Source organism: Gadus macrocephalus, chromosome 4 (genome assembly GCF_031168955.1).
Source record: "Gadus macrocephalus chromosome 4, ASM3116895v1".
In the NCBI taxonomy this organism is placed as follows: Eukaryota; Metazoa; Chordata; class Actinopteri; order Gadiformes; family Gadidae; genus Gadus; species Gadus macrocephalus.
The window spans coordinates 21,322,537-21,393,933 of record NC_082385.1 but is presented as its reverse complement, the minus strand read 5'-3'; the positions used below and the strand labels follow the sequence as shown (position 1 = coordinate 21,393,933).

The 71,397-nt window shown below is 43.9% G+C and overlaps 2 protein-coding genes and 2 long non-coding RNA genes across 4 annotated transcripts; 1 reads left to right on the top strand and 3 right to left on the bottom strand.

Moving 5' to 3' along the window:
- Nucleotides 1–32,109: 32,109 nt before the first annotated feature.
- LOC132455163 (uncharacterized) lies at nt 32,110–33,255 on the bottom strand. The gene is made up of 2 exons (XR_009525109.1): nt 33,117–33,255; nt 32,110–32,995 (listed from the first exon to the last, which is right to left on the bottom strand). It is a non-coding gene; the product is annotated as an uncharacterized LOC132455163 (long non-coding RNA).
- Nucleotides 32,748–35,692, top strand: LOC132455150 (uncharacterized). Its single transcript, XM_060048897.1, has 4 exons — nt 32,748–33,593; nt 33,797–33,952; nt 34,385–34,477; nt 34,860–35,692. The coding sequence occupies exons 1-4, from the start codon at nt 32,748–32,750 to the stop codon at nt 35,181–35,183; spliced, it is 1,419 nt and encodes a 472-aa protein (XP_059904880.1). The 3' UTR covers nt 35,184–35,692.
- A 24,310-nt stretch (nt 35,693–60,002) lies between these two features.
- Nucleotides 60,003–60,548, bottom strand: LOC132455533 (uncharacterized). The gene is made up of 3 exons (XR_009525272.1): nt 60,343–60,548; nt 60,150–60,254; nt 60,003–60,071 (listed from the first exon to the last, which is right to left on the bottom strand). It is a non-coding gene; the product is annotated as an uncharacterized LOC132455533 (long non-coding RNA).
- A 3,445-nt stretch (nt 60,549–63,993) lies between these two features.
- LOC132455461 (uncharacterized) lies at nt 63,994–65,203 on the bottom strand. Its single transcript, XM_060049324.1, has 2 exons — nt 64,896–65,203; nt 63,994–64,678 (listed from the first exon to the last, which is right to left on the bottom strand). The coding sequence occupies exons 1-2, from the start codon at nt 65,201–65,203 to the stop codon at nt 63,994–63,996; spliced, it is 993 nt and encodes a 330-aa protein (XP_059905307.1).
- Between the last annotated feature and the right edge of the window lie 6,194 nt (nt 65,204–71,397).

Genomic DNA, 71,397 nt, shown 5'->3' with positions numbered 1-71,397 from the left:
AAAACGTTTTTACATTGAACTGTAGTTGTGGTTGATTTTGTTTAAATAGGCCGAATTGTGATATTATGGGTTATTATTGTTCAGATGATTTGGCTGAGCTAGCTAACAGCTGCTAACGTTAGCAGTCTCTTGTTGCCATAGCAACAGTAAACATTGACATGGACTAATGAACTGTTAATAGAGATGCAGAATCAAGCTGTATTGTAAATACGGATGTGACACTTTGAATTTTAGCACAAAATACAAGTAAACCTATTGGAAATAATTAGTTTAATTTGCAATATTTGCCATTGAATTTATGGTAATCTTTCAATTCATTTATTGTTTACTGAGGTGATGACTATTTCGAGAGGAATGCAATATGTGTATGTTTATAGGTTTATGTGAAGAAACATACTATATGTGTGATAAAATGACAATTGGTTATTCATAAATGTCTCTTTATATTCTCTGCTACCATCATCTCCTGTCAAACAGGTTTTCCTCACCTGCTAGAAGTTATTCTATGATGAGAGAGAGAGAGAGAGAGAGAGAGAGAGAGAGAGAGAGAGAGAGAGAGAGAGAGAGAGAGAGAGAGAGAGAGAGAGAGAGAGAGAGAGCGAGCTTCTCTTGACTTTGTGAGTTTATTATGCAACTTGTTTTGCCTCAGATTGAAACAAAAGGTTTGATTATGATTATTTCCTGGTTGAAGATTTTCACATTGATTTTAATTTCAAACATTTGCATATCTTTTAAGTTAAATTAACAGTTATGCAGGTAGGCCGAATTACAGGTCTGAATAGATATGCATTCTCATATACATGTATGTGCACATGTATACATACATGTGCACATACACGTGTATGAGAATATGAGAAGTATATGAGAAAAAAAATTCAATTCTCTATTTATGGTTTCAGAATGACTGAGTCACCGTTAAAACAAATTGGTTTCAGCTCTAATGCTGTTACTGTCTGTAATATGTTTATATTTAGATTATTTGTCAGGAGAATTTGTTATTATTGAGTCTGGTTTTAACTAATGCTGGGCTTACACCAAACGATTTTCACAGTCACAGACTAATAACTGCAAGAGAGGATTTAGCGTTGGATTTGACAAGGGTCAAATTTAACAAGGGTTTTGTAGTAGATATGGCGGGTGGAGATGCAGCAACCACAGGATGTCTGTTAACTTCCTGTTCGGGTTTCACACCTTTCTTGTCAGCAGCACAAGAAACACAAACTTGAAAAACTAAAAACTGTACTATTATTCGGATACACAGGGTTCTTCCCGTTCGTCTCGTCCCACCCCTAGTGCTAATAATTTAGTGGGCTGGTCTGGAGAGAAAATGCCAGGGCTGAATTTTTCTCCCAGTCCACCCCTGCTCCACACCATTCATTCTGAAGAATTAAACAAGGAACTTCAACTGAACTCTATCCTATGAGAAGAACTGTTGTGTTTACATATCATCACTTGCAATTCATTCTGGTATTTGTGGGACATCACTTGTCTAAGTGCTGGAGTTTTTGAAGAGATTTAATTTCAGCTATTTCCTAACTGAGGATTGTTCTATCCAGTATGCGTGTTGTACAGTCATGCTACCGCATCGCTACCTGTGAGAAAATTCCCTTCCATCAAGTGAAAGGTACAATAATTAGCCAAAACATGACTGTTTTGTTTGGTTACACTACTGCATATTAGATGGTTTATAGGTCCCATGGCATGCCACCAGGTGTGGTATGATTAGCCGGTACAAGCCGTTTTGGAAATCTGGCCCTTATGACGTCACAGATGGGCGTGTCCACCTAGATGTGTGCTGGATAGATCAGTCTACCAGTCTACCCAGTGGACTGTAGCAAACGTTGCTCATCTATGTCACACATCTAGGTGGACACGCCCACCTGTGATGTCATAAGGGGCAGATTTCCAAAACGGCTTGTAGAGGTTAATCACACCACACCTGGTGGCATGCCATGGGACCTTTAAAAAAGTTAAAAAATGATCAGGATACAATTACCTTGTGAAAACTCACTACACGATCCACAGCTTCTCGGATACTGATTTTGAAAGCTCCCTCCTTTCCACTTGGAGGTGGTGGCAGGAGGTAAACCAGCCGGAGAAGTGAGGCCATGTCACTATCCCAACCTGAAAAGGGAGAGCACATGCTTTGAGCATGAAATACACCTGATGAAAGCACATGACACAACATAAAAGGTTCAAAAAGTTCTTGTCAATAAATAGTCAGCATCTAAAAAGGTGGCCAAATAAAAACAGGTTATTATTTTATATCACTTACCTGGCATTTCATCATCCTCATCAGGGTTCTCCTCTGCCGACTGAATGAGGTAGTCAAGAAGGGGTGTTTTGCTGAGGTTTTTGGCTTGCTGTATTACTTTTGCCTTCAGGAGTGTTCCCCATTTCTCAAGGTGATTTGAAGAAGTCTCTGCTCCACACAACAGGTCAAAGTCCTGCAAGACCTAAAGGGGAGAAATCATGTGTAGGTTTATTTGATGGTGTTAGCAGTTGGCGGGAAATAACCATCTTCATCTTTGTAATGCTGTTTTTGACAGAGAGTACATTTTAAACATAATAATTAACGTGAATTTACCAGGCCTTTCGTCTCAAGGAACCTTGGGAGCACTGTAAGCACTGTGCTGCATCGCTCAGGATCATGGATCAGCTTTTGTCTGTGGTTGAAGGTTGCTTTCATTTTGATGAAGATCTGTTCTTTGTCTGTGCTGTGTTTCAGTAGAGATATGGCCTCGCAACATTGGTCTCCCATCTCGCCATCTGCATCAAAGAAATGTTCCTAAAAACAATAAAGTTGGAAAAAAATAAAGACATTTCAGCATGATTCAATATATACTTGTAGAAAGAAGTGTTAAGATTTACCATCAAGAATATTAATTGATCCCTTGCTGCTTGTACACCTAGCAATGTTTGTAATAAAGAAGCCTTCCTATATTACTCCTCAGAAACTTCAAAAGTCTTGATAACTATAACATGACAATTTTGGAAACATTAACCACACCTAATATACTCACATAGCATTTTTTGGAGTAGGGATCATTTAGAGAAGGAAACAGTGGTACAATCCCCCATGCATACAGTGTTCTTTTGTCCTTTGATGGAGCACGTCAGTGTGGAAAATGATAGGTTGCATTGACAGGAAAAATAAAAAAATCAGTATGGCAATTTACAATGGCGACCCCAAACATGTAAACTCAAACTATATGAATGAAAATGAGAACATTAGAACCAAAAGAGTCAAACCATACATTTTTGTACAAGCATATATTTTAAACCAAAATTTTGCCCCGGCTGAGGCTGAGAGGGGATACACTGATATTCTCATGACATTTTGTTCATGTCAATATGGCACAATAAGGCTGCAGTTCATTGGCCGTGCTTGTCATTTATCAATTATCACCTGCTATTTGATAATCTGTTTTCATAAGCAAAATGTCTACAGTCAAATACTATGAAAATACCCTTCAATAAATCATGCACTATAAAATATTTTACTTGCCCATACTTTTCCACCATATCAGCAACAATGATGTTGTTAAGATCACGGCATGTCCGGTCCTTAATCTCTCCTCTCATTGCATATTCTTTAAGTATTTTCTCCCCTCCGGGCTCTTGTTGCAGAACTCTCTTGACAAGCTTGACAACAGGAATAAGAAAAAAGTAGATCAGCATAGCAAAAAATGTTATGCCAAAACGTACAAAATGTACAAAATAAAGACAAATGTTCTACAGAAAACACCACCTCTTGAGCGTGACGATAGTGACAAGGTGTCTGTGCGAGTCTGAAAAGAGGGCACACAATATTTTTAAAAACATTTTTCACTTGTGATTTCATTGATCGATCCACATGTTCAATTTAGAGGAGATGAGAGTGGGTAGAGAGGGAAACAGTATTCTTTGCCAGTTATAGATTATATATGAGTTTTGATGGTTGATATGGCCACATTTTAAGCACAACTCCTTTTTGTGAGGCAAAGTCCATTGCAACGGCCACATGTTGAAACTGTAACCCTTCGATGGACAATGCAATCAAATTACCATTTACCAGAGACTGAAAGAACATCAACAATCGTCCACAGGATGTCTTTTTTTCCTCCAGGATGTCGGTGAAGACCTCTTCATCAACCTCTTTTCCAGTGTCATCCAGCACATATATGTCTGTCTCAGTTGGTATGCTGAACTTCACTTTAGCTTTGAATACAGAAAAAAGTTAAATGAAGCCTTGAATGCATTTTACAGAGATAAATAATGAGCTTTCAAGCTTTCTTATTATTGTAGTGTACCTGAAGATTACATAAACCATGGAGAAGCCCCTCTCAATTCCCTATACAATGGCCACTCTGTGGTAGCTATCCACAGTAGTTAAAGGCCATTTCCAGTCATAATCAATGTTTGTCTCTGAAATCACGTCACCTATGATCAGTTCCTCTCATACCATCCATACACCCAACTGCAGCGTGTTATTTTGTTCAAGAAGCGATCATTTTGTCAATGTTTACGCATGGGCTAACCAATATTTAAAAATCGTTCTGTGCTTGTGTCTCCGAATTGGTCCGTTCACTTTTTTTTCTTTTTTTATTGTTTTAAAAATATAATTTTAGCCACCGGGTGGTTCCTTCCTCACTCGGAAATGAACAATGCGGACACCACGATAAGTTTGAATTTGGTTACAATTATCTTTTTAAGGCATTTGTATGAGGACGAATTTGAGATAGTAAACCCTTTAGGCTCCAAGAGAACTAAAGATAAGTTATGTGCATTTTACTACACTATTGGAAATCTTGGTGGAAAGTATAGATCTCAACTTAAGCACATTTACCTAGCTCTGCTGGCTCGTTATTCACATGTGAAACAATTTGGTATGGACGTAGGGCTGTACGGTATGGACTAAAATTGATATCACGGTATGATTTGAGGCATAGACGGTAATGGTATTATATCGCTGTATTTTAATTTTATCTTTTAGTTTCTATGTAAATGCTTCTGAATTGGTAAAATACTGGTTAGGCAGCTATTACAGTACTTTTGTATTACTAGGACACATTTCACATTGTACAGAAGTGTTTTAAGAACATTTATTGAGCAAAACTGCAATAGAAAAAAATGCTAAATATTCTCTCATCTGTGAAAAACATATATTTTTTTAATACAATATAATCAAGCTGCACAAAGTTAAAATACAAACTGAATTCAAGTGCAGCTGGAATGGAGGTATCGTTCCCTCAACCAACTTGAACAAAATAAAACTACCACAATGGTATATTTGTTGAAACAAAGTAAGTGACTCTTCTTCAGCAACAGTATTGCAAGAATTGTCATAATTGCACATTGTGTCTATGTTCACTTGGCCTCATTGCTTTTACCCTTGAAACAATAAAATATAGCAGCATAATATTAAATTCAACTAAATTCAATAACAGCAGGAGAAACTTTTTCCCCAAACAATAAACATGATGCAACAACTCTCATAACGCAACATTAGAAATAAGTTGCTGCTATTCAGTAACTAAGCATGAATAGGCCTACATAGTGCAACAAACAAAAAAAGTACAACAGTGTTCTTAGTGCAAAAACAAACAAAATTTGCTTAACAAATATTGTAATTTAACATCCCTTCTTATGACTCTGAAAGCCACTTCTGAAAGTGGCTTTTGTATTGCAGGTTATTAGCAAGGAAGACAAGTCTCTGGCTTCAGAGCAGATCTGTGGCAGGTCACAATGTTGCCACCAGTGCTGAATGCCCTCTCTGAAGGGGCACTGGTGGCAGGAATACAGAGGTATTTCCTGGCCAAGCATGCCACTCTTTGAAAATTTGCCTTGTGCAGCCTCCACCACTCCACTGCAGGTAGCTCTTGAGCTCAGCTTCCACAGCATCTCTGCTGGAATAGGCAACTGGGCCAATTGGTTGAGCTTTCTTGAAAAAGCTACCCAGACTTCGCTTTGCTTTCTTTGGTGCCGCGGCTGCCTCTGCAGTTTCTACTGCAGCTCCTTCTTCTGCAGCTTCTCTTGTTTGAGGCTCTTCGGTAGAATTAGTCTGTCTTTGCAGCAGTGACGTAATCTCTGCTGCAGCTTTAGTTTTTATATATTCTTTCCTGTCATCTGTGATGTATGTTGCTCTGAAACGTGGATCTAGGAGGGAGGCCATGTATAGCAGGTCATCTGTGGCAGCCTCAGAGTATTTTTCATTTAAATACTTGAGGATGTACTTCTTCATATCCTTTGTCAGGTCTGTGTCATCTTCAGCTGGAGTCAGGACAGTGTTGTTGAGAAGATGGAGCACAGGTTTGAAGTATGATACACTGAGATATTCTTCTCCGGAGAGTGCATCAGTGAACTCAATCAGATAACAAGGGTCTTGCTCACTGACTCCAGAACATCCATCTCTTGCCATGATGGCACCAGGTGCCGGGTTTTCCTTTCAGCCCTAAGGACCTGAGATATGGCTTTTTCCTGTTCGATCACCCTTTGGATAATTTTCTGGTGAGATCCCCATCTGGTTGGCGTTTCGGTGATGAGGCGGTGAGGAGGTAGTCGAAGTTCAGCCTGGGCATCAGCCAATTCTCTCTTCCTTTTCCATGAGTAGGAAAACGCACTCACAATCTTCTTACATATGCCGACTGCACGTTCAACAACAGGCTCTCCGGCACTTCTCTCTGTAAAATAAATAATTCATTATTCTATATGTACACACATCCACATACATTTTATGTTATTTGAGAACACACAACATAAAATAATATATATTCATAAAATGAATAAAGGTATGTGCATATTGCAGAGTTCTTCAAGGAAAGTGGTCAAATCCAAAGGATAGCTTTTAAGAGACTTTATTTGGTATAAAGTATTTTCGGTATGGTAAACTGAGACTATGGAGCAAAAGGAGGTTGATGCGTATCTTAACACGTGCCGAGCGTCTCCTAGCTGACCAAAACATTATTAACCCTATCGTATGGGCTGCCGAGAGATTCTGAGGAGCATGCTCGATGTGTATGTTGTTATGGTTGATTTATTAAAGGGCTACTACCAAGTGCCACTGACGCCCAGAGCTCAAGAGATTTCGGCGTTTATTACGCCTTCTGGACTGTACTCGTATACCAGGATGAGTTTTGGACTGCGCAACGCCCCCTCAACCTTCCAGCGACTCATGAATAGGGTTGTGGAAGGGTTGGAGGGGTGTGCAGTATATCTGGATGATACTGTCTGTTTTGCAGACACCTGGGGTGCACATCTTGGCCGCATTCAAGCTTTGTTTGAGCGGCTATTGGCGGCCAACTTGACGATAAACCTTGCGAAGTGTGAATTTGCACAGGCCAGTGTGGTCTACTTGGGCAAGGTGGTAGGGCAGGGGGTGGTGCGACCAGTGAGGGCAAAAGTGTTGGCCATCGACAGGTTTCCCCCTCCCACCACGAGGAAAGAGCTGATGCGTTTCCTGGGTATGGCGGGGTATTACAGAGGGTTCTGCTCCAACTTCTCTACAGTTGTTGCCCCGTTGACCAATTTGTTGAAGGGCACAGTCAAATATGTGTGGTCTTCGGAGTGTGGCAGGGCATTTGATAATGCAAAGTTGTTGTTGACCTCTGCTCCGGTTTTGGCTGCCCCGAGACTGGAAGAACCTTTTTTGTTACAGGTTGATGCCAGTCAAGTTGGTGCAGGTGCAGTTTTGCTGCAGAAGGACGATGCTGGTATTGATAGACCAGTCTGTTTTTTTTCACGAAAGTTCAATAAGCATCAATTGAACTATTCAACAATCGAGAAAGAGGCTTTAGTGCTAATATGGGGTCTACAACATTTTGAGGTGTATGTGGGGGGAGGCTTACATCCTGTTGTGGTCTTTACAGACCACAATCCCCTCACGGAGGAGGAGCCGGTGTGACGTATTACCCTCGGCCTCCTCACCTGTCTGTGGTGCTGCCCTCTGTGGATGGAGCTGTTATTGCAGCCTTCAGTAAGGTCCTGCTCCCCTTGTGGCTATGTATAGTATTTACAGCTTATATGTTTGGTCCTGCTTCCTAGTGGCTATGTGAGGGTAATGCAGCTTCTTAAAATACTTAACAATATAAACTGCTAAAAAAAATAAAGGGAACACTTAAACAACACAATGTAACTCCAAGTCAATCACACTTCTGTGAAATCAAACTGTCCACTTAGGAAGCAACACTGATTGACAATCAATTTCACATGCTGTTGTGCAACTGGAATAGACAACAGGTGGAAATGATAGGCAATTAGCAAGACACCCCCAATAAAGGAGTGGTTCTGCAGGTGGTGACCACAGACCACTTCTCAGTTCCTATGCTTTCTGGCTGATGTTTTGGTCACTTTTGAATGCTGGCGGTGCTTTCACTCTAGTGGTAGCATGAGACAGAGTCTACAACCCACACAAGTGGCTCAGATAGTGCAGCTCATCCAGGATGGCACATCAATACGAGCTGTGGCAAGAAGGTTTGCTGTGTCTGTCAGCGTAGTGTCCAGAGCATGGAGGCGCTACCAGGAGACAGGCCAGTACATCAGGAGACGTGGAGGAGGCCGTAGGAGGGCAACAACCCAGCAGCAGGACCGCTACCTCCACCTTTGTGCAAGGAGGAACAGGAGGAGCACTGCCAGCGCCCTGCAAAATGACCTCCAGCAGGCCACAAATGTGCATGTGTCTGCTCAAACGGTCAGAAACAGACTCCATGAGGGTGGTATGAGGGCCCGAAGTCCACAGGTGGGGGTTGTGCTTACAGCCCAACACCGTGCAGGACGTTTGGCATTTGCCAGAGAACACCAAGATTGGCAAATTCGCCACTGGCGCCCTGTGCTCTTCACAGATGAAAGCAGGTTCACACTGAGCACATGTGACAGACGCGACAGAGTCTGGAGACGCCGTGGAGAACGTTCTGCTGCCTGCAACATCCTCCAGCATGACCGGTTTGGCGGTGGGTCAGTAATGGTGTGGGGTGGCATTTCTTAGTGTTCCCTTTATTTTTTTGAGCAGATATTTTGAGAGAAAATAGCCTGTCATGCCTACTATTAAATTGCAAATTCACACTGGTTGTGTATACAAATAAAAATAAATAAATATAGGATAACATGACAGACCAGAAAAAAAATATTTAGAAAGACGTTTTTAAAAGACATCCTCACCTATTACAGTACACTGACTGGACTACTTACAAGGATATAAGAACAGTGTAAAATGAACCAGTAGGTGGCGATAATGCCCTGTGTAGTTGTAAATTAAAAATAGAATAACAAAAACATTTAGACCTACCGATGGCGAGGTGCAGCCGGTGGCCAAAGCACTGCAATCTGGTCCAGTCGTTCAGTGCCACTGCCTTCACAACATTTGCGCCATTGTCGGTGGTGATGCATACTTGCGACTCTTCTTTAAGTCCCCATGATTCAAGCGATTCCCTCAAGCCTTGGGCGATTGCTTCTCCAGTGTGGTCATCGGGGAAATATGACGTTTGCAAACACTTGCTGCACAACTCCCACTCGTTGTTGATGAAATGGATGGTCAAACTTAGATAAGGCTCCATTGTCCGACTTGACCATAAGTCAGTGGTCGTTGCATAATGTTCGATGCTTCGGATTTCTTTCTCCACTTGCTCACGGACCTTGCCGTATAGTTTTGGCACCTCAATTTGACTGAAATGTGTTCGCGCAGGTAACACGTACCTGGGATCCAGTGCCTTGACCATATCTTTGAATCCCTTTCGATCGACCGTTTGAAATGGAACCATATCTTTACACAGGTGACAACAGTGACGGCGTTTGTTACCTCGTTCCACCGCTGGCTTTTTTTGTCGTAAGGACTACCTCTGGAAAATACCTGCGTGAGCGATGTCTGAGACGCCGAGACAGCTCTTTTCTTCCCGCTACTAGTCTGCGGAGGACGCATCCTTTGGCTCTCTTCATATTCCAACATGTGATTTCTTTGTAAGTGATGGAAAAGGTTAGTGGTATTGCCGCCGTTTGCCACCACTGTTTTCTTGCACAATTTGCAGTTGACAGTTTTCTGCTCGGTGTCTGACACTTTAAAACCAAACCATGTCCAGATAATGGAATGTGCACCCTTCTTTTTCACCAACTGCTCCTCTTCCTCGCGTGCTGCGCTTTCAGCCATATCTCCGTCTGTTAAGCCACTGCCGCTCTCTCGTGCATGTTGTACACATGGACATGTTTGTAAACAGTGTGATGCTTACGCGGGCTGCCTGGACGCATTGTGATGATGTAATTGCTTCTGCACTCGTCAAAATAAAAGGGGGAAAAAAGTTCATCTACTGGTCACACCGGTCCCGAGGTAACGTTAAAATCCCTACCGTAGAGAAAATTCACACCGGTATACCTTCAGCACCGTTTATACCGTACACCCCTATATGGACGTCACATTAAAACCCATGTTAGATGACCTAAAACTGCTTTCAACTGAAGGTTTCACTGTAAGCGTCGGTGGAAAGGAGCACAAAGTTTATGCTGCTTTAGCAACTTTTTCAGCTGACAATCTATCAGCACACATGATTGGTGGCTTCCGCATGTGTTTTAACTCGGGTCGAATTTGTCGTTACTGTATGGCAGCTCATTCAGAAATTAATCACAAATTCCAGGAAGATAGTTTTATTCTGAGAACAACTGAAGTCCACAAATATAATCTCCAGTGTGTCCAGCATAACAAGGAAGATACTGCTTTGTACGGTGTACATGGCCCTAGTTCATTTGATGCACTAAGTTATTTTGATGTAACCAAGTCTCTGTTGCAAGTGTATGTGCATGGAAGAATACACGGAGTCAGGCTGAGTCTCTTAGTCGCATGTATTGAACGCGTTGTCACATAACAAGACTGGCACGTGTTGACTGCCCGAGTCCATACACACACAAGCCCACTAGGGGGAGCTGACGGCTTGCATAACATTAGCCTACAACATCTCCCTTCCTTTAGTATAACAAAATACAAAACAATAACATGGATAGTATCAGTCATTAGAACATTAGTGCTCATATCCACATATCAAAATTGTGCAATAGAAATAGTGTATAAAGACGAGACAGTAAGTCAATATGAACCAGGACCTTTGCAGAACTATAACCACAAAATAGCAGTATCAAAGCATGCACAAAACAACCGTTTTTATTTATTTTTTTAAACAATAAACCACTGTCCCGCATGTGTGTGTGTGTCGGTCTCAGCTCAGTGTATGAGCTAAAGGTCAAGTCTGTCTGGAGGCTTAATATGCCTCCCGCTCCGGGAGAAGGCCCGGCCCTGTAACGCATGGCATGGTGTGGACACAGCCCGTGAGGGAGATGGCGTGACCTCAGGGCTGATAACCTTGGAGACGTCGCAGGGCTGCTGACGACTTCCTCTGCATGGCCCCCGCCTGCATGGTCCCCGTCAGCTGCACCCGCGTCCACAGGCTGCTCAGTTGGCCGTTCTTCGTGAGCTGCTGGCTGTGGAGGGGCAACCTCTGCTGGTCGGAGATCGATCCTGTTGCGACGATACGCGGTTCCCTCCACGTTGACGAGATAGGACCGCGGTCCCACCTGCTGTAAGCATACACCTCTCCTCCATCGGCCCGTCCTGTCACCCGGGAGTGGTTTCATCCTGATGGGCTGGCCGACATTCAGCTCCGGCAGATCCCTCGCAGATCTGTCGTAAGTCAGCTTCGTTGCTTGACCCTTCACTCTCAGCTTGTCTGTGACCCCAGTGGTGACCTGAGGCTCTAGCAGCTGGTCGGCCACAGGGAGAAGAGTTCTCAGCCTCCGTGACATCAGTCGCTGTGCTGGGCTGCTGTGCATGCCCTCAGTGGGCGTGTTCCTCCAGTGCAGAAAGGCCTTCCAGGGGTCCTCGTCGGCACGGCCTGCTTTTCTGCATAGGCTCTTCGCAATCTTTACTGCAGACTCTGCCTTGCCATTAGCCTTTGGGTGTCTCAGGGAGGACATGACATGTTCGAAGCCCCACTCCCTCGCAAACGCCCGAAACTCTCCACAGTCAAACTGACCTCCACAGTCTGAAATGACCCGGTCAGGGATGCCGTACCTTGCAAACTGCGCTTTGCACCTTCTGATGGCCGTACCAGCAGACAGGTCTGGAAGTAGATCGATCTCCCAGAAGTCAGAATAGTGATCGACCATGAGCAGGAAATCCTGCCTTGCGTAGCTGAAAAGGTCCATGCTCACCAGCTGCCAGGGACGTGTGGGGAGCGGGTGTGACATCATAGTCTCCTTCTGTTTCTCATGTGCATACTCTCGTCTTTGATTTGTCCCTGCATGTTTGGCCAGTAGAGAGTATCGCGGGCCTGTCTGAAACAAGCCTCACCCCCCACGTGGTTGTAGTGGATCCGTCTCAGCATCTCTGGGCGCATAGATTTCGGAATGATGACTCGCTGGCTCCTAAAAAGCACACCGTCCTGTGCGCTTATCTCATCTCTGATGGCCCAGTAATCTCTGATGGCCATGGGGCTCTCCTCTTTGTGTTCTGGCCATCCGCCCAGCACGACCGACTTCAGTGTTTGAAGGCACACATCCTCCTCTGTGTGTTTCCGTATCTGTTCAAGGCGTTGGCAAGTGACGTTGAGGTAGTCTGCTTGCTGAATGGTTGCTGTGTCACACTGCTCCTGCTGCATGCTGCAGACCATTTCAAGTCTGTACTGAATGTCCATTCTCTGTGGTGGGGTGGGAGCCCTGCTGAGCATGTCACTTATGTACATTTCAGGGCCTGGCTTGTACACCACTGTGAGGCAGTAGTTCTGAAGTGTGAGGAGCATGCTCTGCAGGCGCTTTGGTGCACTGAGAAGGGGCTTAGAGAAGATTGACACTAGCGGGCGGTGGTCGGTCTCTGCAGTCACATCGCCCCTCCCATATAGGTAGTAGTGGAACCGTTGACAAGCGAATACGATGCTCAAGCACTCCTTCTCAATCTGTGCATAGTTTTGCTCCGTCTGGTTTAGCGCTCGGGAGGCGAACGCGACCGGCTGCCCCCCTTGAAGCAGGCAGCAGCCCAACCCGGTCTGACTGGAGTCACTCTGTATGGTGACTGGCTTGCTGACATCATAATAACGTAGTACTGGCACCGCCGTGACCAGCGTCTTGATCTCCTTCATAGCAGCATCATGTTTGGGAAACCAGTGCCACGGCACCTCTTTGTCCAGCAACCTTCTCAGCGGTTCACACACCTCTGATAAGCGGGGCATGAACCTCGATAAGTAGTTAACGAAGCCGACACACCGCTGAACGCCCTTTGCATCCGTGGGGTTTGGCATGTCCATGAGAGCAATGAGGTTTGCGTCGTGGTCTTGTACAGCCTCCTCCTCTGTGTCCCCACAGCCGACCACAAGGATGTTTTCCGCTATAGGCTCAATCCCTTTCAAACCGGCCAGCAGCTCATGTTGTTTCCTCTGATATAGTTCCGGTGCGACTGACACACCGAAAGGGAGCTACAGCCATCGCTTTCTACCCCACGGCGTCCAGAACGTTGTCATCAGGCTGCTCTCCTCATCCAGGCGACACTGCAGGAATGCGTCGCGCGCATCCACCAGGGTGAAGACGCGTGCCTTTGGCAGCTTGTATAGCACGTCATCTAAAGTGGGCATGAGGTAATGGTTAAGGTTAAGGGGCTAAGGGGCTTAGGGTCGATGCAAAGCCTCAATTTGTCTGGCTTCTTCACTATGACTAGATTGCTTATCCAGTCTGTGGGCTGAGTGACTGTGGTTAAGTGTCCATCCTTTTCGTACTGGTCCAGCTGCGCCTTAACAGCCGCCTTGAGGGCCACCGGGACATTCCTTGGTGCGCACTGTACGGGCACAACAGTGCTGTCCAACACGAAGTGAATATCACCCGGCAGTGACTCGACTGGGCTGGTGAACACGTCATTGTAAGTGTTAATAAGACAGTCTCTGGTCAGCTCCCCTGCCTTGCAGTGCTCCACTTTGTTCAGCTCTTCAGGAATGGTGAAACGCATCAGGCCAAGTCTTTCGCATGTCTCCCCTGAAAGCAAAGGCTTCTGGCTGGTACACACAACCTCAAAATCCAGTCTGTGTGTCTTGCCCCTGATGACACACTGTGTGCTGTACACACCCATTGAGCTCATCCACTCACTGTTGTAAAGCCTCAGTCTGGCAAGACTTTTCTGAAGAGGAGCTCTAGGTGCCAGTCTCATCTTGTCTTTCATGCTCATCACGTTGCAGGTGGCTCCAGAGTCAAGCTGGCACCTCTGGACCCCTCTGTGGAGTGGCAGGTTTACAAACCACTTTTTCCTTTGAGTGTTCACAGCCCCCAAGCTCTCTGCCGTGTACACATCTCTCTCATCGCGGTCGTAGTCCTCCGGGTCCCCCAGCGGCGGGTCATCCACAGCGTTCAACTGACGTGCTTGCTGGCCTCCTTTCATGCATACTTTGGCAATGTGATTAGCAGTGCCGCACAAGCGACATGTCTTTCCAAATGCGGGGCACAGGTCTCTCCCCCGTCTGTGTGGTGTGCCACAGTACGCATCCACCTGTGCCTCTCTGTGGCTGTGCTGATGTGCTGGCGGACTCGGATGGCCTGCCTGTAGGTCTCCGTCCTGGTCGCTGTCCATATGCTACATTGATGCTCTCCCCAGGCACAGAGCTGCTAAGTGACATGGATTTTAACTTATTGTCCAACACCTCTCTCTTAGCATGCGTCGTCTGGTGCCCTCATCAGTTATTCCCAGAACAAGCCTGTCCCGTATGAGCTCATCTCTTAAAGCTCCATATTCACATGTGGCAGCTTTCTCTCTCAGGCTTGTGACAAAAGCATCCACTGACTCCCCATCCTCTTGTTTAAGGTTTCCAAAAACATACCTCTCAAAGATCACATTTTTGCTGGGTGTATTTATTTAGTATTGCCCCAGTTTGTCGAGTATCGCACCTGCGTCTTTCTGCTCTTCCTCCGTGAGTCCCAGATTGTGCTTGTAAACATGGTGGCAATCCTTCCCCATTAGCCTCCTGAGCGTTGCTGCCTGCACCGGCTTCTCTGCCTTGTCGATCCCGGTCGCAAGCAGATAATCCTCAAACTCTGAACGAAAGTTAGCCCAGTGGCAGTGAAGATCCCCAGTCATCTTCATGGGCTCCGGTGGCGGAATGTTTGAAGCCATCTTCCCCACGCGGCGCTAACGCTAACAGGCTAACTGAAACTTCTAACTACGTCTAGCAAAACCAATAAACGCACGCTGTAACATTAACAGGCAACTTAGGATGTTCTCTGGGTTCCAAAACCACTTCTGACACCATGTTGCAAGTGTATGTGCATGGAAGAATACACGGAGTCAGGCTGAGTCTCTTAGTCGCATGTATTGAACGCGTTGTCACATAACAAGACTGGCACGTGTTGACTGCCCGAGTCCATACACACACAAGCCCACTAGGGGGAGCTGACGGCTTGCATAACATTAGCCTACAACAGTCTCTGCCTCCAGACATCATGCACGATATGTTGGAGGGAGTTTTACCTCTGACAATGAAGTATGATATTCGCGAAGCACATAGACAAAAGCCTATAACTAGAACTGAGCTAAATGAAGAGCTTCAAAAAATCTGTATAGGTCAGAATGACGAGGCGAATACGTTTTTACTTCGTTTACAGGCGATGTCCTCCATTTTTCACGAATCAATTTCTCTCTACTGTCTTTGGTTCAAAAACCTCGCGAGCGTTCTTAAGATAAAAATCTAAGAACATCCTAAGTGAGAAAACTAAGAAGTTCGTAAGACAATCAACAATTCTTAAGAAAAAATTGTGAATAGTAGGGATGGGCACGAGTAGTAAATTCCAAACTCGAGTGATCGACGGAATTCTTCGAGGATCAATCGATTAGATTCGATTAGATTCGTTTAATCAAATCTATTTATAGAATGCAACGCATCTGCAGCAGGAATAGGCCTAATGGTGAACGGAAATATTACCAACCAAACCTGTAATGCTTATTCTCCATCAAAACAGTCAGAGTTATCAGAGTAATCATTATTTATTTTTGCAAACGTTCAAAACACATTTTCCTTACAAAAATAAATATGCGTCTCACAATTTAAATCACATCGAACCAAGGCCTGTAACGGTTTAAAAAAAACAAAACAAGTAGCCTAACCATTGCAAAAAATTTAAAGCTGCAAATAAAACGGCAGCAAATGGACCATGGAAATACTCAGCGGTGTGACATTCTCTACACGGCCGGGATTACACACGCGTCTTGCGGCGGTGAAAATAGCCGACACACTTGGTTGCTGCAGGTCTGCTTTCCCGAACTCACCGTTGTTTCAGGAGCATATGTTGCCGCATAGTACTTGTAGTACTCTGGTAGCTCGATTTCGCTTGGCATATTTTACATTTCACCTTATGATCTCCTATTTCTTTAAAGTATTTCAATTCTTCGCTGCGCTTGGCTTTAACCGCCATCTCTTAACTTTTTGAATTCTGGCGTGCCTGCACACGGCACGGCACGCGCCACACAAAAATTTGATACATTTCATTGCTTTGTGTCCACGGCATGCGTTAGTGGCGCTGCACAGAAAATGTATACATTTGCTTCAGAAAACTTTGTTTGTGTGTATATGTAAACTCGAGTTTGCCTGTCCACCAACCAAGTTCATTTGTAACGAGGAGTACTCGAGTAATCGATTCCTCACGCTCATCCCTAGTGAATATCGTTGAAGAATATTCTTAGGAACTTCTTATATTTTTTCTTAAGTTTTATCTTAAGAACACTTGTGCATGGACCTAAAGAAAATGCGCCAACGTTGGCTCAGCCTGGCTCCGCCTCTTCCGCTACGTAGCTAAGATGGCTGCCGTAGAGCACGAAAAGCGTACATCAATCCACACTCCGCGGTTTGACCGTTTTGAGTATACCATCCGGGTCCTTTCACTACACTTCCTTTCGCCCTGATCTTAATTGCAACGCACTACGTACTGTGGCAACCCGCTCCTTGAATGAGCCGGGTTACCGGTACAAACGACGCGTTTATCGAAGGTTAAATCCATTCAAGGCATTTATTATATACAACTTAAATCAACCAGGGTACTCGCGGTCTCTAGGGCCTCCGTGGGTCTCTAGGGCCTCCGTGGGCCTCTAGCTGCTCGTGGACCCGAGCGCTTCCTTCTTCCTAGCTCTCCCCTGCGTGCCGTGCTGTCAGTCCACCTGCTCCTTTTAAAGAGTCTCCCTGGCTTTCGGCCAGGTGTCCCCCAATCACGCTGATTGGGGAGGCGAAAGGGCTGCTCTCGGTCGCCGTCTGGTGGGTGACGGCGGTACACGCCGTCCAGGACCAACCCTCGGGCTGGTCCGGGCCGAGGCTTACGGGGCGGGATGCCACACTCCTCCACCCTTTGTCCAAGCCCCGGGTAGACAGGTCCCCCGCGCAGGCAGGTATCTCGTTGTGACAGGGCGTCGTCTCCGGCAGCGTCGTCTCCGGCAGCGTCGTCTCCGGCAGCGTCGTCTCCCGCCCCTTCGTCTCCCGCCGCTTTGTCTCCCGCTGCGCCGGCCGCGGCTGCATATCCTGCCACGGCGGCGACCGCATCTCTCCTGCCCCGGGACTCTAGTGCCGGGTCCCAAAGCCGACGGAAAATCGGGCAGTCCGTCCCGATGAGGAGCGGTACCGGGAGGTGGGGAACAACCCCTACCCGAGCCGTGAACACCCCGCGTGGTGTCCGGATGACCACATGGCGGCTCTCATAGGTCCGTATGTCCCCGTGCACGCAGGCCACCTCCATGGGTTTCCCCTCCCTCCCTCCCACCAAGTCGGGGCGGAGGAGGGTGACCACGCTGCCAGTGTCCAATATGGCCTGCGTGTCCTGGTTCATAACCCTTGCTGGTATGGTCGGGCTTCGGGATGTACCTTGCGTCCAACAGGTCGCCTGCACAAAGGACCAACCCGTCCCCACGTCCGCCGGCGGCGCCGTCCCGTCCCGGTCTCGCGCTGCGGCCTTGTCTCCCGCTGCGGCGCCGGCGGCAGCGGCGTCCCTTGTGGCGGCAGCGGCGTCCCTTGTGGCGGCAGCGGCGTCCCTTGCGGCGGCGGCGGCGGCCCTTGCGGCGGCAGCGGCGTCTCTTGCGGCAGCGGCGACGTCTCTTGCGGCAGCGGCGACGTCTCTGGCGGCGGCGGCGACGTCCCTTGCGGCTGCGGCAGCGTCCCTTGCGGCGGCGGCGGCGTCCCTTGCGGCGGCGGCGGCGTCCCTTGCGGCGGCGGCGTCTGTACCGGGGGGTCGTAGTGGGATCTTCATGGTGCCTGCATTCTCCACCATATGTGGCAACCCGCTCCTTGAATGAGCCGGGTTACCGGTACAAACGACGCGTTTATCGAAGGTTAAATCCATTCAAGGCATTTATTATATACAACTTAAATCAACCAGGGTACTCGCGGTCTCTAGGGCCTCCGTGGGTCTCTAGCTGCTCGTGGACCCGAGCGCTTCCTTCTTCCTAGCTCTCCCCTGCGTGCCGTGCTGTCAGTCCACCTGTCCTCCCCAATCATGCTGATTGGGGAGGCGAAAGGGCTGCTCTCGGTCGCCGTCTGGTGGGTGACGGCGGTACACGCCGTCCAGGACCAACCCTCGGGCTGGTCCGGGCCGAGGCTTACGGGGCGGGATGCCACAGTACTCAAACTAAGTATAATGACTGCGGATAGTATGGATATTGGAACACAGCAATAGACTATAGCTCTATAGCCACCTAAACAGACCTGTTTAGGTGGCTAGGCCAACTACCGTCACCGGAGCAAGTCCGGCTGTTTTCAAAAGCATCTGTCATTACAAAAGACAACAACAAACGGATCGGAAATATCCTAACAACACCACGGACGAGAGAAACTTATAAATCCCTTTATTTACCCATTTCTTTGCATATATTTTCTTTTGCTTATCTATTATTTTATTTTATTGTATGAAAATGTTTATATGTGAAGCACTTTGAGTCTGCCTTGTGTATGAAAAGTGCTAAATAAATAAAGTTGCCTTGCCTTTATTTACGGCGTTATGTTGTGATATAGTGTCAATAAAGACCAAATATACAGTATATAGCTTCATATTTACGGCAATACCTGTCTTGAAATTATACGGATGAGTTATGCTGGTGTCACATTCCATTGTTGGGAACGGCAGTTACCGTTTCAGAATGGTAGTTTCCGTTCCAGAACGGCAGTTACCGTTCCAGAACGGCGGTTACCGTTCCAGAACGGCATATGCCATGGTATGTCAGTGGTCGTGGTGGCACGTGCCACAGGCCAATAAACGATCTCGGCGTCTTTCCAATAAGCCTGTGCTGTTGTCTGAAAGACTTCTCCAGACTTCAGGTATCGTAGGAACAGCTACCCAAAAATGGTGTCTCTTTAGATTGTTGCCTTTTATAATGGGGCACCGTATTCCTCCTGGAAGCAGATACTGGCATGTGTTTTTATTATGTAGAGATATTGCAGATATACACTCTAAAAAGTATATTTTTGAAAAGTTGAAGTAAAGCACTGTTTTGATTTAAGTTTAAGTTCAGATTTCTGCTTTAGCGACGGCACTGTACTTTTGTGTATTATATCAAATTGAAATTGTACTTTATTACATTGACCTGCTTTTCTTATGCAAATGAAAGCGCTTCAATTAGGTTTCCCTGTCTAACGTCATGACGTAGACGTTTATTTGTTGAACGTCAACGTCTTTTCCAGCCAGATTTCTGTAGCTGAAGCTGACATTTTTTCTCCTCGTCAATCTCATCATCCACGCGGTCAAGGTCACTCTGAAAAACGGTACGTTTAATGTAGACAGCGTCATGTTTTACCAATTTTATTTGTCAGATAACAAATGTTCTGCCTGTATGGGTCAAAAAATGTACGTCTTAAGGGTTAACTTTAGTTAACGAACTGGACCGAACTAGCTAGTTAAGGTGCCATGCCGTAATTCCGATGCCTCATTATTCCGACGTCTCAATGGTCCGAAATATTTCCCATTAGATCAACATGCCACTAATGCCGACGGTTCAATTTTACGAAAACGGAACCCATTGTTCCGAAGGGCCGTTTGTCCGATAAGTCAAACAAGAGGCGCATTATAGGCCGACGGTTCAATATGCCAAATAGGCCTACATAACCGTCGGCCTAATGCGCCTTTCCAATGGGAAATATTTCGGACCATTGAGACGTCGGAGCAATGAGGTGTCGGAATTACGGGCAGGCCCCCTAGTTAAGTCATGCTAACTTTATGTTAGCTTAACATGTTCGATGCATTTAACGGATTTTGTGAAATGTCTTAGCCATATGTTCAAACCACTGGTGTGCTAAAGGTAATGTGGCATTAAAGTGATCGTTTTGCTATTAACTGATTAGTAGCAGCAGCGCTCTGCTGCTATTTCATTTAGGATTTTGCTAAATTAATGACTTGTGCAAGTAACTTCCACGCGGGGCTCTCGTGGTGTAATATTGTTACTGAAAGTAGTCTTAAGTTAACGTCTGTCATACTGTGTACTGGTTAAGCTGCTTATTTGCACATTAACACGGATACATTTAGGCTTACATGTGTTTGCAACTGTGCTGCACAGTTCTGTTAAGATGTGTGTGGGGGTGGGTGTTTTACTGCCGCCATCGTCTCCGTTAATGTGTTTAGTGAGACACAGGCGACGAGAGAGGGTGCATTTCATTCTCATGAAGCACAGTGGTGAATCCGGCCGCTAATTAAACAACACCACTGCTCTGCTGCTATTCCTTTTAGCATTTTTGTCAGTTTGCTAGCGGAGAGTTGGAGTAAACCTTTGGTTAGTAACCTTGTGCGAGGTAGTCTTGTGGTGTAATACCGTTACTGAAAGTAAACGCAAGTCATATAGTTTACTGGTTATGCTGCTTATTTGCACATCAGCGTGGATACTTAAAGGCATTTATTTTACGGTCAATGTGGTTACCCCTGTGGGGAAAAACGGTCTGTCTAGCTACTGGACCAGATAAAATGAGACGGAGAGGTAATAAAGTCTATCGGCACGAGGACCTTGGATTTATTATTATACAGAGTCATAAAGCGTGAGAGATCGAATATGTCTAAGTCCCTAATCAGCGCTGATGGTTCGTCCGGAGCTTCGCCTCCATGGAAGGTCTGCTTCAGAAGAAGGTGAAGAGTCCCTGTGTGGTACAGTTTTTATGCTGTATCCTCCTCTCGATGAGGTGTGTGCGTTTGAGGTGTGTGCGGTTCTGTGTGTTTTGGCTCCCAGGCCCTGAGAGAGCTTCGTAACGGGGAGAGTTCCTCGTGTCTCTGGTGTGATAAATTAAAACGGGGGAGTGCCCCCCCCGAAGTGTCTCGTGTGTGATAATTTAATGTGGCTCTCAGGCCCCTAGTATGGGCAGAGGTATCTCTTGGTTCCTCCTAACGGGGAAGAGCTCTCAAAATGTCTCCTGTGTGATAAATTAATGTGGCTCTCCCGTTCTGGAGATGATACTGGTGCATTGTCTGAGTGTCCACCATCTGCCTGCCTGGGAGATGGGGCCTTCAGCTCCGGCCTTGACCTGACTATATATTATCATGTTTGTGTTATGTGTTCGTTGGGTTTAGAGCAAGAGTCGACTATATATTAATGTGCTTGCCATGTGATGTGCTCATCAGGTTATTTTTCCCAACATATCCCCCTCAAGTCGTCGCAAGACGACTTTTACTCATTTGGGGTACGAGGGATAGGACTCCAGCACGGGACTACCATTATAACACCATTAGAAATAACAGAAAGAAGGCAAAATGATCATAAAAACAAACAACCATGAGCATGGGACTAAAACAACTCGCTGGACCTGGTGTATGGGGAAACCACGTGGGAGAAACGCTACCCATGCTTCAGACATGGGTATGCCATACACACCCCACCTAGGGGTGGCATCCACCCCGGCCTTACATCGCGAGCAGACAATACCAACAATACTGGCAGCAGATGATACACAACAAAACCAACACCAAACCATAACAACAACAACAAAATGCAACAACAAAACTACCAGTAAACAATAACGATATAAACAAAAATGCAACAATCACACAAACACTACACAATAACAATCACAGGAAAGAAATGCAACCCTGAAACCAGCTGGATCAGGTCGGGCCCCTCTGGCGGTCCCTCGTCCAAACTCTCCGGTGTATACTCGATCCCCAGGTAAGCTTGGATGGCACCTGCTGCACCTGTAGCGCCCATCGCTCATTGGGCTCTCCATCCATCCTGTGAAGGGGTCATTAATGCCGGAGCTCTCTGCCAAATCTAATCTGAGGGACTGTAACCCTGCCAGCACCCTGGCCACCGACCCATCCGGTGCGAAATCTGATTGCATCATCCTTGGGTGGTTGGTCAGCTCCGGGCGTGTCTGCATCTGGCTCCTCCTCTGGCCCTGGAACTTCGTGTTTCTCTTGCTGGAATTACAAACTTATGTACAACAGTTAGATGTTCAAACATATTTTCCTTAATTCTATTTCTAATTACTCTAATGGAAGTCCCTTTTGGGACCCTTGAATGTTAGGTGAAGGCATGGGTCGACCCTTAAGCATTTCATGCGGGGTTAGATGCGTCGTTCTGTTAGTTTTCATGCGATAACTCATTAGTGTCAGTCGTAGTGCATTAGTTCAATTTAGTGCTTGCACAAATGTTGTTAATTTTTTGTCTTGAGCGTCCCATTCACTCTTTCCACCATACCTTGTGGTTGAGGATTGGGGCGTAATCTAGTCTTTATTTGACATGCAAATGTTGAATCACATGTTTGAGTGTTCTCTGAATAAACGCTCCGTCTGAGCTTATTTCTGACGGAATTCCAAACCTAGTCATGACTTCTCTAGTCCGAAACTTGATTACTGTAGCCGCACTTGGGTCTTTTGATGGGACTGCTTCCACCCATCTGTTGAACACTGTATTTCACACTCATTTAGCTGGATGTCAATCATTGTTTGCAAGTATGGTGAAGAAAAACCTTGTTTTATTATTATTATTATTATTATTATTATTATTATATTATCTTTTTTTTATATATATATATATATTTTTTTTAATTCTCCTCAATACCTCCCCCCTTGGGCAATGGTCAAAACCATGCACATTAAATGATAAGCAAATCTAAGAACGCCGTTGGTGCAACCAACGTCGAAACGTCTAACCTTAACCATCAGCAAACTAAAACCAATCTTTTGGGAAGGGAAATCGAAACCAGTATGTCCAAAACCAAAGCCCAATATGGGTGGGTTTACCATCAGCCGCCGGAGACCACGCTGTTCCAAAGTCATGCACTAAACCGAAAAACGTACATGCATTAGTGGCCTTCTATACCACAAAGGTAAAATAAAATAAAACGCGACATGCCCCGTTCCAAGACCACCTCTGCTGCCAGAGCTGACATATCTGACTCCTGTTCCTCCTCCACCCTACACCCCACCCGGCACTTCCTATGATTGTTGCAGCTCGTGACTTCATGATCAAGTAAGCCAGTGTCCACAGCGACTCTGCCAAGTAATCGTGACTGTGCCTGCCTTAGGTCGTCCCGGGTGTCAAGGTGGGATCTTACCCGTCGTTGGCTAACCAGCCTTCCATACTGGCTCGCTGCAGGATGCCATACCTGGGATACAATCAATCCCCACCTATATGGTGGTATAGATCGCAAAGTGGAGGGATGGAGACAGAGTCTTCAGCCCCATCTGCCCTATGCAGCCAAGCGTGCATAATGGATACACATCAGGGGGACTATAAGACAAAAGGTAATTTATCAGAGTTAAAATTATTAAAGTGTTGCAGCAGCAGTAGTGGCATTTGAAAGGTAAACCCACTACTTCCGAATCCAAATTGACAACATAGCATGTAGGATCCCTTCCCAGCAGATGTGGCATCAATCCACCTGTCATCCTTGACCAAAGAGATACACCCCATATTTTAATAGGTGTAGTCCTACTTGTACAGTTTATCAAGATTACTTTATTTTATTTTATTATTATTCTCCTTCTTTATCATATCCATATTTATTCAATTATTCTTTCCTGTGTGAAAATAATATGAATCACTTAGTTAATAGCAACACCTTCTTTAGTCCAATTGCATTAGATTAGCATCACTGTTGTCCTATTAAAGTATCAACGTTATTGTCCTTATAACCTCCTCATGAACTTCGATGTTCATCATCATGAATGATAACTGTTGTCCTAGGAAGACAAAAAACAAAACTAAAACTAAAACAAATTAGCCATAATGTGAATATCCACTGTGTGTCTCCCTGTTTCTCTCTCCCTCCTTCGGGAGAACACGCTCTCTCTCCCTCCTCAGTACGGGGTGCTGTTTGGTGCAAGACAACAGATAAGGGTGGAATGTGGCTTCTCTCTCTCTCTGTGTCTCCCTCCCACGTTGGGTGCGGCCATAACGCCTTGAAAGCGAGTGTGCTCTGGGGGCTGGGTGTGAGAGAAACCATGGGTAGTTCCTTTTCTCGGCCAGCAGAGGGGTTGTTCAGGTGAAACCTATGGACAGAGACTACAAGGAACTTCAAACATGGCAGACAGGGAACTACAAATTTATCAAAGCCTGAAAACTCAACAGAGCTCTACCTGCATTCCTTTGATATGTGGTATTTTATGGCGTATGGCCACCACACGCTTTCAGTTGAACGCACTCTATTTCCTTTCTCTGTACTGTGTGTTAGTGTGTCTCTCTGTACTGCCTGAATGGTGTAGGTCGACAAATGGGGGGGGAAATGTGTTCTCTCTCTCTCTCACCCTTCCTCGCTCCCCTTAGGGTCAAGCAGCAGCTAGGACCGTTAACAGATAAGCCTGGAATGCAACATCCTCAACTCTCCATCATGGAACAAGGCCTAATAACTATCTCTCACACACAAAAAGATCCTTCTGTCCCTTCATTCACAAATAACTTTTCACTTTATTATATATAACTTAATACTGCTCCCCCTTTCCAAATTTCTATATACACAAAACTAGAAGCTGACCACCGAAATTGGTACAGGCCTCGTCAGGCCGAACCAAAACACCCTCACAGGTTCTAACTTCCATATGGTTTTAGGGAGGGGAACTACAACATGAGGTGGAGTAGAGGACTTCAAATATGGTGGACGGGGACCTCAAATGGGAGGACTACACATATGGGAAAGGGGATTACACTCTGGGCCTGAAAACCATACAGAGCCCCTTCTCGTGGTCCTGAAACAACCGTTCATTGTTAGAAAAACACGCACTCTATCGCTACCTCCAACTGTCTAGAGGGAAAATGGTCCCTCTCGATCGTCCTTCGACTTTAGCTCTCCTTGCTATCTCTCCTTGCTATCTCTCTCGCTCCCTCTCAAACAAACACACACACACACACACACCTAAACAGACCTTTCTCATTCTGTCTCCTCCAAACGCACACACAGAAACATCACCTCTTGCGTACACGCGCACAGAGACGCACACAGCCTTTCTCACTCTGTCTCCTCTAAACGCACACACAGAGACATATCAACAGATTTCTCTCATTCTGTCTCCCGCAGACGCACACACAGAAACATATCGACAGACTTTTCATTCTGTCTCTCGCAGACGCACACAGAAACATATCAACGGACCTCTCATTCTGTCTCTCGCAGATGCACACAGAAACATATCAACGGACCTCTCATTCTGTCTCTCGCAGATGCACACAGAAACATATCAACAGACTTCTTCTTTTTTTTTGATAACTGTATCCCTTAAGGCACAGTTTCTCAATCCTCTTTTAAAAAAAAGCATCAGCATCATGAATACAGAGATATTTTATTGCCAAATAACCATTGAAATATGTTCTGTAATATTTAAACAATACCTGCATGTGATGGAATTTATTGTCATTCATATTAAGGTGAATGGTAGGCTATTACAAACTACATTTACACTGTTGCTGTCTTTGATGCCTCAGTCAGATAGGAATGCAGTTTCATATTTATCATACCATTTACGACGATCACCTTTTACGCAGTCAGTGTGAATAAATATTAATTTGCAGCATTTCAATTACTATTTACGGGCAACTATGGCCGTTGCATGAAGTTGCAAAGGCTGCTACACATTTCGAGTTTATTGTGTTTTATAAAATGAAACTGGGGCTACTCCAGGGGCTTCATTTAAAAAAAGGGCTTATGATTCAAGTCAAAAGCATGGCATACGGTGGATGATAGGATGATACAGTGGCATACGGATTGTTTAAACTGTTGTGTTTAAAACATTTGGCTCCACCACCACTATCTCCTTAAAAATTCAACCTACAAAGGAACTCCCAGTAAAGCCAGTTTCTTTGTTTTCTCAGTTTTCCGCTTCATGTGGAGATGCAAGGACTGTGGGATTGTGTTAAAAAGAACATCTGAGCTGCTCAAGCATTACAAACTGAATCATAGGCACTACGGACGGGGCCATTCATATCCATGTACCTATTTACATTGTACATGTAGATTCAAGACTTGGAATGCCCTACTGAGCCATTTATCAAGGAATCACCCTGCCCAACAAGCTATCAACAAAGCCGTATCAACATTCACATGCCATATTTGTGTTCATAATCAACTCTCCCCTGAGAGGGAATTTTTTCAACACATCTTTAATCATCTTAAAAATAAGGAGACTGTTACATGCGTGTTCCAAGACTAAAACCAACGTATGTGAGAACTTCAAAAGCCATAAATACAGGAAACATTCTGGGACAGGGAATATCTTTAAGCCTGGTATTAATTCTGTTACAGAATCCTTTGCCAGTCTTGCCAGTGATATTTCAAATGGGGAACGTATAGAGAGCAATGACGATTTAGATTCTGCTTTTGTCGATGTGGTTCCTGAGAACTTATAGAAGAATATCGAGCTTAAACTTGCGTCAGTCCTTCTTAAGTTAGAAAACATCTTTCTTGTGTCAAATGCTGCGGTAGATGAACTTCTGCAGGAGTTTAACTATTTCATTGGTTCTCTTTCTCTGCCAATCACTCAAAAGACTATTAGCCAAGTATTAAAAGATAATGGTTGCCAGTTTGACCAGTCAGTGGTTAAAAAACTAGCCAGTGCACTCTGTGATACAAACCCTGTTAAAAAAGCAATTGGAGATAAAGGCCCACTTTCCAGTGCTTGGAGGCGAAAGGCTTACTATAAGTTACACTTTAATGTAGTGGAACCAGTGGAATGTATACTAGACCAAAATAATAGAAAGTCATTCCAATATATTTCAATTTTAAAGTCTTTGGTACAAATTCTTGACTGCCAGACAATCTTAGATCAGGCTGTTAATTTGAATAATGTAGATAAAGAACCACATGGAACTTGTGCACAGATATACAGATCTTTCTTTGATGGTGCCTTGTTCAAAGACTGGACTTTTGTCTAAACAGGAAAGCATTTCCTTGATATTATATATTGACGATTTTGAAATATGTAATCCCCTTGGCACATCCAGAAGGAAGCATAAAATCTGTGGTTTGTATTGGACTCTGAGCAATTTACCACCGGGCTGTAACTCTGCTTTGTCCTCCATCTATTTGGCAGCTTTAATCAAAAGTACTGATCTGAAGTGCTATGGCTATGATAAAGTGTTGGAACCTTTTCTTAATGATCTAGTCATTTTGGAACAGAAAGGGATATTTGTGTCGAAGTTGGGCAGAACAATAAAAGGCACAGTTCAGTTTGTGGTTGCTGACAACCTTGGGGCACACGGTATTGCTGGATTTGTTGAGAATTTCTCAGGGTCATATGTATGCAGATTTTGCACTGCAGAAAAAGCTGACATCCAGACTCAAGAAGTTAGAAGCGGCGTCTTTCCTTTGAGAACCAAAGACATTCATGCCGATCATTTAAGAACAATTGAGGAAAATGGGTTGCCTAATTATTATGGTGTGAAATCGGAGTGTATTTTATCAAAGCACCTCTCCTATTTTGACGTTACCTCTGGGTTTCCTCCCGATATCGTGCATGATCTTTTCGAAGGTATTGTTCCTTTTGAACTTGCACTTTGCCTGAGTGTATTCATAAAAAAAAAGTATACCACATTACCTGCATTAAATGATGCAATATCATCTTTCAACTTTAAGTGGGCAGACAAAACTAATCGACCTCATCCTGTGCCTCTCAGTTTTGGGTCCAGAAAAACTGTTGGGGGAAATGCACATGAGAACTGGAGTCTAATCAGATTTTTGCCTTTGTTGATTGGGCGGAGAGTTCCCTGTGAAGAGCCCGCTTGGCAGATCTTAACAGACCTGAAGGACATTGTTGATCTGGTCGTCAGTCCCATTCAAACCCAGGACTCCATTGCATCTTGATTTTAAGATCTCTGAGCACAGAATTAGATTCCAAGAGGTTTTCCCAGACTGTCACCTTAAACCAAAACACAATTTCTTCGAGCATTACCCATATTTGATCCAACAGTTTGGTCCACTAGTTTCCCTATGGACGATGCGTTTTGAAGCAAAGCATAGCTTTTTTAAAAGAGTTGCCAGGAATATCAGGTGCTTCTAAAATGTGCTACTTTCCCTTTCAGAGAGACATCAGTATCAGATTGCCCATCATTTGCATGCATGTAGCTTTACCAGACCTCTATTGGAAGTGACAAATGTTTCCACTGTACACATCGATGTTCTTAACAAGGACATTTCAAATGCTCTGAGACAGATGTCTTCAGATATGGACACAGTGGGCATGGCCAAAAGCATGACATATGATGGACTAAACTACAAGTGTGGAATGATCTTGATCCAAGGCTCACTGGGAGGACTGCCAGAGTTTGGTGAAATCATCCAAATGGTGATACTGCAGGACAAGTTGATCTTCATTGTGAAGAAGCTCATTGGATGGTATATTGAACACTATAGAGCTTTTGATCTCAAACCATCCCCAGTCGAGAAAGTGGATCTTATTGAGCCACAAGAACTACATGATACATACCCACTGGCGGACTACAAAATTGGAGGGATGCGTCTTGTCACATTGAAAAGATATATCCATGTTTAAAGGATGAGCCCTCTCCATGTAATGTTGTTTTATTTTGTTCTCAATACATTTTATTTTTCATACCGAAAGCCAAATGTGGTCCACTTACAGAAGGTAAATTACAGGACATCAATTTTTTTTTTTTTTTTGATTAAAAAGGGATAGTTCAGTATTTTTTATTTGCCTCACACCTTATTGTGCTTTTGCTCTCCTTTCAGACTGCCATGGCTCATTCCACAACTGCCAGACTTAAAGTGATTTTGCAGTAGGGCCGAGATCGTTTATTGGCCTGTGGCATGTGCCACCGCGACCACTGACATACCATGGCATATGCCGTTCTGGAACGGTAACTGCCGTTCTGAAACGGTAACTGCCGTTCTGAAACGGTAACTACCGTTCTGAAACGGTAACTGCCGTCGCGACCACTGACATACCATGGCATATGCCGTTCTGGAACGGTAACTGCCGTTCTGGAACGGTAACTGCCGTTCTGAAACGGTAACTGCCGTTCTGAAACGGTAACTACCGTTCTGAAACGGTAATGCCATGGCATATGCCTTTCTGGAACGGTAACTACCGTTCTGAAACGGTAACTGCCGTTCAGGTGGAACGGTAACTGCAGTTCCCAACAATGGTATGTGACACCAGCATAACTCCTCCGTATAATTTCAAGACAGGTATTGCCATAAATGTAAAGGTATATATTTGGTATTTATTGACACAATATCACAACATAACGCCGTAAATAAAGGGATTTACACGTTTCTCTCGTCCGTGCTGTTGTTATGATATTTCCGATCTGTTTGTTGTTGCTTTTGTAATGACAGATGCTTTTGAAAACAGCCGGACTTGCTCCGGTGACGGTAGTTATAGCCTAGCCTTCTAGGTGGCCATAGAGCTATAGTCTATTGCTTTGTTCCAATATCCATACTATCCGCAGTCATTATACTTTATTTTAGTATGACTTCTTTTTTATATAGTTTGAGTACGTAGTGCGTTGCAATTAAGATCAGGGCGAAAGGAAGTGTAGTGAAAGGACCCGGATGGTATACTCAAACGGTCAAACCGATGAGTGTGGATTGATGTACACCTTTCGTGCTCCACGGCAGCGATCTAATAGCTACGTAGCTGAAGAGGCGGAGCCAGGCTGAGCCAACGTCGGCGCATTTTCTTTAATAGGTCCATGCATTTTCCACGTATCCTGCATTAATGGAGTCATTTTGTTGTTTTAATAGCTTTATAACTACTATGTGCAAAGAGTTCACCGTTCAAAGCGAGATGTTTATTGCGGTTGCGATCGTAGTTTCCGGTTAGTGCACCAGAGCCAGGTCCCTATAGGGGTGGCACTGTAGGCTATGGCTAGACAGTCATCCATTTTTCCACTCGTGTTTTATCAAGATGTTCTAGTAGCGTAGACTATAATAAAGCCTATACTGTATGACTGCTTCAGCTCATAACTATTCAATAGGCCAAATATTAAGTTTTGCATTTGTTGTTATTGGTGTTTAACCAAATAATTTAAGCAGGCCTATAGGTTCCTATCATTTAACCCTGATCCAGTGTCATAAACCTTTCTATATCGACATGATCCAGTGGTATCATGGCATACAGGCCACCGTTTTTCCGCTGGCATGCCACTCATGTAAAATGGTATTACCAGTTTCTACTGGCACCTACCGTTTTTCCGCTGGCATGCCACTCATGGAAAATGGTAATTACCAGTTTCTACTGGCACCTACCGTTTTTCCGCTGGCATGCCACTCATGGAAAATGGTAATTACCAGTTTCTACTGGCACCTACCGTTTTTCCGCTGGCATGCCACTCATGGAAAATGGTAATTACCAGTTTCTACTGGCACCTACCGTTTTTCCGATGGCATGCCACTCATGGAAAATGGTAATTACCAGTTTCTACTGGCACCTACCGTTTTTATAAGAATGATTGTGTAGCTGTGAATCATGAGTGGTATGTGTGTATGAACGGGCAAATACCACAGGAAAGGAATATCTACTGGCAAACGGTAGGTGCCAGTAGAAACTGGTAATTACCATTTTCCATGAGTGGCATGCCATCGGAAAAACGGTAGGTGCCAGTAGAAACTGGTAATTACCATTTTCCATGAGTGGCATGCCAGCGGAAAAACGGTAGGTGCCAGTAGAAACTGGTAATTACCATTTTCCATGAGTGGCATGCCAGCGGAAAAACGGTAGGTGCCAGTAGAAACTGGTAATACCATTTTACATGAGTGGCATGCCAGCGGAAAAACGGTAGGTGCCAGTAGAAACTGGTAATACCATTTTACATGAGTGGCATGCCAGCGGAAAAACGGTGGTTCCAGTAGGAAATGGAACTTCCGATTAACATAATTGGCTTGCCAGCGGAAAAACTTTTGGCCTGTATGCCATGATACCACTGGATCATGTCGATATAGAAAGGTTTATGACACTGGATCAGGGTTAAATGATAGGAACCTATAGGCCTGCTTAAATTATTTGGTTAAACACCAATAACAACAAATGCAAAACTTAATATTTGGCCTATTGAATAGTTATGAGCTGAAGCAGTCAAACAGTAGGCTTTATTATAGGCTACGCTACTAGAACATCTTGATAAAACACGAGTGGAAAAATGGATGACTGTCTAGCCATAGCCTACAGTGCCACCCCTAACGGAAACTACGATCGCAACCGCATTAAACATCTCGCTTTGAACGGTGAACACTTTACACATAGTAGTTATAAAGCTATTAAAACAACAAAATGACTCCATTAATGCAGGATACGTGGAAAATGCATGGACCTATTAAAGAAAATGCGCCGACGTTGGCTCAGCCTGGCTCCGCCTCTTCAGCTACGTAGCTAAGATCGCTGCCGTGGAGCACGAAAGGTGTACAATCCACGATTCCACACTCATCGGTTTGACCGTTTTGAGTATACCATCCGGGTCCTTTCACTACACTTCCTTTCGCCCTGATCTTAATTGCAACGCACTACGTACTCAAACTATATAAAAAAGAAGTCATACTAAAATAAAGTATAATGACTGCGGATAGTATGGATATTGGAACAAAGCAATAGACTATAGCTCTATGGCCACCTAGAAGGCTAGGCTATAACTACCGTCACCGGAGCAAGTCCGGCTGTTTTCAAAAGCATCTGTCATTACAAAAGCAACAACAAACAGATCGGAAATATCATAACAACAGCACGGACGAGAGAAACGTGTAAATCCCTTTATTTACGGCGTTATGTTGTGATATTGTGTCAATAAATACCAAATATATACCTTTACATTTATGGCAATACCTGTCTTGAAATTATACGGAGGAGTTATGCTGGTGTCACATACCATTGTTGGGAACTGCAGTTACCGTTCCACCTGAACGGCAGTTACCGTTTCAGAACGGTAGTTACCGTTCCAGAAAGGCATATGCCATGGCATTACCGTTTCAGAACGGTAGTTACCGTTTCAGAACGGCAGTTACCGTTCCAGAACGGCATATGCCATGGTATGTCAGTGGTCGCGACGGCAGTTACCGTTTCAGAACGGTAGTTACCGTTTCAGAATGGCAGTTACCGTTCCAGAACGGCATATGCCATGGTATGTCTGTGGTCGCGACGGCAGTTACCGTTTCAGAACGGCAGTTACCGTTCCAGAACGGCATATGCCATGGTATGTCAGTGGTCGCGGTGGCACATGCCACAGGCCATTAAACGATCTCGGCGTCTCTCTGATTTTGAGGGACAACAACATTGAAAAACTGACACTTCCCAATGGAATACCAGAGTCACTAGATGACCTTATCGGCACGATAAGGAGTACGTTCGGATTAAAGTGCAGCTTGAAACTGCAGTACATGGACCAAGATTTTGGCAATGACTTTTTCAATCTGAACTCTACTGCTGAACTCCAGGATTTGGGGACAATCAAGGTCATCCAGCAAACAACGTTGATCAGTGCCACTGCATCCTCTGCTTCTGTTTCATCCGAGTCGGATGACTGTGTTTCACTGGCATCAAACGACACTATACTGCTTTCATCCCCCGAGTCTCTGTCATCTCGAACCAAGCAGTGGCCAGAGGAATTTCCAATTCCTCAATTTTCCTACGACACGGAGTTGCAGTTAGTGAAAGGTAATTCTGAGTGCCAGGTTGGAAACAAGTTGTTTACCTTGAGCTCCCGAATAAAATCTGATATCTTGAATAGAGTAGTTGAAGAAATTTACCGATATAAGGCCTACCCGGAGGATGCACATTTCTGCACAGTTGCAGAGGCCTTAATCAAAAAGCACCCTTGTTTAAAAGAGCCTGGCTCATTCAATGGCTGCTACGGCTGGAAACAGCGACTGAAGTACAAAATGGGAAACTACCGGACTCAACTCAAAGTGCTGGGGTGTCCAGAGCTGTCAGTAAATTCCCTGAGATCGAAATCAACGATGGATGCTTTCCCTGCTAAAAAGGTGAAGAGGCCAAAACGAGCCGAAGCCAACTTCTATCCATCCTTCCCTACTGGAGAAACTCAGGACAGCATGGAAAAGGAGAGAATAGAACTTCTGACAGATGTCAAGATGAGGAACAATGAAAGGGTAATCACGGACAAAATGGCTTGCACGTTTGCCTACAGACGACAAGAGGTGGTCAACCAAGAACCCAGCATTCAAGACTTTAAAGACCGGTGGCCTGCCTTGTTCCATCAGAAAGAGGTATGGTAACAATGGAACTGAAATGACTCTTGAATTGAACATTGTTTATTGACAGAATTTACATATTCAGTTAAACTTTTCGTTGCATTGACATTTTGCCTGTTGTGTAATATGCAGGCTTCAGTGTTTACGTTGTTAAAACTGAGATTGTATGTGAGGTAATTTGCATTTCCTTTTTATTTATTCACTGTCATTTGTTTTAGATCAATGCAGAGTTCCTGAGGCTCATGGCTGTTCCTCTTGAGGATATGTTCTTCGCCCAGTTGGACATCCACTCAAGTCAGCTAATCAGAGTCATCCGTGCCAAAGGTGGATCAACACGCCAAAAGAATGCTGACATCATGGACATTTTGGACCAGGTACATCTAGAGCATCAAAAGTAACAAGTTTCCTTGGTTGCTTAGAGGGTGTCACGGTACCCCTATCTATTAAAGATGCATCATCCGGATTATCTTAGCTCCAGCACCGGTAGCTAAGGGGAGCAATAGCGTGCCTCCGCTGGCAGCAAAGAAGATTAACTAAAATAATCACTATACGCTCCTGTTTATTTACCAAGTTATGTTATGCTCGTTATTTCTGGCACGTGTTATTTTAGAACCAAATGCATACCAGTAGGAAACCGCATGGGATGTAAACAAGACGTCAGTGACTATAAGGAGCAGAAGAGAGGTTGCTGTGAAGATCCAGAACCGTTTAGATTTATACATTTTCAGTTAGTGGCCACAGTGCTCCTAGTGAAAAGAGTTTCAGAGATTTTGAAGATTAAATTAATCAAGATTTTATTGTCCTAGACTGAGGACATTCATCTTCGAAGGGAGTGTGTCCTGAAAGCCCTCATCATCTTCCTCGGCGAGGATGCAGATGACCTGATCAAGGAATATCGTGTACGTTTCTACAGCAATTTGCACTTCAGCTCATCTCATCATTTTTATCCTGTAAAACATAGACAATTTTGTCAACTATAATTACTGAAACCTGTTTGGATTGACTACATGTTGTATTTATAATATATGTAGTGATTCTTGCGTAGAGCTACTGGTGAAAAGGTCGGAGTCCTGCAAAACATCAAGACACAAAGTACTTGACCCTGTCATGATACCAGGCTTGGCCAATAATGAGATGTGTGGCTGAGCCTATAAAGGGCTCCAATCCATAAAGCACTATTCAGTGAAATGAAGTCAATGTGATTTTGCAGTTGTCTTTTAATGTGAGGCGTGAATAAAAGTGCAAAGTGATGACAGTGATGTTTTGTGTCATGTACTTCAGGACTCTGGACCAGAGGACATTCAAAGGGATCTGGAGCATCTCACTGTGGCAGTGTTTGTCATTCGAAAGGACGGGGAAGGACCGCAGGAGCCACCTGAAGACATAGGCATTGTCATCGAGGGCGTGAAGATGTTGCATGGACTGACTTCAGTTGCCTCAGCTTGTGCCCTGCTTCTAGGTTTGCTATATGCACTTAACCTTGCTTATCCCAAACCCCTTCGTTTTACTTTCGAAGTGCTCCAGAAAATCATCATGCACCTTGAGCAACACAAGATGTCCCCCAAAGTCCAAAATCTGTATGGCAGACTTCAAAGCTTGCAGTAATGACACGCATCACAATTGATTCCTTTTCTGGACCCAAAAATGGCCTAGGGAAGAACAATGTTAAAGGTAAATAAATCCGGTGTAAAGTGGATCTGGGATATGTTTAATATGATAACGAGATGGTATGTTCGTTTGGGAGAAAAAACGCATGTAGACGCATTCTTAAGTTGGCTGTTTTCAGCCGATTCCACCATCGGTAGAATCCACGCTATAAACTTGGAATCATGGGGGCATCGTCTCATGGTAAAAACAAAATCACTATTTTAAACCACTTAAAAGGCTAGAGGTAGCCCGACACTTCTTTGGTAGTATAATAAGGGTCTTAAAATATAAAACAAGGCACTGATAAGTTTGTAAGTGTACAGATTGTTTATTAAAAATGACATTTTATACACACAATACCATCAGTAGTTCATCCTTCGACGCCATTTTGTATTTAAGACTCGATAAGTATCTTGGCGAACATGGAGCATGCGTATTGTTCACGGATGTCACAAGCTCTGTGTTCGTCAATCGATCGTCAATCGACCTATCAAGTCTTAAATACAAAATGGCGTAGACGGGTGAACTACTGATGGTATTGTGTGTATAAAATGTCATTTTTAATAAACAATCTGTACACTTACAAAGTTATCAATGCCTCTTTTTATATTTTAAGACCCTTATTATACAACCAAAGAAGTGTCGGGCTACTTCTAGCCTTTTAAATAGCGATTTCGTTTTTAACATGAGACGATGCCCCCATGATTCCAAGTTTATAGGGTGGATTCTACCGATGGTAGAATCGGCTAAAAACAGCCAACTTAAGAATGCGTCTAGAGGCGCTATTTTGCTCCCAAACGGACATACCATCTCGTTATCATATTAAACATCCCAGATCCATTTTACACCACATTTATCCTTTAAGACATGGGGCCCGTGAAACTCAAGCCTCTTTGGGTTTTTTTGCCTTTGTGTTTAAAGAGACAAATATTCTTCAAACCACAAGATCATACACATTGATTTTGTTGCAGGTTTTTCGTAGAGGAGTTTTTTTCATTTTCTGTGGAAAGGTTACATTTTTGTTTCCATGTGTTTTCAAAATAACAAAAAATACGATCTGTTAATGCTTAGAGCTCAAATACCTTACTGAGGTGTTACTGTTAGTGTCATCCATCGTTATGCACACTGTTAGTCTGATTTAATTTAAGTGCCTTTCATATATACTTTTGTTTCTTTTTTTGGAAGTAAAAAAACAACCTGCAAGTCATTATATTGAGAAACTATCTTAATATGTTGGTTAAATATAAGGCAAGGCAAGGCAAGGCAACTTTATTTATATAGCACTTTTCATACACAAGGCAGACTCAAAGTGCTTCACATATAAACATTGTCATACAATAAAATAATAGATAAGTAAAAGAAAAACATATGCAAAGAAATGGGTAAAATAGAAAAAGGCATTTTAGTATTAAAATAGAAAATAGAGGCAAAGTTAAAAAAGCTTTTTAGAAAGTGCAATGTATTTAAGATTTTAGCAGAAGGCTATAGCAAACATAAAAGTCTTCAGTCTTGTTTTAAAGGTGCTCAGAGTTGGGGCAAGTCTTAAATCCTCTGGGAGTTTATTCCAGCTATTTGTTGCATAGTAACTAAATCCTGCTTTCCCATGTTTTGTGTTTACTCTGGGGATAATTAACAGATTGGTCTCAGAGGATCTTAGTGGTCTAGAAGGCTGATGTAGTGGAAGCATATCAGTTAAATATTTTGGGCCTAAACCATGTAGGGATTTATAGGTTAGCAACATGATTTTAAAATCAATTCTCTGACCTACAGGAAGCCAGTGTAACGATTTCAGAATTGGTGTAATATGATCAAATTTTTTGGTCTTTGTTAGAACTCTAGCAGCAGCATTCTGAACAAGCTGAAGCTTCCTCAGAGTTTGTTTTGGGAGACCTGTGAGGAGACCATTGCAGTAATCAAGCTTACTAGTGATAAAGGCATGTACAAGTTTTTGTAAGTCTTCGGTGGACATGAGCCCTCTAAGTCTTGCTACATTTTTAAGGTGATAATATGCAGATTTTGTAACTGATTTGATGTGACTGTCAAAATCTAAATCTGAATCCATGATAACCCCTAGATTTCTGGCTTTGATTGATGTTTTCAGGGACAGAGAGTGAAGGTGTTGGGTTACTTTAAGCCTTTCCGTTTTAGAACCAAATACAATTATCTCTGTTTTGTCCTCATTTAGTTGAAGGAAATTTCGGCACATCCATTCCTTCACTTGCTCAATGCACTGGCACAGCAGATCTATGGGCCGATAGTCATTTGGTGATAGCGATACATAGATTTGCGTGTCATCAGCATAGCAATGATGGTCAATATTGTTATTTTGCATGATTTGCCCTAGTGGGAGCATGTGGATGTTGAATAAAGAGGGTCCTAAGATCGAACCTTGTGGGACTCCACATGTCACGTTGGTTGATTCTGATACAAAGTCGCCAATGGAAACAAAGTAGTTCCTATTTTGTAGGTAGGACCTGAACCAATTTAAGACAGTGCCTGAAAGCCCCACCCAGTTTTCTAACCTTTCCAGAAGTAATGTATGGTCTACAGTGTCGAATGCAGCATTGAGGTCAAGTAGCATTAGTATTGAGGTTTTGCCAGAGTCTGTGTTAAGACGGCTGTGCAGGGGTCGAAATCCTGATTGGAAGGTGTCATAGCAACCAGTTGATGCCAGGAAGTGATTTAGTTGCTGGAGGACAACTTTCTCAATGATAACCATATTTGGACTTACTAGTTCAAATGTATTTTCAAAATATAGGATGAAATGTTGATAGTTGCGTTATAATAACTTGCAGGATTATTTTTTTGGTAGAGGTGTTCTATATGGTAAAGATTTTGCTTCCCCAAACTGTTATGCACTTTTTATGCATTAGTATTGTGATTGTTAAAATGCATGTTTGCATAATACTTTGGTGCCTACTTTGGACTTTATTTAGATGAATGGTTAAACATTTGTAGTGTATAGCTTTTTGCCTCACACTCAAACACTGGTAGTGAAGGGGAGCAGGTCAAAAGAATACTTTGCAATATCACTTATGCTCCTGTGTGCTTGTTGGGACTTGTTTGAGTTAAAGGACAATTCCGGTATTTAGCACATTGAGCCCCCTTTCTGGGTTGTCTAGGATGAAAGACAACCCAGAAAGGGGGCTCAATGTGCTAAGTATTGGAATTGTCCTTTAAGCTATCCTGGATGAGCGACATTTGTCGACTGCTATATAGAATAGAATAATAGAATAGAATAATCTTTATTGTCATTATACAAGATAACAAAATTTTGTATGGAGCAGTCCTCCTCCAGTTGCACAGTTCTATAAATAAAATAAATAAATAAATCAGTATCAGCAATATATAAATATATATATATACACACACACAAACATACATACATATATACATATATATATATATACACACACATATATATATACACATATATATATATACACACATAAATAAAATACGTATATAAATAAAATGTTTTAAAAAGTCCAAGTCCTGAAGTGCAATAGTGCAATCATGTGTGTATGAGATGAGATGGGGAGTATCAGTGTGGCAATAGAGTGGGAGTGGAGTTTAGCAGTGTCACAGCTCCATGATAGAAACTGTCCTGCAGTCTTGTAGTGCGGGCGGGCAGTGTCCTGTATCGTCTTCCTGAGGGCATGAGAGTGAAGAGGCAGTGTCCAGGGTTTGTGCTGTCTCTGAGGATGCCCATAACCCTCAGAGTACAGCGGGTCTGGTAGATGTCCTCCAGTCTGGGGAGCTGGGTGCCGGTGATCCTCTCAGCCGTCTTAATGATGCGCTGGAGAGCTTTCCTATCATCTGTGGTGCAGCCAGAGTACCATGCGGTGATGCAGTATTTGAGAACTGACTCGATGGCTGACCTGTAGAAGCTCACCAGCAGCTTTTGTGGGAGACATGCCCTCTTCAAGCACCTCAGGAAGTAAAGCCTTTGAAGTCCTTTCTTGGCCGTCGCGGTGGTGTTGGCGGTCCAAGTCAGGTCATGGCTGATGTTGACCCCGAGGTACCTGATGTTCTGCACAACCTCCACTGTCTGGCCGTCGATGGTGATGGGGTGATGGACAAAGGGCTTCGTCTTCCTCCTGAAGTCCAGGATCATCTCCTTTGTTTTTGCTGCGTTGAGGATCAGGTTGTTCTCTCTGCTCCAGCTCACCAGGTTCTCTACCTCTGTCCTGTAGGCAGCCTCGTTGTTGCTTGAGATCCTGCCTACCACCATGGTGTTGGCCTCGTGGGTGGGTTTGCAGTCGAGAGTGTAGAGGGAGAAGAGGAAGGGGCTCAACACACAACCCTGTGGTGCACCGATGTTCAGGGTGATGCTGGAGGAGACCTGTCTCCCCATTTGCACAGTCTGTGGTCGGCCGGTGAGGAAGTCCAGGACCCAGCTGCTCAGGTGTGTGTTGAGGCCCAGGTGGTCCAGCTTGGTGGCAAGTTTATGCGGGGGGATGGTATTGAAGGCGGAGCTATAGTCTATGAATAGCATCCGCACATAACTGTCACGCTGGTCAAGGTGTGTCAGGGTAGAGTGGAGGGCTAGTGACACTGCGTCCTCCGTCGACCTGTTTGCCCTGTAGGCAAATTGATGGTTGTCTAAGGAGGGGGGGATGCTGTTCTTCAAGTGCCCCAGTACCAGACGTTCAAAGCACTTCATCACCACTGGTGTCAGCGCCACTGGCCGATAGTCATTGAGGGACCTGATGGCTGATTGTTTTGGGACAGGGATGATTGTGGCTGTCTTGAGACATGTGGGGACGGAGGCCTGCAGCAGGGAGGTGTTAAACAGGTCCGTGAGCACCGCAGTCAGCTCCGCTGCACAGTGCTTCAGAACCCGCCCTGGTACTCCGTCAGGTCCAGTAGCTTTGTTGGGGTTGATGTGCTGCAGGGTCCGTCTCACGTCGTGGGGGCTCAGAGTCAGAACCTCATATGTACGCGCGTACATATACGCGCGTATGTGTACGCGCGTATGTGTACGCGCGTATATATACGCGCATATATATACGCGCGTATATATACGCGCCTCATACGCCCCTACAGCGAGTAAAATGTTGCTTGGTACGCATGATACGCGTGTACGCACCTCATACGCGCGTAAACCAATGCTTCCCTATGGAAAAATTGCCGATTTTATACGCGTGGTACGCAGGTAACGCGTTTGGTGTGGCCGTACCTTAAGTCTGAGTTCGTCGATCTTGTTGACAATGGACTGGGCGTTCGCTATGAACAGGCTGGGCAAAGCTGGTCTATCCGGTGAGCTCCTTAGTCTAGCTTGGATGCCTTTTACAGTCCCCTAATAACTAGGTATTTACCCGGTACATACATGGTAAATCATAGTGTATTACTGGGTAATTACCACTGGTAATAAGAAGGTAAATACAGAGGTAGTTACCCGGCAAATACATGGTAAATCATATTGTATTACTGGGTAATTACCACTGGTAATAAGAAGGTAAATACAGAGGAATTATCCGGTAAATTATAGTGTATTACTGTGTACTTACCACTGGTAATAAGAAGGTAAATACAGAGGAATTACAGCTGTACTAAGTAAAACCTCCACTATTACCCATCAACTCAACTAAGTAGCGTGTAGTTGTAACTGTTTTAGGTTGGTAATAACTCCGATATTGTGTACTTCCTAGGAAATTAGGCAACCAATTCTTAGAAACACCTATTATCCAAGGTTTATGTTGTTAACAGCCCAAGGTTAATGATGTACTATCTAGAAATTAGCATAGTACTTTCCAATAAAATACTTTTTCTTAGTTATTATTCGTAGCTACACCCATTTCCCATTTAGAAAGGGTTTATTCGATTTACCACTATGGAATTACTTACCTGGTAACAACCTCTGCAGGAACAGTTTTCCTCTAGTATTATGGTACATCTTCTTAAATACTGGGTACAAAGCCGTTTGTTTCCATGGTATTACCAGGTTCTTACCATATAATTTATAATAGATACATTCCATTATCCATGTAGTCAACACAAACTTGTACCATGTACGTTCTGCGACGTTACCAAGTGAAACACACCAATTTACCCAGTAATTAAGCTGAAACTGTACTGTAAAAGGAAGCATCATTTATTTCCATGGTATTACCAGGTTCTTACCATATAATTTGTAATACATTATTCCCTTTTCCATGCAGTCAACACAAAGTTGTACCATGTACGTTCTGCGACGTTACCAAGTAAAACACGACAATTTACCCAGTAATTAAGCTGAAACTGTACTGTAAAAGGAAGCCTAGTTTGTTTCCATGGTATTACCAGGTTCTTACCATATAATTTGTAATACATTATTCCCTTTTCCATGCAGTCAACACAAACTTGTACCATGTACGTTCTGCGACGTTACCAAGTAAAACACGACAATTTACCTACTAAGTAAGCTGAAACTGTACTGTAAAAGGAAGCCTTGTTTGTTTCCATGGTATTACCAGGCTCTTACCATATAAGTTGTAACTGGTTATTCCCTTTTCCATGCAATCAACACAAACCATTTTTGTGTGCAATCAACACAACATTTCTAGAACATGTAGAACTCAAAGATTATTTTGTTTATCATTTAAGAAAGGATGCTGGTCCTCTGGCCATTGTGTTTGGTCATATTGAAAAGAGAAAAAGGCATAGCCATAAATACAGTTAATAGGATGGGAGGGGACAGGCTGTTAGCTCCGGTTAGTCCTTTAGCATCGAGCTAGCGGAGTCATTCAAATAACTCGGACATGTTGTTTAAAACCTATAACACCCAATTTATTAAAATATCCGGATTTAATCGGGCTCTCTCCCATAAGTACAGTTAATAGGACGGGAAGAGACAGGCTCTGTTAGCCCCGGTTAGCGCGATGCTAAAGAGCAGCTCTACCGGAGCATGCCACCTCAACAGGTGCAAGTTAGCCTCCGGTTTGATATTCGCCGGATATTCGGTTTACCACCCAATCGGATTCATCAACATAAGTGCAATACATTACGGGCTTAGTATGTTGAGGACGGTTTAGGACACCGTATCGCGAAAAATCACAAACACATGTTGGCGCCATCAATGTCTGTGCAACAACGTAATTTACGTTCTTGCACAGAGGACCAGCATCCTTTCTTAACTGATAAACAAAATAATCTTTGAGTTCTACATGTTCTAGAAATGTTCATTAATTGACAGTCCTAATGTTTATTTTCTTGTCTTCTGATTCTTTATTACAGTATGGAAGGGGAGATTTGGAGGTACCTGGTCAGGTCTTGGTCAGCCTTCAAATCCCAGATGTGGAGACTGCAGGGATACCTCACAGAGAAGACACTAAAGAGTCATCTATCATTCATCGAGTGGACTCATTGGTTTGCGAATGACCACAAAGATGCTCCCATAGGCAGATTGCTGCATGGCATTCACCACTCATTCAAATTGTAGAGGTTGAAGCAGTCTTCCTTGTGGTCACTTGCCATAACACCAGTGGTGTCAAAAGTACACACATTCGTTACTTAAGTAAAAGTATGGATACTGGATTTTAAAAAGACTCTGGTAAAAGTAAAAGTATCAACTTAACCGCTTTACTTAAGTAAAAGTAGAAAAGTACAGGCTCTAAAATCTACTTAAAGTATAAAAGTAAAAAGTAACCGTAATATATATATATTTTTTAAACATTTAAAGCTAAACTAATGGACCTCATATAATTGACACGACTGTAAGAAATAGCTTAATTGAAAGCTGATTAGTGCTACATGGAGCCCAAGACATGGTAAAAAAATGACATACAAAAAATATAATAATAATGTCAAGGACCACAAACTCGAAGAGCATGTTTTTCTCAAATTTTATTGGAATTCAAAAACCTCACAACTGAGGTAGTAATATTCATGACATACCCTGGCCTGCAAAACTACCAGGACATTATTTTAGGAGCAACAGACTGTAGAGAACTTGAGTGCCTGTGGAGGAGATAAATAGACTGCGAAGTGCGTATCAGTCTGTGTGGAGTAAGAAAGAGAGTGTGTGTGTGTGTGTGTGTGTGTGTGAGAGAAAGAAAGAAAGAGTGTGTGTGTGAGAGAAAGAAAGAGAGTGTGTGTGAGGGAGGGATGCTTGTCCATAATCCCTTTCAAAAACTGGGTAGTAAAACTGGAGATAAACTATTGAACTTCCAACACCATTGGTGTCACAGGAGCATTTCGGTCAGTGTGTGAGACAGTGTACGTCAGTAGTTTGTGTAGGACAGAGAGTACAATGGCATACCCTATACAATCACCAGAATCTTCTGTTTAGCCTCAAAATAAGCTGATTTTCAAAGTTCTTGGAACCAATACGTGCCCTTTTTGGTCTGAAGATCAGTCCCGCTGCACTAAACAGTCTCTCGCAGGCTGCTGAGGCTGGGAGTGCGGTGTTAAGCCTCAATGAAAGGTTGCATACTGCCGGGAAAGACTTCAGTATCTCAACTGTATCACCTTGGCATCCAAGGTAAATCTCAAGCTGTTTGGCATTTTCTTGGGAACTGGTCTGTTTGATTGCAGAAAAGAAATCATCCTCCTCTGAAGAATGGGAGCTCTCTCCTTGATTCTCCACAACTTGGTCTTTCAAGTGACTTTTGATATAGTCAAGGCCTATGGAATAGAAAAACAAAAATAGGACCAAATTGGACCATGGACCTGGATTAAAACATTGAAATTACAACACTGAAAGATGGCATTATGATTTTTATCAACTTTATATGGCTTACAAATAAAGATTGCTTTTGATTTCCTACGTAATTTCTTATGGTGCATTACGCTTCCAACGCTTTGAGTAGGCGTGGTGTAGGGTGTGGAAATAGCATAAGAGACTTGACTAGTGAGCTAGTTAGCAGGATAGACAGTTAGTATGCTATCTAGTCACTTGTCTTTATATAACATAACAGGAAAACAACAAGCCCAAACACCACAGTCCTGCAATTTTTCAAGGATTAAACTTTTTCTGCTGGTTTCGCTTAAAACGGTGGTCTATGTCACAATGGATTGTCTCCTGTTGAAATGCATGGGAATTAGAATTACGCTTCGCTGCTACGCTGTCATTGGTTTGCACTGTTAGTATGTTAGAGATACTTCAAAGCAGGAATATCCTCTATTAGCTTCTATCAAAAAGCAAACAGTGCAACACTTACCAAGTATTAGGATGCATTCATCACTGGTCCAGCTAGTCTTGAATTTTGGGACTAGGATTGCTGCAGCAATCAGCTCTGGATCGGTAAGGATCTGTCCGAACCGTTTTTCAATGCCTGCTAGGAGTGCATCAATCAAGGGCCCACAGAACTTTGAGGAAATGCAAAAGTGCTGGAGCTTAGCCTTGAGAAGCGTTATTGTAGGGACCAACCACCCCATATGCACATTGGTCTCTCCTTGAAGAACATCAAGGGCCTTTGCGACCGGTCTCATCGTCTTTGCATATTCTGTCAGAAATGCAATCTCGACAGGAGTGAACCTATTAAAACAACAAATAATAGACACAACATTTCATATTAATTTCATTGAACACCTTCAATTCAATAACAAACCAATTTTAAAATGCTAATCATCTGTGCAGAGGGGTAGTTAATAGATTGTATATAGTGTTTAATAGCTTTTCAATTGAAAGTGAAAAATATATAATTCAGCTTTAAAAATGTAAATGCAGGCAGGTACATACATGGGGATCTTAAGTGCACAGCAAACAGCTGTGATGGCTCCTTCTCCTTGTTCTCTTGCAATTCTCACAATCCTTTCCACTGCTAAGAAAAGTGAATTCCATCTTGTAGCGTTAGGCCTCAAAAGCTGGAGTTTGCAATTTTCTTCAATGATCTCAGCTGCTGTGGTGGATCTGGCGCTCTTATTCCAAAGGCTCCAGCACTTTGAAAACGTTGAACGTGAGACCCGCTTGTACACCGTGCTGACATTTGCCTCCTCAACATCAACAGTTGACACCAGGTTCAGAAGGTGGCAGGCGCAACGATGGTGTTTTGGAAGCTGATACTCCAGGCAGTCATCTTCATCTAATATGGCTCCAGCTTCAACAAACTCCACGCTATCCTGGTCTTCATTATTCTCATCTTCACCACCATCATCATCTTCTTCACCACTCGCTGCTGTAGGTGCTGGATTGTTGATGTTTTCGTTGGTTTGACCATACAATCTAAAAGCTTTTAAAAAATTTGAGCCGTTGTCAGTTGTGGTGCGGGTAATCTTGTCACGGATGTTAAACTCAGTGTGGATCTCATTCAGAGCACTGGCAAGGGCAGAAAAAGAATGTGACCCTTTCAGCTGTTTGCAGGCCAGGGCAGCGCAACATCTCTTCATAGTTTGGGGGTCTATCCAATGGGCTGTGACACCAAGGAATCCACGCCTGTATGCTGTCCAGCAGTCAGTGGTAGTTGCAATGAACTCAATTCCACTTAGAGAAGTTTTCAAATTGATTTTCATTTCAAGAGCAACTTTCTCTACTTTGTTGACAACAGTGTTGCGTGACATCACATTGATGTTGGGCTGAAGATGATGAACCAGATCTACGAAACCCTGTTGTTCAACCAGATTAGGTGGGTGCAGGCCTTGGATGATAAAATGAAGGACTTCTTTATCAACACTGGCCTGGGACACTCTTCTGGTCTCCCATAACTTTGCCTGTTTTGGTGGTGGGCCTTCATCTGCTGCTGCATCTGCTCCTGGCTTTCTTTTCTGGGCATTTGCAGTAAGGGTCTTATATCTCCCGAGATGATTAGGGTGTTTTCTCTGTGAAAATAGGCATATTTAGGGTGAGGGTTATCCCTAACCCTGGTTTTACAATTCAGGATGTCTGCATTGCCTGGGGAGAGTTTAGAGTCTACACTCTCCCAAGGCAATGCAGACATCCTTATCTTTTTTTTTTTAGTTTGGTAGCGAAATACAGTTTCTGTGGTGTTTTATTTGGCATTTTGTAAATCCATTGATTTCGGTTGGGAGACTCATTGCTCATTGCAAGGGAGGTTGGTTGTAGTCTTTTCGCTCGGTTCTAGCCCTACTGTCGATACGGCGAACCGAGCGAAAAGACTACAACCAAACATAAACACGTCCGGTTCCGGTTTACGTTTCAATAGGATTTACGGAACGCCAAATAAAACACAACATAAACTGTATTTCGCTACGATACTTGATGATATTGTTAATACCGGAATTGTCCTCTAAACATGCGCTGATCACGTCAACGCACAACTTTTTTTTTTATCAGCCGATCCGCGGATCACTTGCGTCCCGAACCGTGAGGGTTGATCCGTACGGATCACGGGAAACCCGTGAACCGTTGCACCACTACTAGTCAAGCTGTAGCAAGCATTTTAAATCGACCATTATTATAATATAATAATAATACAGAGCTTACCTCTATATGTTTTTTGAGATTAGACGGAGAGTTCTTGAAAGCTGAAAGTACATGGTTCTTTGGTTGGCAAAGTTTGCAGCGCATGCACCATGAGTCGTTTTTGCTTCCCACAATTTCAAACACCTCTTCAAGATAGGGCCAGGGATGTGGAAGCGTTTGATGTCCTCCTCTGTCTTCAGAGCCTTCAGCCATCTCGCAGTGACAGTTGCCAACAGTATATCTTTGACACTGACCGGCTTTGCCGCGCTTTGCATATTTAAGTTAGCCTCTTGTTTTGCGTCATACGCAGAGAAGCCAATGAGTGTTATGGGTTTCTATGCTTCATCCAATTACGCTCGAAATCAGTATATTTGAATGGCGCACATTTGAAACTTTTGAAACAAAACCGTAACCAAGAGTAACGAGAATGTTTTAAAAATGTAAGGAGTAGAAAGTACAGATAATTGTGTTAAAATGTAAGGAGTAAAAGTAAAAAGTTGTCAGAAAAAAAAATACTCGAGTAAAGTAAAGATACCTAAAATTTCTACTTAAGTACAGTAACAAAGTATTTGTACTTCGTTACTTGACACCACTGCATAACACTGTCATGTGTTTTATGAAAACACCATCAGTAACATTCAAATTGAGTTGATGTGGACGGCTCTTTTTTTTGTCAGATTTCTTCAGTGTTCAGTGCCTGTTTGTGAGATATGCATTGTTTGAAAGATAAGCTTTTGATTTTGTTTAATTTTAATATGCCTTTCATCAACAGTGGTTTGGGGTTTTATAACAACAATTAAAGTGCTTAACTACTGGTGAACGATGTTGCAGAACATATATGGTTTGTGTTGATTGCATGGAAAAGGGAATAACCAGTTACAACTTATATGGTAAGAGCCTGGTAATACCATGGAAACAAACGAGGCTTCCTTTTACAGTAGTTTCAGCTTACTTAGTTGGTAAATTTTCGTGTTTTACTTGGTAACGTCGCAGAACGTACATGGTACAAGTTTGTGTTGACTGCATGGAAAAGGGAATAATGTATTACAAATTATATGGTAAGAACCTGGTAATACCATGGAAACAAACGAGGCTTCCTTTTACAGTACAGTTTCAGCTTAATTACTGCGTAAATTGTCGTGTTTTACTTGGTAACGTCGCAGAACGTACATGGTACAAGTTTGTGTTGACTGCATGGAAAAGGGAATAATGTATTACAAATTATGTGGTAAGAACCTGGTAATACCATGGAAACAAACGAGGCTTCCTTTTACAGTAGTTTCAGCTTAATTACTGGGTAAATTGTCGTGTTTTACTTGGTAACGTCGCAGAACGTACATGGTACAAGTTTGTGTTGACTGCATGGAAAAGGGAATAATGTATTACAAATTATATGGTAAGAACCTGGTAATACCATGGAAACAAACGAGGCTTCCTTTTACAGTACAGTTTCAGCTTAATTACTGGGTAAATTGTCGTGTTTTACTTGGTAACGTTGCAGAACGTACATGGTACAAGTTTGTGTTGACTGCATGGAAAAGGGAATAATGTATTACAAATTATATGGTAAGAACCTGGTAATACCATGGAAACAAACTAGGCTTCCTTTTACAGTACAGTTTCAACTTAATTACTGGGTAAATTGTCGTGTTTTACTTGGTAACGTCGCAGAACGTACATGGTACAAGTTTGTGTTGACTGCATGGAAAAGGGAATAATGTATTACAAATTATATGGTAAGAACCTGGTAATACCATGGAAACAAACTAGGCTTCCTTTTACAGTACAGTTTCAGCTTAATTACTGGGTAAATTGTCGTGTTTTACTTGGTAACGTCTCAGAACGTACATGGTACAAGTTTGTGTTGACTGCATGGAAAAGGGAATAATGTATTACAAATTATATGGTAAGAACCTGGTAATACCATGGAAATAAACGATGCTTCCTTTTACAGTACAGTTTCAGCTTAATTACTGGGTAAATTGGTGCGTTTTACTTGGTAACGTCGCAGAACGTACATGGTACAAGTTTGTGTTGACTACATGGATAATGGAATGTATCTATTATAAATTATATGGTAAGAACCTGGTAATACCATGGAAACAAACGGCTTTGTACCCAGTATTTAAGAAGATGTACCATAATACTAGAGGAAAACTGTTCCTGCAGAGGTTGTTACCAGGTAAGTAATTCCATAGTGGTAAATCGAATAAACCCTTTCTAAATGGGAAATGGGTGTAGCTACGAATAATAACTAAGAAAAAGTATTTTATTGGAAAGTACTATGCTAATTTCTAGATAGTACATCATTAACCTTGGGCTGTTAACCTTGGATAATAGGTGTTTCTAAGAATTGGTTGCCTAATTTCCTAAGAAGTACACAATATCGGAGTTATTACCAACCTAAAACAGTTACAACTACACGCTACTTAGTTGAGTTGATGGGTAATAGTGGAGGTTTTACTTAGTACAGCTGTAATTCCTCTGTATTTACCTTCTTATTACCAGTGGTAATTACACAGTAATACACTATAATTTACCGGATAATTCCTCTGTATTTACCTTCTTATTACCAGTGGTAATTACCCAGTAATACAATATGATTTACCATGTATTTGCCGGGTAACTACCTCTGTATTTACCTTCTTATTACCAGTGGTAATTACCTTTAATACACTATGATTTACCATGTATGTACCGGGTAAATACCTAGTTATTAGGGGACTGTAAAAGGAAGGGTTACCTTTTCGGATACAGTGTAGTCATGGCCACTAAAGTGAGGAAAGATGATCTAGCATGTCTTGCTTTTTTACGTACACGTATTCCTTCCTGAGATGACAGAGGTATTTGGAACGGTTTTAACACCTAAATGTCACTTTCTTATACATTATCCTCGACTTATGTTATTGTACGGTCCTCTTTGGTGAATGAGATTCGAAGGCAAACATCAGTATTTAAAGAATTTGACTAATAACGTCACCAGCTCAAACAATGCTGGGAATATTCCCCCATCAATGTATTGGGTGATTTTGAAAAAGTGTCTGGTAGAAGTGTGAGAACACCATTTTTGTGTCTTCCTATTGATCTTCAGACTTCTCTAAAAGTAAATCTGAACTTCAGAGATTTAGAATTGGAAGGCAAAGCAATTCAGTGCGTCTCCGAAATGATTGTAAACAATGTCAAGTATGCTGTTAGAGATGTGTTCACATTAGACCTTTTGCATATCGAAAAAATCCCTGTGTTTGGGCAGATCAAATACATTCTTAACATTGGTACTATGTGAGTGCTTTGCAGTAAAATGTTGATTCCATTGTCCTTTGACTCGCATTTCCATGCATATCATGTAAAAGTAGACAGTGAGTGGATTTTGCTCAAACCTGGAGATGAGCTTGACCACGCATCACTTGACACGTATACTGTTGATGATAATTTGTATGTTGGATTGAGACATTTTGTTTAAATGCTTGGAATGTTTTTGGCAAGGGTAGATGCCTGGAGTGGTGTGTGTGGTGCAAGTGTTGCTAGATCATTCCCCCCCCCCCCCCCCCCTTTACACCTGCCTTAAAGGGGACATATTATACCACCAGGTGTGAGTGTCATTAGCAGTTGTAAGCCGTTTTGAAAATCTTTGTCTTCTGACATCGCTAGTGGGCTTGTCCACCTACACTGGAAAAAGGTTTTTAAGCCGTACTTCATCTGATTATTATTTTGTAATTCAATTCAAATAAACTTTTTGTTTTATTTTTAAAATAAACTTTTTTTTATTTCAAAATACTGTGAAATATAGATATTTTTAATTAGGAGTACAATTAAGAAATATCAATTTTGACAAATGTAAAATTTTAAGGTTGTGTATTCAACTGATTAATAATTTTGTCATTCAATCCAAATAAACATTTTTTGTTTTCTTCCTAAAACACTGTTATATTTGATTAGGAGCTCAATTTAGAAATATTTGCGTAACAGCCTCTTGCGAAAGATGTTTTTACGCTCGCTCGAATTTAATTTTGGCACTATGGGGGAGGGAACCAAGGCAGGGCGGGCTTTCCTCTGATTGGCCGTTTCTGAAGCGCGATATTTGATTGACAGCCCTCCTCAGCCTTCCTCTCATTCAATTCTGAATTGTACAGTAAATGGCTGAAACGATAGTTACGTATTGTAACTCTAGATTCTATGAGTATAGGCGCAGCCTTTTAAGGCTATCGCTATTGGGTTATCCCTAGGCGTGAGCTGTAGCACTGAAAAATGTGTAATCCCCGACCACCAACAGCGTGGGCCTCAATTACGTCCCCGTGCGGCGTGCCTCAACGACGTCCGCATTTCGCAGATATAGTCGGGCGCCGGTAGACGTTCTGCTCCCAATAAACAGCTTTTCTTCAGCTATTTAAAGGACAATGAGGCCGACACTTAAAAGGCTGCGCCTATACTCATAGAATCTGGAGTTACAATACGTAACTATCGTTTCAGCCATTTACTGTACAATTCAGAATTGAATAAGGAGGGCTGAGGAGGGCTGTCAATCAAATATCGTGCTTCAGAAACGGCCAATCATAGGAAAGCCCGCCCTGCCTTGGTTCCCTCCCCCATAGTGCCAAAATTAAATTCGAGCGAGCGTAAAAACATCTTTCGCGAGAGGCTGTTACGCGCGAGAGGCTGTTTTGCGCGCGCTGAGGTAATTTGCGCGCGCGAGAGGCTGTTTTGCGCGAGCAGAGGTAATTTGCGCGCGCACAGAGATCATTTGCACGCTCGCAGTTAATATCTACGCGTGTGGAATAATATAATACGCCCGAATGCATCTTTTATCACATTAGTGAATTATGGCACTAATGTGTCACCATATGAAAGCACTATCGCTATTTCCTCTTCACAACGAGCACCGGGTGCCTGCGCGGCCCCTCCCCCGTCTCAACGCACTTACAGGCAGCTCAGTCCTCGATGTAAAAAGCAAACTCAGGAACCGGATGTCCTTGCAGACCTTAAACTCCATCCTATACATCCGATATGGATTAAAGCTGTCAGGTGATGCTTGCTTTGAGCACCAGCTGCCTGATCATGTTTTGAAGCTTTTTGGAACATCAGCTTATTTCTGATAGATATTTCTTAAATGAGAAACAATTGTTTGATTCGATTTTTATCTTTTAAATTGGATAAAACAAATTATATCGGATGCATATTATGACTTAAATGAGAAACAATTGTTTGATACAATTTTAATCTTTTTGATTGGATAAAACAAATTATTTCTGATAGATATTTCTTAAATGAGAAACAATTGTTGGAGTGAATCAATATTTTTTTGTTTAGGATTTAACATACGATTTAAATTTATTAACTTCATTCAAAGAATAGAATTATACTTGGTGCCAAGTTGTATTATTTTGTTTTTATGAACATAGGAAATATTGTTTGAGGCAAGCTATGTATTTGTCATTGGCTCATGTTATATAACATAGATGTGAACCATTACCCTAGATTTTTTTAATTGGTTCAACAGAAGGCTTTTTCCAGTGTAGATATGTGCTGGATAGATGAGCAACGTTTGCTTCAGTCCACTGGGTAGGCTGGTAGACTGATCTATCCAGCACACATCTTGGTGGACATGCCCATTAGTGATGTCAGAAGATGCAGATTTTCCCAACGGCTTGTAACTGCTAATCACACTCACACCTGGTGGTATAATATGTCATCTTTACACATAAGTCTCCTGTCTCCCGAAATGTGTTTTCAACTTAAAAGGTGGGGTAAGCGATTCTGGAGAATGTTTATTGACAAAATCACTTTTTGTCAAAATCAGTGATTATCTCCTCACAATCTGCTACCTGTCTGTGTGTGCTGAAAAATAATCTGGTGTTGATACACAGCCTAGGCTCTGTAAACGGGCATGTTGCTTGCTACGATGGGCCCCCTTTGTCTTTACATTTTCTATGTTTGTGTGGCAAGGTGGTGGGCGAAAGGAAAATAAACTAAAAGATCTAACTAAGAAATAAGAAAAAGGAACCGACAACGCCACCCTGGGAATTTCACCTCAGGGAATTTATGTAAAGTGCAAAGCACACAGGTAAGTCCACTCGTTTAGAAGGCATGAGACGTAGTTCAAATGTTATAGAAAAATACAATTTATTAAATAACTTCTTTCCTTTTCAATGCAAAATCTTCACCATGCAACCAAACGAAAACAAACAATACACACAAAATAGTTGAGATAAACGCAAAACTAAATAAGTAATCAAATCAAAAGAAAACAAACAATAGACACAAAATAGTTGAGATAAACGCAGAACTAAATCAGTAATCAAACCAAAAGAAAAACAATACACACAAATAGTTGATAAACGCAGAACTAGATAAGTAATCAAACCAAAAGAAAACAAATCATTCAAATAATTAGAACACACATCAACACTCATGCACACACGGATGGGGGGAAACCCCGGTTAAAAGGCACACTGGATGAGCACCCTTGGTAGAACTACTCGGGGGGGGGGGGGGGTGCGCCGCAGCGACAGGCGGCAGTAGGCACGAGGTGCCAGCCGGAGCAAAGCACGTGAAGTAAACAACGCGGCGGAAGCAGCAGTGAAGCGGAGTAGCGTGGAAAGGCAATATCAGCCAGCAATGCAGAGTAGCGTGGGAAGGCAAGATCAGCCTGGCAAAGCAGAGTAGCGTGGGAAGGCAAGATCAGCCTGGCAAAGCAGCAGCGACCCCAATGAGCTGATTGCAGTTGGTCCTGTTTACGACCAAACATGATGTTAGTGTGGCTACATAAAACAGAAATGCTACAGTTGTTTGCTATGCTAACACATACCTGTTTACGACCAAACACTGGCATACACACACACACACACACACTCGCGTTCACACAGGAGGAGGGAGTGAGAGAGGACTCCGGCCGTCATCAGCGTTTACCTGAGAACAGCCATCAGACAGCATCAACTACATTGCCACGAAAGAATACTTAAAATAACTTGCTTACAAGAACTTACACCATAGCTCGCACGAAAACCCTGAAGCAGCAACAAATAGTCGCCCTATCGGACCAGACTACCTTTTGGCCCGGAAGTGACGCGCAAGTGATAGGAGCGCAAAAAGAAAGAGGCAGGTGGAGGATGGCTGCTTTTATACCGCCCACATCATGACGGCCACTAGTGGTACTTAACCGTGACTAACATGGATAGCACCTCTATCCTGCTACATTCTACCCCACCTTCTTGGATCGTCGTCCCGACGATCAACACAACAAGCTAACTCCAGGGTCTAAACAAGGCAGACACTGAGTTGGACACAGAAGCAGAAGGGTTGGCCACTTGCACCTCTCCAGCAGGCCGCGGAAGACGATGCACATTCGGGTGCTGACCAGCCGTTTGACGTGGGGTCCGGCGTGGACCCATGTTGCTGGAATCAGGGCAAGTGACCAAAGGAGAACATGAGGATGCCCCCGGGTTTGGAATTGATGAAGGCCCTTGGGACATAATTGGTCCGGCGGATGGTATGGCAGAATTTGCCACAAAAGGTCGTTGGTCAAGGACTAACAAATCATACTCAAATGGAGGCTCCTCTTCTGGAGATGGTTCGTCCCTGGGTGACGAGTTGTGGGAAGAGGCAGGACGAGGTGAGTCCACCCCTACGACCGCCTTCAGCATAGTGCGGTGGACCTGTCTGCCCTTTGTCTCATCGTCTACTGGCGCAATAGTATACACTGAGCCACCCTCTCTAGGCATCCTCAACACTCGATACTTCATCGAGCTCCACCGATCTCGGGTCTTCTGGGGCCCCCTGGCCCTGAAGTCGCGCAAGTACACCAACTGCCCTTCCTGCAAAGGCAAATCTATTACATGCTGATCATGGACTCGTCTTCGCCGAGCGGAAGCATGTTTCAAGCGCTCCCTTGCGCCTTCAAAGGCCACCTCCAAGCGGGCTTGATGCTCTTGCACCCACTCATGGATGGACCCCCCGACCGGGCTCTCGACCCTACCCAACAAGAAATCGAGTGGTAGCCTTGGTTCCTGCCCGAACATCAAGGCAAAGGGAGATTCTCCCGTTGATTGGTGGGGAGTCGTGTTGTAACAATAAAGGACGTGAGGAAGACACGTATGCCAATCCCTTTTACGAGACACTGGCAGAGTACGCAGCAGGTTGTGGAGTGTCCGGTTAAACCGCTCGCATTGACCATTTCCTTCGGGGTGGTACGGGGTAGTACGTGATTTTACGATACCATACAAGTTACACAATTGTTGAATGAGCGAGCTTTCGAAGTTACGGCCCTGGTCAGAATGCAAACGAGCGGGGACACCAAACTTATAAAACCACTCTGACACCAAAACCCTTGCTACAGTGGTTGCGCGCTGGTCCCGAGTAGGGATAGCCATGGTGTACTTACTAAAAACATCAGTAAGGACCAAAACGCTCTCTAGACCATTCTGGGCCGGCTCTGGAGTAGTGTAGTCGATGGCAAGGATTTCGTTGGGGCGGGAAGCCAAGAGATGTCCCATGACTCCGTGCACCCTTGGGTGAACATCCTTGGCCACTTGACACCTCTCACATTGCTGACACCAACGGGCTACATCGGAGGACATAGCAGGCCAGTAGCATCGAGACCGGAGAAGCGCCAGTGTTCGCTCCACCCCCTGGTGACCATGCTCTTGGTGCACTTGGGTCAGGACCTCGTCTCTCAGTACATTGGGTAACAACAGCTGGTACATGGCTTCAGCACCATCAGGTCGGAACACTTTTCGGTACAGGACATCATCCCTCTCAAGCAGGCGATCCCACTGCCGCAGCAACACTAGCGTAGCTTGGGAGAGCTGTGCCCGCTCCTCACTACTAGGACGCTGCTTCCTCCTCCAAAACACCAACAGTTCCTGTATCACAGGGTCAGTCTGTTGAGCGAGACGAAGTTCAGGCGGAGTAAGCTGTGGCATAGCTGTGATGGTAGCTTGGGTGGCCTCTGCCTTTCCCAAACCCAACGCTTGCTGCAAAGCCTTCGGTATGGCTGTCCCTGGAAGCATCGCCTCTACATCCTGGGGACCAGATGGGTGCTGACGAGAGAGAGCATCGGCATTGGTGTTGCTCTTCCCTGATCGATACTTGATCTCGAAATCAAAAGAGGCTAGCTGGGCTGCCCACCTCTGCTCAGTAGCAGCCAGTTTAGCAGAAGACAAATGACTGAGGGGGTTGTTATCAGTATACACAACACATCTATTTCCCAACAAGTACTCTCTGAACTTCTCTGTCATGGCCCACTTAAGGGCCAAGAACTCGAGTTTCATAGAGCTATAGTTCGCCATGTTCCTCTCTGTAGGTCGCAGGCCCCTGCTAGCATAGGCTATCGGCCTCACCTTGCCCGCCTGAGCCTGAGAGAGGACTGCGCCCAAGCCACCATAGCTTGCATCGACCTCCAGAATGAATGGAAGGGTGAAGTCTGCATAAGCCAACACGGGCGCAGTGGTGAGCTTCGCTTTCAGTGTTTCAAAGTTCTTGTTACACTCTTCAGTCCAACACCTGGAAAACCGCTGGTCAGGCTTCTTGGTGCCACCACACTCAGCCACAGCCCTATGCAGAGGAGCTGCCAGTTTAGCGAATCCCTCCACAAACCGCCGGTAATAACTGGCGAAACCAAGGAAAGAACGAAGCTCCGAGGCAGTAGCGGGAAACGGCCAATTAGCAACCACTTCAATCTTGGCCGGATCTGTGGAGACACCATCAGCCGATATCACATGGCCCAAATAGTGCACCTCTTTACGAAAGAACGAGCACTTGCTGAGCTTGGCTTTAAGCCCCTCGCATTGAAGCCGCTCCAGCACCACTTTGAGTCGCTCCAGATGCTGTTCAATAGTGGAGGAGAACACAACAATATCATCAAGATATAACAATAAAGACTGACACTGCTGGTCACCAAAGATGCGTTGCATCAACCTTTGGAAAGTGCTGGGCGCATTACAGAGCCCAAAAGGCATTCTGTTCCACTCAAATAAACCGAAAGGTGTACAAAACGCGATCTTTGGCCGGTCTGTCTCAGTGACTGGCACCTGGTGATAGCCACTGGTCAAGTCCAGGGTTGAAAACCAGCAAGCACCGGACAATGCGTCCAAAGACTCTTCTATGCGTGGTAGAGGGAAGGCGTCTCTGCGGGTCTTACGATTAAGCTGCCGGTAATCAACGCACATGCGTAGTTTGCCACCCTTTTTCCGTACCAACACAATCGGGGACGCGTAGGGGCTGCTACTCTCCCGAATTACTTGAGATGAGAGCAGTTGATTGATGTGTTCCTTCACCACCTCATACTCTGAGGGTGGAATGCGCCTATAACGCTGCGCCACTGGAGTATCATCAATCAAAGGAATGTCGTGGGAGATGAGGTTAGCACAACCCAGATCGGTGTCACTGGTGGAGAAAACTGAAGCGTAATGTCCAAGTAGTGACCTCACCTGACCCTGTTCACCAACCGACAATGGCGACACATCCACATCGTCCACCTGTTGCTGCACACTGGGTGAAGCTGTCTGGGAAGACACAGTGGCCACATTTGATGGCACCTCGGTGACTCCTGCAGGCAGGCTGACCACGTTCACGAAGTCCAGTGTGCCGACAACAGTGCGGGGGTACAACATAACATCGTTGCAGCCAACATTAATAACAGGTATATAGGCTGTACCCCTTATAACGCAAACTAAAGAAGGGGAAGCCAGCAACCCCGCAGGCAAACCAGCATCCAAAGGCTCAAAAAGTACCGTAGAACCTGAGTACTGCTCAGAACATGTGGCGGCCACCATTCTCATAACACCACCCGGAATCTGCCAGCTCCTCTTACCCCTGACCTTCACCGCCCCTGGAGTGTCTGAGGGAGATAGGCCACTTGCATGATGACACTGTTGCAGTGCCTGCACAACTGGCTTGGGGGCTTCAGAGATGCAGACCTGGGAGAACAACGCTACACCATGTTGGCCAAAAAGGTCCTGGTAGCACTTACGAATCACGTTCATCCCCAGGATACCAGGCACTCGAGAAGGCATGCCACCAGGCGGGTCCCTAACCACCAAAACACCGCATTGCGGCATCAATTTGCCACAAAGTTTCACGTCAAGTTCCAAATATCCGAGGTAAGGAATAGTCAGACCGTTGGCAGCTCTGAGCTCCAACCAATGACAAGAACGGAGGCGCTCCTGGCCCCAAGGTTCAAGATGTTGGCGAAAGAAGCTCTCAGAAATGGTAGACACCATGGAGCCGGTGTCCACCAGACAAGGGACCTTCATGCCGCCCATATCGACATCCAAATGGGGGCAAGACGAAATCAATCCAGACGCATCCATGTTATGTGAAACAGCTTGAGAGCCAGTGGCGGCCCCACCCGAACTGTGGCTCTGCAGTTCGATGGGCACTAGTTTTCCGACATGGAATGAGGGCGAGATTGTCGATCAGCATTCAAGGGGGGTCGTGAGGGAAACTGTGAACGAGAGGGAACGCGCTCGCCATCACACTCATTTGCATAGTGTCCCGGCTGGTTACAACGCCTGCATATTAGAGGCCCAGGCCGTGGTGGACGACGGTACTGGTTGGAGTTTTGTAGCTGAGCAATGCTTCCCACAAGCTGATCAAGCTGCTCTTGTTGACGCTTCAACATCTCCCTCATCTCGCTCATCTCAGACACCGCGGTAGGTGGGGCAATAGCCTGGGGGGCACCATGAACACCATACTGGACACCATACACTAAGGGGACCGAGTGGCTGCGACCTCTCACACCACCAGGCAAACCCTCACGCTCCCATCGAATCGCCTCGGCCCTCACCTCAAGCAAGGTGCTATCAGGTTGGCGACGCACCAACTGCTTCAACTCGCGTCGCAAGGAACTATTCAAGATGTGCTCAACAAACTGATCTCTCAGAAGGGCCCCGGCGTGTGGCATGTCAGCGGGGGCGCACCGCTTCACTTTCCCCATGAGGCTCATCAACGCGAGGGAGAACTCCTGAAGCGTTTCTCCTTCTTGTTGACCTCTGGAAAAGAAAGCTTGCTGCACTGCAACATACGACTCTGAGCACCCATACAGCTCGTCTAAAATGGCAAGTATTCTAGCGGGGTCCTCTCTCTCAGAGGCAGAGCGATACTTTATCTCCTCCTTGGCCTCTCCCTCTAGGTGGTCGAACAAAAAAAACGCCTGGTCAGACCGGGACAGATGTCGAGCCCTCACACTCGCCTGCACCTCCTCCACCCACTCACTCAATCCTACGCCTGTCCTTCCCCTAAAGATGGTACACTTCCTATCTCTAGGCACAAAAATTAGTCTCTCTGCTACAGAGGGAACAGAAGTAGGAGAGGCAGCAGGTACTGCTGAAGAGGTAGACGGTAGAGCACTTGAGCCAGCCTGTCCCTGTCGCAACCGCTCATTATCTGCTTTTAACTGTGCAATCAGCTCTCTAAGTTCCTGAGTTTCCTCCTCCATGATTACTACAAACTCACTACACTACTAGTAGCTACGATGATGCAAAAGCACCACGAAAGTCAAACCTATAGTGAGGGAGAACTCCCTCACGAAGATCCACGAGGGGCCACTGCTGCTTTGTCTCTGATCGCCCCAATCTGCACGCACAAAAACAAAATTTAGATCGCACCAAATACAGCGAGCAACACAAAAAATAAAATAAAAAGAAAATCAAACAAATATGTATACAAAGGAACACACGTCTCAGCCGTTCGAAAAAAAAGTGATCCTGCCGACAACGCCAAGTGTGGCAAGGTGGTGGGCGAAAGGAAAATAAACTAAAAGATCTAACTAAGAAATAAGAAAAAGGAACCGACAACGCCACCCTGGGAATTTCACCTCAGGGAATTTATGTAAAGTGCAAAGCACACAGGTAAGTCCACTCGTTTAGAAGGCATGAGACGTAGTTCAAATGTTATAGAAAAATACAATTTATTAAATAACTTCTTTCCTTTTCAATGCAAAATCTTCACCATGCAACCAAACGAAAACAAACAATACACACAAAATAGTTGAGATAAACGCAAAACTAAATAAGTAATCAAATCAAAAGAAAACAAACAATAGACACAAAATAGTTGAGATAAACGCAGAACTAAATCAGTAATCAAACCAAAAGAAAAACAATACACACAAATAGTTGATAAACGCAGAACTAGTAATCAAACCAAAAGAAAACAAATCATTCAAATAATTAGAACACACATCAACACTCATGCACACACGGATGGGGGGAAACCCCGGTTAAAAGGCACACTGGATGAGCACCCTTGGTAGAACTACTCGGGGGGGGGGGGGGTGCGCCGCAGCGACAGGCGGCAGTAGGCACGAGGTGCCAGCCGGAGCAAAGCACGTGAAGTAAACAACGCGGCGGAAGCAGCAGTGAAGCGGAGTAGCGTGGAAAGGCAATATCAGCCAGCAATGCAGAGTAGCGTGGGAAGGCAAGATCAGCCTGGCAAAGCAGAGTAGCGTGGGAAGGCAAGATCAGCCTGGCAAAGCAGCAGCGACCCCAATGAGCTGATTGCAGTTGGTCCTGTTTACGACCAAACATGATGTTAGTGTGGCTACATAAAACAGAAATGCTACAGTTGTTTGCTATGCTAACACATACCTGTTTACGACCAAACACTGGCATACACACACACACACACACACACACTCGCGTTCACACAGGAGGAGGGAGTGAGAGAGGACTCCGGCCGTCATCAGCGTTTACCTGAGAACACACTAGCGTTAGCCATCAGACAGCATCAACTACATTGCCACGAAAGAATACTTAAAATAACTTGCTTACAAGAACTTACACCATAGCTCGCACGAAAACCCTGAAGCAGCAACAAATAGTCGCCCTATCGGACCAGACTACCTTTTGGCCCGGAAGTGACGCGCAAGTGACAGGAGCGCAAAAAGAAAGAGGCAGGTGGAGGATGGCTGCTTTTATACCGCCCACATCATGACGGCCACTAGTGGTACTTAACCGTGACTAACATGGATAGCACCTCTATCCTGCTACATTGCATAACAGTTTACAAAGCCTAGGCTGTGTATTAACACTTGCTACTTTTTAAGCACACACAGTGTAGACAGGTAGTGGATCATGAGGTAATATCCATTCTCCAGAATCACTGACCCCACCTTAAAGTATTGTTTTTCATTCAAAACTGATTTATGAACGGCTCATTGGGCCAGATGCTTTCAGTTTTGAGTTAAAGCTCTGAAGTTGAGTTAAAGCTCTGAAGTAAAAAAAATTCTGTTTTAACTACTGCAATTTGCACTGCTTGTTGTTGTCCTTTCAACCAATGTTTTTTCAAAAAGAATACATTGGTTGAAAGGCACAATGAATTGAGAATATAAACTTAACTGTAAAATAAACATGTATTCTGAATAATTTTAATTCGTTTTGTCTTTGAATTTATGGGTATGCCTCCTTAGGGCCCGTGTCCACCAAAAGCGTTTTTAAAAGACGGAGCGTCGGTCTGCAATGCATTCTCTATGGCAGGACGCGCAAGCAGCGCGCCTTTTAAAAAGCCGCCCGGAGCGTTTAAAACGCTCCGGGCGCAGCAAACGCTCCGGGCGCCTCGCGCTTTTAGACGCGCGCCCCCGTTGAAAAAAGTTGAACTTTTGAAGAAAAGCGCTTCACGTCATCTGCGCTTTTTTTGAACGACCAATCAAAATCGAGGATGAGGCAAGGCTAAAAGTATAAACGGAACTCAAACTGAAACAAACTGAAACATGTCGGACGAAAGCTTGATAACAGCTGTGAGTGAGTGTCCGGTCCTGTACGACCTCACGTTGAAGGCGTATCACGACCTAACAAAACGCAACCAGGCCTGGCGAGACATTTCAGCTATGCTGGGCGTTACAGGTGAGAATTATTAATTAATTATTTATATTATTATCATGTTTATTAATGATATTATCGCATTTAACGATTAGCCGTTAGGTACAAACTGCCATCCGTACTTGGCAGTTAGTATTAACGTTTACATGGCAGTTAGTATTAACGTTAACTTGGCAGTTAGTATTAACGTTACTGATAGGTAGGCTTGATATTAACCTTGTAGGTTGTGTGAATTGCTAATTGTAGAGACATAATCTTGTATCAACAGCTGAAGTGTCCCGCAAGAAATGGAAGTACTTGCGGGATAAATATTTGAGGGAGAGGAAGGCAGAGAGGGACAGGAAGAAAAGTGGGGCCGGTGCCACCTCTTTCAAGAGGTGGAAGTACATGGCGATCATGGGCTTTCTGGAGCGCCATGTGAAGGAGAGGGTATCGTCTAGCAATATGGAGCAGGGAGATTATAGCCAGGAAATAGCACCGGAGATCTTGGCCCTGCTAGCGCCCAGTATGTCTCCCCAACGAGAGGTAGGCCTATAACAAAAGCTAGTAGCCTAAAACATATGCTAAAAACATACCCTAACATACTAGTGTTCTTAAGGTTTTTGTTGGGTGAAGCCAGATGCAGAGATATTTATAAGAATTCACCATTTTAATTTGCACATTTTAAACAAACAAATGTATGCTTTCTTTCACAGGTGGTGGCTCAAAGTGAAGAGGAGATATCTCCTCCCTCTCCCAGCCTATCAGAGTCCGCTGTGGACACCTCTCCTCCATCTCCTCCCACTACCTCTACGGTGACTCTGGTCACACCGCGGCGTCCTGTACCTCCACCACCACGCAGGAGACAGCTGGAGCAGCCGCTGTCTGTGTTCCAGCAATCTATCCTGTCCTCCCTCCAAAATGAAAAGGAGAATACACTGGCTCTGGACGAGGATGAGCATTTTATGCTCAGCCTCGTCCCATCATTGAGGAGGCTGTCAAACCAGAAAAGGGCCCAGGCGCGCATGAGGATGCAGCAGGTCCTTTACGATGTGGAGTTTGGAGAGTAATTCATTTGTAATCATTTTCTATTTAGATTTAGTTTTAAGATTTAAGATTTTTTTAAATGTGTAAATAAAATTTGTAATCAGTTTCTATTTAGATTTAGTTTAAGCTTTAAGATTTTTTTAAATGTGTAAATAAAATTTGTAATCAGTTTCTATTTAGATTTAGTTTAAGCTTTAAGATTTTTTTAAATGTGTAAATAACATTTGTACCGTATTTTCCGGACTATACGTCGCATCAGTCAAAAAATGCTCCATGACGAGGAAAAAAACATATATACGTCGCATCGGTGTATAAGTCGCATTTATTTTTAAACATTTAAACAAGAACGTTTAGTCTGGAGAGACTGAATGAAATTGCAATAGCAATATAGGTGTGTCGGTCCCTCGTAGTTCTGAGAGTATACCGAATTCAGTGACACCGGGATTCCACCGGACGCGTATGCGCCGCGGTCAGATGCCTTCACAAGTCCAGCGGAGGGCTCCAGTTTTCGCCGGCCAAGTCATGCGCTGTGATATGTGTGACAGCTATGTTGCACAAAATTGCAGCTAAGGCTGGGGTAGCTTTGGTTGAACCGGAGGACATTGAGGACGAGAATATAATTTATTCGGTGGTGCAGTAGGCTTGCAGCGTTCAGTTGTAGGCCTAATGAATGACGGTGCCCTCTTGCGGCCGAGGATTGTGTACGCACAATTTTGGCATATAAGTCGCTTCGAAATATAAGTCGCAGGGCAAGCCAAACTACAAAAAAACCGCGACTTATAGTCCGGAAAATACGGTAATCAGTTTCTATTTAGATTTAGTACAAGCTATAAGAAATGTTTCAAATGTGTACATAATATCTTGGAATCATTTTCTATTTAGATTTAGTACAAGCTATAAGAAATGTTTCAAATGTGTACATAATATCTTGGAATCATTTTCTATTTAGATTTAGTACAAGCTATAAGAAATGTTTCAAATGTGTACATAATATCTTGGAATCATTTTCTATTTAGATTTAGTACAAGCTATAAGAAATGTTTCAAATGTGTACATAATATCTTGGAATCATTTTCTATTTAGATTTAGTACAAGCTATAAGAAATGTTTCAAATGTGTACATAATATCTTGGAATCATTTTCTAATGAATCAGTTAATTAAACATTTTAATGCTAAGACAATGTTGTTTTGTTTTCATTACATTAGGTAGTAGATACATAATGAATGCTCTGATGATGATGAAGGTGTTAAAGGTGTGTTTTTGTCTTCAGAAGTAATCCAGCATACAACATGAATGTTAGATTGATTTAAGACATTTTATTATTAGTTTTGGTTTTTCGCCTTTTTTGATTTAAATATATACAAAAATTATAAACTAAATTCCATCCTGCCAAGTCACTCGACCAGGCAGAGATGAAAAATAGCGGTTGAAGGTCTCCCTCACTGCGACCGCTTCCCTGGAGGCGTTGTTGCTGCCGACCCTGGGGATGCTCTGCACTGCACCCTGTGATGGCACAGTTGGAGTGCGGGGGCCATCCTCTCCCTCACCATCCCATCGCATATAGTTGTGGAGGATACAGGTGGCTTTCACGGCGCTCTCTGCAACCTCTGGAGACACGCCGAGAACCTCCTGTAGAGCCTCCACTGGTTGGCGAGGATGCCAAAGGCGCACTCCCCAATCCTCCGGGCATGGGACAGCCGAAAATTGAAGCTCCTCCGCTCTCCCCCCAGGTTTTGGCCAGGGTAGGGCCGCAGGAGGTTCCTCCGCAGAGGAAAAGCTTCATCCCCAATGAAAACATGCGGCTGGGGTCCCAGATGGTCTGCTCCAGGTAGGGGTCGATCAGGTGGAAGGTCCAGGTTCCCCAGCCGCAGAGCAGTGCCAAAGGCCGAAGAAGAGAGCGTGCCTCCATCACTGCTCCTGCCGTAGGCCCCCACATCCACGACCCTAAAGCGATAGCGGGCATCCACCACCGCCAGAAGGACGATGGAGAATGCCCCCTTATAATTGAAGTACTGGCTGCCAGTAGACGGTGGGGCCTGGATAACCACATGTTTGCCGTCTATGGCGCCGAGGCAGTTGGGGAAGTCCGCCAGCTTCTCGTAGTCCCCCGCTATCTTCATCCAGTCCTCTGCCCCTGGCACAGGCATGTATGTGGAGACCATACACTGCCATATGGCCTCACACACACTCCTCACAATCCTCGCCACAGTGCAGAACCCCAGCCTGTAGCTGAAGGCTATGGACCTGTACGAGTCTCCAGTTGACAGGTACCTGCAACATAAACAAAGATAGCCTACATTATCTTCAGTTAATTAGAAAACAAAAAAGAACTGCACAGCTGCTAATAAAGGTTTGCCTTCTAATTAATTAAATATGAAAATAGCCTACATTTAATTTATTGGTATTTAACGTTAGGTCTGTAGACCTAACGTTAAATAGCAACTGTTGTGTTTATTTACAAAGACACATTTCAGTTTATACTACTCACCTCAGACAAATGCAAAGCCGTTGGGCGGGACTGATGCTCTCCCTATAATTGGTGTTCATCTTGGCGATGGTCGGCCCAATAAATGTTAAAACTCCTTCAAACTGCTGCCGGTTGAGTCTGAAATAGACCTTGAAGCGATCCTCGTCCAGGCGGAGCTCTTGGCACAGCCGGTGGTATTCCCCGTACTGCCCCCTGCCACGATTAATACTGTGGACCCACACTCTCCTCCGGGCAACCACGACAGGCGCAGGGGGATCGTCCGCAACCTCCGCTGCCACGGCAAGAAGCGCTATTACTCTTGGATTCATTTCGCAAATTGTAGGAGTAACCAGGACGTTCAGGTGTCAGATGCCATATGATGGAGCCAAGATAGAAGCTGTGTATCTATGGATACAAGCGATGACGCGTATTTAATGACGTAAACGAAAAACGCTTCGTGCGTCTTTGAGCGGCGCGCACAAACGTGTTGAAAGCAGTTCACGGAGCGCTCCGTCTTTTAAAAACGCTTTTGGTGGACACGGGCCCTTAAGGTACATAATGTCATGTCCCCCCAGCTGTACCTTATTAGGGACCAACTCTGTACCTTTCCAATGGGTACATTTTTGTCACTAGGGGTACAGAAATGTTCTTTTAGAGGTACAGAAAAGAAGGTACAAATGTGTACCAATGTTTAAGGTACAGTGTTGTACCATGCTAAGGTACCACTGGGGGGACAAAGAATTTGTACCCTTTTAGGACCATTCCTGTACCTTGATTTCTTAGCGTGCATGTGGAACAAGTTTTGAAAATTCTTACAAATAAGATGGGATATATTTTTCCAAACTAAAGGTTGTAGTAAGACCATATAGAGGCCATGCCTGTATGGAACAAGTTCTGGAGCTCTACACTCAATAATGGCAACGCTATTGAAATTGTTGTAAACAGAAAATCCTTAAAAATAAGCTAGGATATATTTTTCAAAACTAAAGGTTGTATTAAGGCCATATAGAGGCCGTGCCTACATGGAACAAGTTTTGGAGCTCTAGAGTCTATAATGGCAATGCTTTTGAAATTGTTGCCAACTAAAAAATCCTCAAAAATAAGAGGAGATATATTTTTCGAATCTAAAGGTTGCAGTAAGACCATAGAGGGGCCGTGCCTATATTGAACACATTTTGGGGCTCTAGAGTCAACAATGGTGATGCTATTGAAATTGTTGCCAAATAAAAAATCCTCAAAAATGAGAGGAGGTAGATTTTCAAAACTAAAGGTTGTAGTATGACCATAGTGAGGCCCTGCCTATACGGAACAAGTTCTGGATCTCGAGACTCAATAATGCCGACGCTATTGAAATTGTTGCTGAATACAAATTCCTCAAAAATAAGAGGATATATTTTTCAAAACTAAAGGTTGTTGTAAGACCATATAGAGGCCGTGCCTATATGGAACAAGTTTTGGAGCTCTAGAGTTAACAATGGCGACGCTATTGAAATCGTTGCCAACTAAAAATTCCTCAAAAATAAGAGGAGATATATTTTTCAAAACTAAAGGTTGTAGTAAGACCATAGAGAGGCCGTGCCTATCCACCTTATTCCACGCGTAAACAAGGGGGGCACCATATTGTTTCCGTTTTGTGTTCCATCTTCCGGCTGAGCAACTCCATTATCAAGTCCATTATCATTAGCAAGTCCATTATCAGTGGCACAATACATTAGCAATTTTAGTCAAGATGACCAGCATTATTTGATCCGTGCGGGGCTGCCATAACAACTGGAATAAAAGGGGGCCTGCCCGTAATTCCGACACCTCATTGTTCCGACGCCTCAATGGTCCGAAATATTTCCCATTAGATCGACATGCCATTATGCCGACGGTTCAATGTTACGAAACGGAACCCATTGGTCCGAAGGGCCGTTTGTCCGACTTTTCAAAAAGGAGGCGCATTAGGCAGACGGTTCAATATGCCGAATAGTTCTACATATAAAGAGTTTCATACCTCGCTCGCCCTCTCTCTCTCTCTCTCTCTCTCTCTCTCGCTCTCTCTCGTCACTTTGCTCTCCAATATTCATCGTGAACGTGATATGTAGGCCTAGGTTGTATTTTGGTGCTTAGTGTGAGAGAGAAAGAGAGAGAGAAATAAGAGGTATAAAACATAAGAGGTTTTATACCTCTTATGTTGCTCATAAGAGGTCTTATAAAAAATAAGAGGTATAAAACTCTTTATATGTAGGCCTATTCGGCATATTGAACCGTCGGCCTAATGCGACTCTTACTTGACTTATCGGACAAACGGCCCTTCGGAACAATGGGTTCTGTTTTCGTAACATTGAACCATCGGCATAGTGGCATGTCGATCTAATGGTAAATATTATAAACATTGAGACGTCGGAACAATGAGGCGTTGGAATTACGGCATGGCACCAATAAAAGACGGGTGTCCTTGCAACAATACTATAGTGTACACGTGAAAACCAGGGCAGAATGTTGGGGGGCAACCTTCAATCTTCATCCTCCGCCATCCTCCGCCAACGGCGTATGTGGCTAAAGGCGCTAAATTTGAAGAACCCTGCGAAAAAACCCTACTCTGTTCTTTTCATTTTGTGGACGGCCGACCATCAGACCAACAAAAAAAGGCTTGTCGGATGCTTGTGAGGCTCCAAGGTAAGGTAACATTTTAGCACTAACAGCTATCAATTTCGCTAGTCGTTAGCCAGCTAGTGTCTAATGAGTATGATCAGCATATACCCGTAACTATGCCTTGGCTTGACCTCAATAAATGAACAGCATTACAAGATCAGATCAGTTCGAGGCTATCTAATTTGATGTCCAGGACTGGTTATGTTGAAAGGCAGCAAAATGATTAACCTTATCGTTGATAACTTACTGACGTCTGATTAGGGATGGGAATTTATAAGAATTTCACGATTCCGATACCGATTCTGCTTATCGATCCGATTCCTTATCGATTCTCTTATCGATTCTCATTGGCTGAGAAAATAAGTACAAATGTGTTTGTTTGTATTAAATCTCTTTAATATCTGATCAGAAGTGCGTCTAGTATTAGGAAATTGTACATTTTCAAATCAATTGCTCTAGACAAAAAAATATATATTTGGCTTTTTAAGCCCAAATGCCATCATTATGTGCCATAAAACTAAAAACACAGACTGAAAACAGTCAAGTAAGAGCTTGTGCCTTTTGGAATACTAACAGTGCTCATTTGCATTCAACTTGTAACAAAATTCAACTGACAAAATGAAGCATTGATTAGACAGAGATTTATTAGATGGGCCTACCTAATAAACCGTTGGAACACACAAGACCGGAAACCATAGCAACGCCGGTAAACAAACCCCGATAACCCCAATCCCTATGAGAGCTCCCCACGCTACGGCCATCTGGAGGCGCACAGAGCTGTTGGCCGTGATATTATCTATACAATTATATTATATTATATACTATTATATATAGAGCTCCGGGAGTCGCAAACGGCAACAATCACTTTCTCCTCCATGCTGCAGTTCACCCCGGACTGCACTGCACTGAGTTTGACGGTTGATCGCTGATTGGCTGTTACGTTACACATGTCACTCAGTGGCCACGCTGTTGAACGCTGATTGGCTGTCATCACGCGAAATTCGCGTCAAACTTGTCGCCGGTTTTCATTCGCGAAAAATTCGCCCGATACGCGTCTCTACGTTCACTTTGTATGGGATCTCGTCGCCCCGTCGCGTTTGGTGTGAACGCACAATGCGCTTCTGCCTCGGCAGCGCCATGTTTGCTGCGTTCTGAACCAAAACAAAGCAGCGTGTGTGTGACGTCATGACGCATTTGCCGCGACCGGAACCGATAAGCGAAATCGTTAAAGGACAATTCCGGTATTTTGTACATTGAGCCCCCTTTCTGGTTTGTTTAGGATGAAATAGAGTGGGTGACACCGAAATTTGAACTATTAGTCCTTTTTCAGGTATTTGGCTCATTTTGAATCGCTCCTGCCTGCTTCACAATAGTTGTCTGTGTGCATACACAAACCTGTCAACCCAGCAACCCTAAACGTTCGTTTTCAAAAATGTGCAAGTAACCGAGTGGTTAGTGGCATTCGTGAAGTTTAAAAAAAATATATCAGCGCAATATATGGTTTCTGTCGTGTTTTATTGAACATTTATCGCCAGTTGATGTCAGTTGGAAGACTCATTACTGCACGTTGATATTACCCGATATTACAAAATGAGCCAAATACCCGAGAAAGGACTAATAGTTCAAATTTCGGTGTCACCCATTCTATTTCATCCTAAACAAACCAGAAAGGGGGCTCAATGTTCAAAATACCGGAATTGTCCTTTAAGCAGGCTTGCTAATGATTCCAAGGAATCGGTTGACTCGGCACCGGTTCTGAACAAGAACCGGTTCTCGATTCCCATCCCTACGTCTGATGCTGTTATTTCTACAGAACCCTCAACCAGCTCTGCAATCCAGGAGACTGATGGGATGACACACTGTGATGCTTCTACACAGGGGAAGTATACATTCATGGAAGATCACATCTATGCTGTCAGTGACTCACTCCATTGTCCTCTCCTCCATGACCAGGCAACACAGTGTCCTGAACAACATCATCTACACACCGAACTTCTCTGGAATGATCGGCTGTGTCTACCCCACACTGGGTTGTCAGTGGATGCCTTTGAGGCTTTATCCGACGACCTGAAAGAAGGATGCAGCATCTCTCAGCTACATCCCAAGGATCAACTGTTGATGACCCTGATGGAGCTCCGGCTGAACCTATTGCAGGACGACATCGCAGAGAGGTTCAGAGTGTCTCAGTCTGTGGTCAGTAGGATAATCTCTCAGTGGCTGGACTTCATGGAGGAGAAGATGAGGTGCTATGTTCCATGGCTGCCCAGGGAGACGATCCAGGCAACGATGCCACAGAGCTTCAAGGAACATTATCCATTAACCACATGTGTAATCGACTGTTCTGAGACCCCTCTTCAGAAGGCTCACAAGCTGGACTCAAGAGGCGAGTCTAATAATAATAATACAATCAAGTTCCTCATAGCTATTGCACCATGTGGTTTGATTATGTTCATCCCTCCAGCATATGGTGGGAGATGCAGTGACAAGTTCATCACAGCCAACTCAGGGTTTCTGGAGTATCTACGTCCAGGTGATGAGGTGATGGCTGACCGAGGATTTGTTATCCAAGATCTTCTGTTTGAACGTAAAGTCAAGCTCGTCCTGCCATCTTTCACCAGAAGTGGCCTTCCCTTGTCCGAAGAAGACACCACCAACACGAGGCGCATAGCCACGAGAGGGTCATACGCCGCCTGAAGGACTACAGAATAGTCTCTTAAACAGTGCTAATTAACCTTGCCCCAAAATTTGACAAGATTCTGAGAGTCTGCAGGTCTATCTTCGTGGGGACATTATACAAGAAGATGAGGAATAAGATGTTCAATCAGTTGCTATGGTTACATGGTTAAAATGTTGTTTCTATTGTTTATCTTGTTCATTTTTTACAAATCTATACCAAACTTTAACTTCTATCTGTATTTTTATACACAAACGTGATGTATTTGTCAGATTCAACAAAATAAACTTGACACGAGGCATTTGCTAAATCCTTTAATGATTGAGTTAATGCTTTGACATAATACTAAAATCTAATTACATTAAAAACAATAGCCAATAATATGTACTAGGGCTGTGCGATCAATCGAATTTTGATCACGATTTTGATTCTTGGTTGAAACAATCTCCAAATTAATAAAATCTAGTTGAAACGATTATTTTGGAATTTTCAGTTTTCCGTTTTGAGACGGGCATGCGCAATTCAGTCCCTCCCCAAAGGGACTGAATTGCAGTCCCTTTGGGGATGGACTGCAATTCGTACAAAAAGGGTAGAACGAGTTCTATAATATGGCAACACTACGGATTCGAAGAAGCAGACGAGGCACAGGCCCACACAATGTGCAAAATCTGCTACAATGTTGTATCGGCACCCCTTGGAAACACGACAAACTTGTATAATCACCTAACCATCCTAAAAAACAATCTGTTATATTTTATCTTATTTTTTTACCACATTTACATAGTCATTGGGTCCTATTGTTCAGTCTCACAATGCTATTTGATCGTACATTTGTTTATAAGTCACGCCTTCTGGCCATGAACTCACACACCCTCTCAAGGTTTCCTTCGAACAACATCTATTGGTTTCATTGGACTGGATTCATCAGATGCATGTAAGCAAAATGTGTTTTATATATTTTTTGGTTGTTATTATAATGTCTAGAGCATGTACATATGTAGTTATTGTGGAATAGATGCATCAAATTTCATTTAGAGCTTGTTATATAATTGTTGCAATTACACAACATTGGGTGAATGTGGTAGTCAAAATAGCTGGCTTGTTGCAGTGGGCTCAAACAGGTTGTATTCCCTCCACTTCACCACTGCCTGAAACAGAGTATTTTCTTTATACATGGATAGTATACATTCTACCCTTGTGTTGTGTTCTGGT

Bases quoted from the DNA above. Each gene is read 5' to 3' on its own strand.
- LOC132455150 (XM_060048897.1), top strand. From the start codon at position 32,748: ATGGACCAAGATTTTGGCAATGACTTTTTCAATCTGAACTCTACTGCT. The intron at 33,953-34,384 runs GTACATCTAGAG...TTATTGTCCTAG, and splicing joins TCATGGACATTTTGGACCAG to ACTGAGGACATTCATCTTCG. The intron at 34,478-34,859 runs GTACGTTTCTAC...CATGTACTTCAG, and splicing joins ACCTGATCAAGGAATATCGT to GACTCTGGACCAGAGGACAT.
- LOC132455461 (XM_060049324.1), bottom strand. From the start codon at position 65,203: ATGAATCCAAGAGTAATAGCGCTTCTTGCCGTGGCAGCGGAGGTTGCG. The intron at 64,679-64,895 runs GTGAGTAGTATA...TTTATGTTGCAG, and splicing joins CGGCTTTGCATTTGTCTGAG to GTACCTGTCAACTGGAGACT.